Genomic DNA, 56,245 nt, shown 5'->3' with positions numbered 1-56,245 from the left:
TATTTTCGAGTTTCTATTTTGGTCATTTAACTTTATAAATTTTCAATTTAGATATTAGCGTTTGAATTCGTTCCTGTTTTGATCACTTGCCATTAAATTGATAACGAAAAGTCTTTTTTAACTGTTTTGATCACGTATGTTTTAAATGTGTTATTGTACCCATTAGAAAAAGGCTCTTTGTTATCAATTTAACAATGGGCGACCAAAATAGAAATGGATTCAAACGTTAATATCTAAATTAAAATTTTCTAAAATTGAGTGAGTAAAACTGGAACGCGAGCATAGTTAAGTGATCATTTGAATAGTTTATCCAAACATTAAAATATTTAATTTCAAAATTTAAGGATTCCTTTTAAATGTATGATATTTGAACTTTTTCAAATTTATTTATGAGTTAGTATTTGATATATTGGTAATGTGTTTTTTTTTTTAAATTTCACAAGTAGAGTTAAAAAATTATCATATATCCTATTTGTTTTATATATTTATCTTTTAATATTTTATTAAACCCTATAGAACATATCCCATCACCCTAACATTGTTCATACGGTTTAGAAACTACATTCATAATATACCAAAGATTTTCTAAGAAATTTTAGTTGTCATTTTTTTTTGGTAGATAAAAAAACTGGAACCAATTACAAAATTATTCTAGTGCCATCATGCATAAGTCGAACATCCAATCGTAATTGCCCTACGACTGCTGCCAGAGTCTCCTGGAACATTATTGGACCATAAGGGAAAGCTCTCATCATCCCAGCCAGTGTATGCGCAACTACATTGGTTTCTCTTGGAGTCTGTTGTATGACCATCCTCATTGTCTCCTACATAGCTCTTGGATTCTCAGGACCAGATCCCTGTTCAATTGCCCGCAAGACTTATCTAAAATGGCTTTCAAAACTTGATTGAAGTCTATTTTGACAATAATATTAGCCCAATTAACATTCCACGCTGGAAGGAACCCATCGTAAATCACCCAAAGCTCAGTCTACTCTACGTTACATCTGCCAATATTTCTCCCAACTCCCTCATGCCATGTACCAAAGTCATCTCTTGCCACAGTTGTCGCTGAAGCTAACCCCAAGTTAGGATCCATCACCCCATCCGTGTTCAACTTAATGAAACCCGAAGGTGGATGTTTCCACACTCGACATTGTCTCTTGCTCATAATGTTGCATGCAGAAATTTCAGGCCTATGTTTGATGAAACTTGCCCATCACCACGAGGATTGGAGAATGTGAGATATATTAAAAGCTCCCCCTTGAAACACCTACAAATTCTTTTGTTTCCACAAATTCCAACAAATAATATTGAATAAAGATTGCCAGTCAAGTTCCGTGAAAACTAAATCAAATGCATTCCTCAAATTCACTAAAACCAACTCCATCAACGGGGCGGGAAAAAAATTGTAGCAAAACCCTCGAAGGGATGACCTGCTTCCACACTTCACGTGCATTACCACAATCTTGAAGCACATGAATAATAGATTCTTCAACATTGCCACAAAGGGTACAAGAAAGGTCACCAAACAAACCTCTTCCGCATCGTTCGACATTGGTCGGCAAGCGTTCCTTAAGCACCAACCGAAGAAAATGTCTTACTCTTTGAGGGCCAGTAAAAATCCAAGCCAGCTTCCATTTGTTATCTTCTGAATTTAAAAAATTTTGCATAAGAAAGTTATAAGTAGATTTAACAGTGAACTTCCCATTAGCGGACCAATTAGAGATCAATTCATCTTGTCCAACTAAAGGACTTGGAGGTGGAATGCTTGCAATGTAAGAAAGAATGCTATTATCAACAAAACAACACAAGTAATTCCCATTCCAACTGCCAACGAAACCTCCCTTAAAATAGTAGGCACATAAATAAACTCAATGTTACAACAAAAACTGACTAAAGACTCAATCTCCGAAATTCAATTATCTGTCCAAACCTTAATAAGGTTGCCATCGTCAACTGACCAAGTAAGGCTTCGACATAAAAGTGGTCAAACCTTAGAAAGGGATCTCCAAAGAAAAGAACATTAACCCCTCGAAACATTTTGAGGACATACATCCATAACCTTGTATTCAACTCGGAGCATTTTCACCCACAACGTTTGCTTATTCGTGAGAAGATTGAACCAGCGAAAAAAAAAATCATTTTAAACAAAATGAACTCTCTTCCTCCCAAGTGGACCCCATTTACTATGCTGACCTGGTAACATCATACCCGCTTCATTTATCTACCATAGAGATCAAACTGCCCTACTCTCTTGAGCTCTCTCCAACACGTCCAAACGCGGATCTCAAGGCCGTTTTAACGGAATTTAACAGTCTTACTCTTCTCGCTCCCTATTCCCGCCCTATTATAAGATTCTCAGGTTCTTCGTTAATTCACACTCCCATTTCAAATCTCCTTCTCTGCTCTCTTGCACGCCAAAAAAAAAACGAACAGATATTCTCTACCGCAACGAAGATGATTGGTACTCTAAAGTAAGTTCAATTTCAGCATTTCTTTTTTCAAATTCGAGTTCTTCCATTTTCCTTTCTTTTAAATCGTATGTTGAAATTTGCACGTAAAGCAGAGCCGAAGAAGCGAGTCAATTACAGCTGGTGGAGCGAGAAGATATCGACGATGAAGAGGATTTGTTTGAAGCCATTGACAAATGTAAACTATTTTTGAATCTCCAGATTGTCTCTTTGTTTCTGTTTTAAGTTTGTGAATCCATGTTGATCTGCTATTGATATTTGAAATTAGCATTTAATTTGTTGTGAAAATTTTTGAATAATTTCTGCTGTTTATGCTTTCTCCATCTTCTCGTATCAGCTTGCACGCTTTCTTAAATCTTCATTATAGTCTTACGCTTGCGATTCGAACGACTACGTAGATCGCTAGTTGTTCTTTTTCGAGATTTTTGAGTTTTCAATGTCTAGATTTTTAGATTTTAAGTGAACTAGCTTGATCTAGTATGCTATTGTAGAAGTTTTATTTTCATTGTTTTGAGATTCAGATCTGCGATATTCTCTGTTTCAACTCGGTTGTAAATTGCAATATATAAGCATTTGTTCGTTGATATCATTTGCAAATTGTTCGCTGGAAATATATGAATAAGAACATTTCTCTTTGTTCTGTCATCAGATATTTCATTTTCTAACGGGGATAATAGTTTTTTAGTAATTATATAAGTATATTAGATTTGAATTGCAATAATTTTTTTTGGTGCAGTGATAACTGCAGGAATCAATGCCGGAGACGTGAAAAAGCTTCAAGATGCAGGGATATACACTTGTAACGGATTGATGATGCATACTAAGAAGGTAAATTCAAATTTAATTAACATATTTGGAGTTTTTAGTATTATGGCGGGAACTGTTTTTTTAATTGTTGTATTCATTTTTTTTACAGAACTTGACTGGAATCAAAGGTTTATCTGAAGCTAAGGTCGATAAGATCTGTGAAGCAGCAGAGAAGATAGTGGTTAGTTGAATTCATCTCATTGGTTTGGTCCTTTTTTCCTTTCGTCAAATTTCTGAGTTCTTTTTCTTTTTCTTGTTCATGTTTTATTTACTCAGAACTTTGGTTATATCACTGGAAGCGATGCTCTACTAAAAGTAAGTTCAAATTTCATGTTTTAATTTTATTTTCTCATTTCACATTTTTAGTTTATGTTTATGTTAAAACTGAACGCTTTTTGGGCATTCTTGTTTTTGGTTTTGTAGAGAAAATCTGTGATTCGCATCACAACTGGAAGCCAAGCCCTTGATGAACTGTTGGGTGGTAAGTGCTTTTATTTTTACGTGAGACAAGTTATATATTAATACATGTACATTTATTTTGATTAAAGTTCTCTGAAAATGATTTTAATAACTAACTTTTAAAGGAGGGATAGAAACTTCGGCTATTACAGAAGCTTTTGGAGAATTTAGGTAAGAACAATAGCATATAGTTTGTCATTTTCTTCTTATAGATATTAAATAATAATATCATATACCTGCTGGTTCATCCCTATCCTAAGCATGATTAACTTGTGTGCTAATCTACAATGTTGATTTAGGTCCGGCAAAACTCAGCTGGCACATACTCTATGCGTTTCCACACAGGTTTTTAATCTCACCTTTGTGATCCATGATTTAATGTGAGTCTTTATTAATTCTTAGAAACTGGGGATAAAAGAAAGAAAAAGATAATAGAGCTAACCTACTTTTAATATACTCGAAGCGTCTTTTATTAATGGGCTTGATTTGAAGGGGGTTTAATTTGTTCAAATTGGCTCTTGGAATATTATTGCCTTTATAGCTTCCTACAAACATGCGTGGAGGGAGTGGAAAAGTTGCTTACATTGATACTGAAGGAACTTTGTATCCTTTTTGTTCTTATTTAGGACAATGCTAAATGCGCATATATACAAATAATTGTTTTGTTCTGCGGCGACATTTTTGAAAATTCAAGGAATAAGATGATATTTTTTTTACATATATTTTTTCCCATTTTATTTTCTCTTCTTTAAGAAGTAGCTAAGAATAGGATATTATCAAAGTATTTCCAACTAGATTCACTTTAGATAAACTATACATATGGTCACTATAAAATAAGGTTTGTTCTATTTTGATCACTTCAAAATGTTTTTTTTCCAGTTTAGTCACTTTAAATAAAATACATGTGCGAATTAGTCACTTCTGTTAAAATTTCTGTTTTCTTTTAACAGATTACTGATGTGGCACATTAGTCCATTGAGTGATTAACATATGTCATTTTTTTTTGTTGATTTTTAACTAAAGTTTAGGACCTTTCTAAAAAGTTTAGGGGGAAAAAGCTTTGGATTAATTATAGGGAGCTCCCTAAACTTTAGTCAAAAGTCAACAAAAAATAGCACGTGTCAGTCATTCAATGTGCTAATGCGTCATATTAGCAATCCATTAAAAGAAAATAAAAATTTTAACATCAGTGACTAATTCGCACAATTATCTTATTTAGAATGATCAAATTAAAATATATATATATTGGAGTGACCAAAATAGGACAGATCCTATTTTAGAGTCACCATGGTGTAGTTTACTCTATTTTTTTTTTAGTATCCCACTAAATTCACTTTATTTGTTCTCTTTTAACTACGTACACTTGTAGCCGGCCGGATCGAGTTATACCAATAGCAGAAAGATTTGGGATGGATCCAGGAGCTGTTCTTGACAATGTAAGCTTCAATATCCATACATAATCAATTGAATTGTATAAATAGATTTTTAAGCATATTCCTTGTTTTCTATTTATGTCAAAGATCGTTTATGCTCGAGCCTACACGTATGAGCATCAGTACAATCTGCTTCTGGGTTTGGCAGCAAAAATGTCTGAAGAACCATTCAGACTTCTGGTGAGCTTTGTCGACATCATTCAATAATGCTTGATACCATGGACTCTGTTTAATGATGTTCTTATACGCTCGTATTTTCAGATTGTGGATTCTGTTATTGCTCTTTTTCGAGTAGATTTCACCGGGAGAGGAGAACTTGCCGAGCGCCAGGTATTATCTTGAAAAAACCTTATTACAACTTAAATATGTATGTTTGAGATTATACCCTCTTTAATCAAATGAACCTTTTTTCATTCGCAGCAAAAATTGGCTCAGATGCTTTCCCGATTGACAAAAATAGCTGAAGAATTCAATGTTGCGGTTTACATGACCAACCAAGGTACGTACTCGAATCAGTCTGGTTAACCTATTTACTTATATTTTCCATTGGCAGAATTACAACTGCAGAACAAGGGATCTTTAAGACAGCGAATTTGTTGCAGTTATTGCCGACCCTGGGGGTGGAGTGTTTATATCAGACCCAAAGAAACCAGCCGGGGGGCATGTGCTAGCACATGCAGCCACGATAAGGTTGATGTTCAGGAAAGGCAAAGGTGAACAGCGCGTGTGCAAGGTGTTTGATGCTCCAAATTTGCCAGAAGCTGAAGCAATATCCTTTCATTGTCACTATTTTTATTTTTATTTTTATTTTTATTTTTATTTTTATTTTAGAATTTTCTGATTGCCTCAAATCATTTAACCCCCGATCGTCAGATCATGATAGCAGGGATTTAAATAGTGGCAGCAGTTTGATGTTGCAGCCATTATTTTACAATTTGGGTTGTTTCAGTTGTCATATTAGCATTCGTCATGTCCTCCATTACAATAAAAAAAAATGCAATTAGGATCGCGATTTAAATCCTCGTGTCAGAGTACAACAGCTTTTGTTTCAGTTATCTCCTTGACAGAAGCACGTCTTTCAGATAACACCAGGGGGAATTGCAGATGCAAAGGACTAGTAGCTCAGGGGTGAGAGACCAAGATTGGCAGCTACACCAGACAGGTCAAAGTAGTATACCAACATTTTTTCCATAACTATGGAACAACATGCAGTCTTTTTTTTTAATTGATTGTTTATATTACTTCCCCCTAGAACTTAAGTTGCAGGAAAAGGATTTGCCTTCCCTTTGTATATTTTCTTACCTATAAGATAAGTTCTTTTATATGGGCAGACAAGATAGGTAATTAGCACTCAAAGACTAAGCAAGATTTATGACACCGGGAGTCATTAAACGAAAGGCATTATCTAATTAAGCTCAGTTGTTTGAGGACCGGTTTGCAGCATTTCCAACTTTTTTACATTCAATTGATTCAGATTGAAGAAAATATTAGATAATCGGCAATGAAGCTTACATAAGAGGATTTGAAAGAAATTTGCAATACAATGTCTATTGATGATGTAAACAGGTTTTAGAAACGAATCGAGTCGTCAACATGATATTTTCTTAACTATGCTCAGCTTGACTCAATCAGATACATTATTACTACTTTCATTATTATTGGGATTTAACCTGCACCCAATTCAAGGTATGAAGATATCTAATCAGTAATTGAAAAACGTACCTTTTGATGTCTTATCACAATGAAGGATGATACTGTGCCCAAGCGTTCACAAATAAAGGGAAATGATCTTGGTTGTCCTATATACAAATTAAATGGAAACGAATCCTGCAGCATCATCGGCATCAAGACGGTGTGGACCATGATGATAGTTTAAAATGAATAAATAAATAAAAAAGAGTTGGTGGAGGAATTTTTATAGTATTTATTTTTCCCTCAATAGCAGGAGACTGAACTTATACAATACCTCAAACATCTTTGTATAAATTGTGCCGATCCCCTTTGACTTGGCATGTGTGGTGATCTCCCATTAGCCCTAAACTGGCGCAATTTTCATTCGTTGAAAATAAATCCTTATAGGTGTTACTGTGAAATGTAGCGGTTGTATCAAGAATCTAACTCTCACCGGTACAAGAGTCAACTACTGTCAAAACGAACTCTACATCATTCGAACTTTTTGCATTAATCACATTTGCACGATCATTTTACTGTTCTTGCAGTTCTACTTTATCCTCCTCCTTTGGACAATCTTTCTTTTATGTGCCCAAACTTTTTACAGCAATAACACTGCATTCTTTTCATGGACTGCGATATAAGATGAGTTTTGCTTGAATGTCCTTTTCTTAACTTGGATCTCTCTTGAGCAACCAAGTCTTCACCTTGAGTGTTTTCACTTGCTTTACCAGTGAACTTTTTTCTCAACTCACTAGAGCCTAAGGCATTTTTTACTTCCTGTAGAGAAATATCATCATTCAAAAGATTGATTAAAATCAAAATTAACCATCTAAATTAACTAACGAATGCACCAAAGAATGAAACACAAAAAAACAATGAAGTATCAACCAAGTGACAAAACAATGTAAGAATCTACTTAGATTTCATCTATAATTCTCAACCTAATTTATACAACTTCTTTTATTAGCTCTTTGATTCGTAGAAATCCCTAATTTATGCTAATATCTCTTTCGAGTATAAGAGCAACTAACCTTAAGTTGATTAATTGAAATTTGTTTCTAATTAAAACTTCTATTATTACATTAATTCACTCTATGGACCCTCTATTAAATTTGACTCTATCCAATAGATTTATTTTGTCCTATTTCTAGAATTGCATGCAACTCCATTCAATTATGCAAGATCTAATCACAAGAAGGATCTATTCAACCTCAAACTTATGCACATTAAACATAGATCAATACTCTAGAATTATTAACGCAATAACAATTAAGCATTCATAATTGAAAACTAAGAAACTAAAGTTTTATTGCATAAAAGATAGAAATCAAACAATGGAATCTATCCTAGGGTTCATCTCCCTTAGGTATTAAGAGAATTAGTTCATACTCGCAAGAATAAACACCAAAAAATACAATATAACCACTAAAATAAAATAAATCCATGATACTCCCTTGGAAATCAACTTGAACTCTTGAATCTTGATGGAGAATTGTTTGTAAATTGGCTTCAATGGTGTTCTTTGAGTAATTTTCGTATTATCATATGACGGTCGGTATCCTCCTCTTTTATTTCCTTATTTATACCTTTTAAAGTGCAAAAAAAAAACTTAAAAATCGTAACTTTTAGTTGTCAACGCACACTGTTCTTGAATCCACATGCCCTGGACACACGCCCGTGTGGGTCACATGACCTTGTGGTCTGCCTGTGTGAAACTCTATAGCATGTGTTTAGCTTCCAGTGTAACACCCTTTAACCGTATCCAACACCGGAATAGGGTACGAGGCATTACCAAAACACATACACTTGTAAACGTATTTAACCGAGTTATAAAATTTCATCAAAATTAAAACTTTCAAAATAATTAACATGTTTCTATAACTTTTCACAATATATCCTCAAAATATTATAATCATAATAATTAGGGCCTGCGAGACCCGATACATACTCATGCAATTTAATGCTTCATTTCCATTTCATTCAATTCGCAATTTCTCATGCTCATAATTTAAATCATATCACTAGCAATTTCCATTTAATTCACGTACAATTCAATGACATCAAATTCAAAACTAATACGTATTTACAATTTAACTCAATGTTTATTGATTATACCATTCAATAACACATTTATGAAATTCTCAATTTAGCAATGAAAATATCACTTTAGTTTGAATAACAACATCGTCCGATATAAATACACTACCACTTATCCATTTACTTTAATTCTTTGGGCCCATTTGTCACTTACCATCCTTAATCAAATTAGGGAACGGTCACGGAAAATTGAGTACTTCACTTTCACTTTGCCATAGTATAACTATGGTCTTACGTATGATCACTTATCACTTGTCCCTGATCAGATAAGTGTAGCCACCTATCACTTTGTTTCTGATCAGATAAGTGTAGCCACTTATCACTTTGTTTCTTGATCAGATAAGTGTAGCCACTTATCACTTTGTTTCTTGATCAGATAAGTGTAGCCACTTATCACTTTGTCTCTTGATCAGATAAGTGTAGCTAAAGCTATTACTTATCACTTTGTCTCTTGATCAGATAAGTATAGCCGAAGCTATCACTTATCACTTTTCACTTGTCACTTGATCAGATAAGTGTAGCCGAAGCTATCACTTATCACTTTCCACTTTCCATTTGTCACTTGATCAGATAAGTGTAGCTGAAGCTATCACTTATCACTTTGTCACTTGATCAGATAAGTATAGCCAAGCTATCACTTATCACTTTGTCACTTGATCGATAAGTATAGCGAAGCTATTACTTATCACTTTCCACTTGTCACTTGATCGGATAAGTGTAGCTAAAGCTACCACTTATCACTTTTCACTTGATCGGTACTCAAATCCGGCGTTCCGCTCAATTTGATCATTTATTCATATATCGGCTTACCAACATGTGTTAATTCATAAACCATTCATGGTATTATTTCATGCCAAATCATATACTGAATATACCATACACACATACTATGAAACTTTATTTTCACACATGAGCTTAAACCATGACCAATAATGCACAAAATAAGCATCATTCATATTTCATCGTTTATGAGTTATAATCAAACATATGACCATTTATACACGAATCATTCATATATTTCCCAATTTTCCTCCTCCTCCTCTCCATTCCACATCCTTAATGTGTATAACACACTTAAAAACATTAACCATAATTTCAATATTCACTAACATGTATATTCAAAGCTGTTTATCCGAGTCAGAGTCACTAAATTATTTTTATCCGGAGCTACAGAGCTCCAAATTAAGATCCGTTAATTTTACCTGAAACTAGACTCACATATCTTCATACCATAAAATTTTCATAATTTTGGTTCAGCCAAATAGTACAGTTTATTCTTTAAAGTTTCCCTGTTTCGCTGTCTGACAGTTCCGACCACTCTTCACTAAAATTAATTATCTCATTGTACAGAATTCGGATGATGTTTTAGCTTGTTTCTTCTAAAATAGACTCATTAAGGATTCTAACCATATAAACTATAACTCATAATCATTTTTTACAATTTTAATGATTTTCCAAAGTCAGAACAGGGAACCTGAATTCATTCTGACCTTGTCTCACAAAATCTATTATATCTCATGATTTACAATTCCATTGCTTACATCATTTCTTTTATAAGAAACTAGACTCAATAAGCTTTAGTTTCATATTTTATTCATCCTCTAATTCAATCTATACAATTTTGGTGATTTTCAAAGTTACACTACTGCTACTGTCCAAAACTGCTTTAGTGCAAAATGTTGATTTCCATTTTGCCCCAAATTTCACAGTTTATACAATTCGGTCCTTTCTCAATTAACCCTCAATTAATCTAATTTTCTCAATTAGTACTTTACTAGACATTATAAGTTGTTACACAACTATTGAAATTCAGAATTTCCACATATAACTCTATCTTCAAACTCTTTTACTATTAGGTCCCAAACATTCACTTTCTATTCAATTCTTTCAATAAAATCAGCATATGAACAATTTAAAGCTCTAATTTCATGCTAAATCATCATATACTTCCAGCACATATTCATATCAACTTTCAACTTCTTTCATAAAATCAAAAACTAATGAATTTAACAAGTGGGCCTAGTTGTAAAAGTCATAAAAATACAAAAATTTCAAGAAATAGTCAAGAATTGAACTTACTTGTAATAAAATATGAAGAAACAGCTTGAAGAAGCCCTTCCATGGTGTTTTAGCTGATGAGAATTCAGAAAATGAAGAGAAATCTAGATAATTCCACTTGGGTCCTAACTTTATTAAGCAAATTTTGCAATTTTCCAATTTTGCCCTTAATTCTCCTTACTTTCTTGCTGATTTCATGCCTCTGTTGTCCAGCCCAAATAGACCTTGGGTCTATTTGTCTTTAAGCCCTCTTCCTTTTATCATTTAAGCTATTTAATCATTTCCCAAAATTTTGCATTTGTTACAATTTAGTCCTTTTGTTCAATTAATTATCGGAACTTTAAAATTTCTTAACGAAACTTTAATACTAACTTAACACTCCATAAATATTTATAAAATATTTATGGCTCAGTTTAAAATCCCGAGGTCTTGATTCCTCATTTCGATTCTAATTATTTTAATATTTATTTCTAGTGCACTATTCACTATTTCAAAAATTTTCCTAACTTCATATTTAACTTATACTTACTAAATTAATAATATTTTCTACCCATTTGTCGAATTTAGTGATCTCGAATCACCGTTCCGACACCTCTGAAAATTCAAGCCATTACATTTTTTTTTCGTCGGATTTGTGGTCCCGAAACCACTGTTCCGACTAAGCCTAAAATCGGGCTATTACATCCAGACTGCTCTAATGTTCTAATTTCCATCTATTTTTCACTCTTATTGCTCTAAAGTGTTCTATTAAGCATCAAAATATGAGTATAAATGATTAGTAGTATATAATTCACAAGTAACACCACATAACCACCTAAAAATGCATCAAGAATGAGACTAAAATATGTTACTTTTGACACTTATCAATCGTACGACATAGTGTCAATGAAGTTTTTGTACTAGCGAGAACACAAAACAATCAATGTTTGATCCTCATCATCGATTTTAATATCAATATTATTGAGATGTATAGTAACATAATTGAAAGTGTCAATAGGTGTACATTCCTCATCTTCAAGTTGTAAAGTTGATGCTTGAGGTAGAGCAAGTTCGTTAATGACTTTGTCATGTACTTGCTCTCTAACCAGAGCTACAAACCAGACATGATGGTCTTTTCGGCTAACTCTCATAATACTTCATCACCTAGACATAGTAGAATAGCATTGTATGCTCTGTCCAATATCTTGTCCTTTTGCTCTTCCGAAAGCATGTTCTGTAATTTGTCTCCGCTAGACAATGCCTTAAGCAATCCTTGTTGAACCAAACATAGCTCACATCTTGATGCACCATAGACTGAAACTATTTTTCTTGGTGAATTTCTCGACTTTGTATTTATTCAATGATACACTTGCAGCCATATCAATGTTTTACGTGACAACAGAAGCAATAAAAAAAAATCAAGAGCACAACCATTTTGCAAATACCGCAAAAGTAGTGGAAACAGAGCTTTGATGTCAATTTGTTGATGATGGATTGGACTAAATACATCAATATGACCACAAATAAATTTATTGAGAATAAATAGGACACACAACAAAAAAATAATGTGTGAAAAGGAATAAATAAAGAGATATAAAAATTTACGTGGTTCGGCTTTAAAGCCTCTTACTCGGGCAGAGACGACAAGAAATTTCACTATAACAAAAAAAAAACTCAAATTAACTACTCACACCTGAAAAACTTACAACTCACACAGAAAAACATCCAAAAACTTTCATACAATTGCTCTCAAATTAGCTACTCACTAACTAATTCACTCTCAAAATTGGTGTGTCCTATGATTTAGAACTAAAGCCTATTTATACTAGTTTGCATGTCATTTAAGCCAATAACCACATTTAATATGGCTTGACAATTAGAAGAGCAAATTTTCCATGTAGCTTTTAGTGCCCATCATTGCCAACAAAACTTGACATGATGATTCTATTGGCTTTTAAATTCAAGCCGTCTGACAAACTTTGAAATTTGGTTTTTATGGCTTGAATACAAGCCACGCATGACAAAGTGTAGTAAGCATTCAAGCCGTCTGACTAATTTTGGTGTTGTAAAATCGGAATAGGAGGGACGCAGTTGGTATGATGTCAAGGGTGCCGCAGAGCACGTTTGAGCTTGCTGCAAAGCAAATCTCGAGAGGCTTGGTGTGGACTACATTGATCTGTACTTTCAACATCGTGTTGATACATTAGTGCCAATAGAAGAGACAGTAAGCATCAATAGATCGTTTCATTTAATTTCTTTTTCAGTTAGCTTAACTGCAACGAAACATATGGCTCTGGTGATTGCTTTGCTTTGCTTCTTGCAAAGATGGGAGAGCTGAAGAAGCTGGTGGAAGAAGGGAAGATGAAATACATTGGGTTATCAGAAGCTAGTGTTGATACATAAAGAGAGCACATAAAGTTCATCCCATTACTGCCTAACAAATGGAGACTGGCGAAATCGAAGACGAAACCATTCCGCTTTACGTACCGGTATGCTTTACGACACAAGTTTATTAGATATCTCTATTGCTTTAAATCATTTATTGCGTGAATTCCTACAGAGAACTTGACATTGGGATAGTGGCTTATAGTCCTCTTGGTAAGGGCTATAAGCCAATTGGTAATGGGACAAACAACAAATTCTCAGTCCTTTTTGCGGTGAATATGTATGTAGAATGTTAGATTACAAAAATGGGTTATGTCCTGGAACAGGCATACCAACCAAGGTTCATAGGGGAGAATCTTGAGAAGAACAAAGTTCTATATAACCCAGTTTCAAACCTATAAAGCATGGTTGCACGGTTCCTCAACTTGCTTTGGCATGGGTTCTACATCAAGGAGACGATATTTTCCCAATCCCTGGTATGTTTGAATGAAATTCCTTGAGTGAGGCTGTGTCGTTAGATAAAGTGAGTGGCGAAACAGATTTGGGTACCTTCTCTAAATACGCCTGGAAGTTTGCTAATACTCCATTAAAGTGAAAAAAACAAGTTATAGAAAGAGAAAACAAAAGCAAATCAGGGTAGAAGGATCTCCGATCCATCAAAGTGAAGAAAATTGTCTTTTTCCCCTCTTTTTTAACATTTTTATTAATTGAGTTGTAATTAGTTGTTGTATTGTTGACTTATTAGTGTATTCAATCTCTAGGTAAAATCCTGCAAATGTAGGTGTGTTCATCAAACTTCATATAAGAATCCTTGGTGTATTTATGCATCTGGTTTTTTAACTGTTGTTCCTCGATGTTACACAAATTGTTCTAACAGTCACGAAAGCAATTAGTGTAATAACACGCATACCCAAACATTCTCAGTGTAAGAAACCATCATCAAATGTAATCGGTGTAATCTTGTGTTTGATTGAGTACACATGATATCTTTAAAAGAAGGCAGTTTAGTCTTAATACTCTCTTTGTTGGATGGACATATTAAAAAATAGACATGTTCATGAGTTGGACTATTTGTATCAATACGTTCTAAGAAGAAATATTTGAATATCAATTTCATCGATATCATCGATCTCATAAGTATCATACCAAATCCCATCAATCGAATCATTTTTTCGAGAAATACGAGACATCTAAGTTATACAAATAAAGAGATCTATTCATTGATAAGAAAAAGAAAAAACGTGAGCGGTGATTAGATTGATGAGAAAATAGAATTCTGGGTCGCGAACAGTGATTCGATTGATGATAAAGAAAGAAAATTCTTGGTTTAGTTCTCCACCTTAACAACAGAAAAAAAGATTGATCAAATTCTATTGAGTTTGACTCATAGTGATTATTTATCAAAGAATAACCCTGGTTATCAAATGATTGAACAACCAGGACCAATTTACTTACGATACTTAGTTGACATTCATAAAAAGTATCTAATGAATTATGAGTTCAATATATCCTTTTTAGCAGAAAGGCGGATATTCCTTACTCATTATCAGACAATCACTTCAAAAGCCTGTTTGAAATTTAAGAGGGTTTAAACAAAAATATTAGACCCGAAAAATGGGTTCAGGCAAAAAAATTAGACCCATTTAAAATATGAATTGGGCTTGGGCTTGAATATTTAAGGCCAGATCCAACTTGGTTCAGCCCATTTTAAGTTTATAATACATTATATTATATTCTTTTTATATATTATGTAATTTAGAACATATTAAAAAAATAAACATATACTAAATATATAATACTACTCTAATATAAATATTAAAATAATGTTAAGATGACTATATAAAAATTTCAATAAATAAAAAATATATAAAATTATTAAATATTAAAATAATATAATATAAATATTTTTAAAAAAATTTAAAAAATAATATAGGCAGGCCTAAAATAGATTTTGGTTAATCTTTTACATATATAAGCAGTTTGGATAAAATTTTAGGCCCATATTTCAAGCTGAGTCGTGCTTAGACAAGTATAAAGAATGTTAATATCATGCTTAGATCCAGCTCGACCCAACTCATGAGTATCTCTATTAAAAAGCCAACAACAGTTGGATTAAAAAAAGAATGAGTATGTTTTTATAATTAATTGGAAAATGGATATAATTTTATAAACAATTAACTTTTTATAATATATAGAAAACAGCTTATTTGGATAAATAAAATAAGTTATCCAAAAAAAAAAATGATTGTGCATGGTGATGTTTGCATGGGGTCCATGGCAACGTCTGCAATTGAAAATAGTTTAATCCCTTGTATGGTATCTTGCACCTTTCTTCATAATATATATATATATATATATATATATATATATATATATATATATATTATTTACCAAGAAATAAAAATTAATACAAATTGTTAGGCTCAGCTGATTAGTTTAAAATGAAAAACAAAAATAGGTTGGTGTGAGGAATCTTTTTAGTATTTGAAATAGGAAGTAGCTAAGCTTATTAAGACTTCAATCAAGTCTTCTCCTTTTCTCAGTAGCAAGTGATTTCAATCGAGTTGTAATTTCCTTCAAAAATGGAGCAAAATCCCCAAATTCAACCTTCAAGAGTGAAATTAGGCAGCCAAGGATTGGAGGTAAAGACTTAATTTATTCTTTTCGAGTTTAGAAGTAGTTCTTCGGAATCAAGTGTGAGTGTCAGATACAAGTGTGTTGATATATTTGGAAGACACTTTAATGAAAATGAAGAATTGGGAGTAACATGATCTCGTAATATTCTTGTGCATCTGCAGGTTTCGAGATTAGGATTCGGGTGTGTGGGACTTTCAGGGGTATACAATGCTCCTTTATCCCATGAAGAAGGATGTTCAGTCATAAAAGAAGCGTATAATAGAGGTATAACCTTCTTTGATACAGCTGATGCTTATGGGGATAAACATGATAATGAGATCATGCTTGGCAAGGTAAGATTTATCATGTTCAGATTAACCCTTTTTATACACTTTTTAATTATGTACATATATATGTATATATGATCTTAAAACATTCATTTTGTTTGTACTGTTAGGCACTAAAACATCTTCCTAGAGAAAAAATTCAAGTATCAACTAAGTTCGGTGTTGTCAAATGGGAATCCGAGGGACATCGTTTGTATGCTGTCAAGGGTACTGCAGAGCACGTTCGAGCTTGCTGCGAAGCGAGTCTTAAGAGACTTGATGTGGACTACATCGATTTGTACTTTCAACATCGTGTTGATACATCAGTGCCAATAGAAGAGACGGTAAGTATAAACTTTTTGGATTCGCTTAACTACAGCACTAACACATGGATTTGATGCTCACTTTGCTTTGATTGTTGGAAAGATGGGAGAGCTGAAGAAACTTGTGGAAGAAGGAAAGATAAAATACATTGGATTATCAGAAGCTAATGTTGATACAATAAAGAGAGCACATAAAGTTCATCCTATTACTGCCTTACAAATGGAGTATTCACTATGGACTCGTGAAATCGAAGACGAATTCATTCCGCTTTGTCGGTATGTTTTACGGACACAAGTCTACATGATATCTCCATTGCTTTAAGACATTTATTACATCAGTTTTCATACAGAGAGCTTGGGATTGGGATAGTGGCATATAGTCCTCTTGGTAGGGGCTTTTTTGGAGGAAAGGTTGTTGATGAAGCTATGCCAAATGGCAGCCTTTTGGTAATGGGACAGACAGCAAATTCTCAGTCTTTTTTGCAGTAAAAATATGTATTAGATTACATAGCTATTCATTTCATGGAACAGGCAAACTATCCAAGGTTCAATGGAGAGAATCTAGAGAAGAACAAACTGTTGTATACTCGAGTTTCGAACTTGGCTGTAAAACATGGTTGCACAGTTCCTCAACTTGCATTGGCATGGCTTCTACATCAAGGAGATGATATTGTCCCTATCCCTGGTATGCTTTGCTTGACAGTGATACTGTAATTAAATTTTGCTGTGTGTTTATTTGTTTTTGCTTTGAATTAATGAAGGGACAACTAAGGTTAAGAACATGGTCAACAATGCTGGATGCTTGGGATTGAAGCTTAGTGAAGATGATTTGAAAGAAATTGGTGATGCTGTGCCGGTTGATGAAGTGGTTGGTGAAAGAGAATTAGGTGTATTCTCTAAATATGATTGGAAGTTTGCTAATACTCCATTGAAGTGAAAAAAATGCACCATTGTTGAGAATTATTGTCACTTTGCTGATGTGAATTTCACCCACTTTGTGCTCCCTTTGTAGTGCCAAATAAAATGCATGACTGAACTGGTGATTTGTCAAATCTCATGGGCTTTGAAAGAAAATGTGAATTTTTTGAAGTATCGCGTTTGATATTCGTATGGGGCACATATATAACATATGGAAGTTAAAATCAAGATGTTTTACAAAGTTTTTATAAATTTTGTAAATACTCAAATCATATGCAAACTTACAAATATTTGTTATTAATTTTATACAATATTAATATTCAACATTTATTTGCTCCTACAAACTCACATGTTTATAAAAATTGCTTTTTCATTTTACAAACTCTAGAGAAGCCTTTAAACCTAAATATGATTATATATATTAATATAAATATAATAAACTCTAATTTTTCGCCACTTGAAAATGAAACCCCAGCTTACACGGCCTCAATCTGTTACACGGCTGTATGATCTATTACACACGGTATCGTCCTGTCACACATCCCGACCACATGGTCATGTGATCCCTATTTTGTCTTTTTACCTTCCTTTTTTTTTTGTAAAAGTTTCAAATTAATCCTGATTTTATTTTTGAGTTGGTTCAAGAGCTTCATAGGCTTGATTTTGGTTGTAATTCATATTATACTTGAATTATGAAATGTTTTGTTGATTTATTGAATATTAAAGTCAGAAATATATGTGAATTGTTCTGTTAACTGTTGTAACATCCAGTAACTCGAGTTCAACGATCGGACTGGGTAAGAGGTGTTTACTTTGAATTAGATTTATCCAAAAGTTGGGTTGAGTTCAATATTTTTAATAATTTTTATGTTTGTCGAAGTTCGAACGTTTAAAAAGTAGAATATTTTTCTATTTAAATTTATTTTTTAAGTCTAATATTCATATTTAAGTTCTTTTGAATATCGAACAAACTTTTAAGTTTGGACATGTAATCCAACCCTTAACAAGTATATTCTGAATTCATGAGATCATTCAACCCTTTTACTAACCATCAATAGTATCACACATTACTAAGGGCTTGTTCTTCATTGCTTAAAAAAAGCACTTCTGACTCCAAAAGCACTTTTGAAAGAAAAGCTGTGAAGAACAAGTTGCTTTTGGCTGAAATTTTTAGCTTTTCAGGAGTGTTTTTGAAAATCACTTCTGAGAAGAGCTGAAAAGGAGAAGCTAAAAATTTTAGCATTTCCTCTCCCAAAAGCATTTTTGGTGCTTAATTACTTTTTCACCCCTCCAATAACATAGCATTTTTCTTTTTTTTTCTTGGTGTTTAATTACAATTGTGTTAAAATCACTAATTAAAAGTAAAAAAAAAATTAAAATACTAATTACAATATTTAAATATTTAAAATATAGTTTATATATTCTAATTAAATTTTATAAATAATTAATATTTATTGGTTAAAAATATTTACAATTTATATTTTATATATTAAAATATTAACAACAAGTTATAATAATTTTTATATTATTACTAAAATATAATGATATTAACTAATTTAAATATTAGTTAAATATATATTTGTTACTTGATAATAACATGTCTAAAATTGACATTTTATTTCTCAAAAGCACTTTTTGACAGCAATGCTAAACACTCAAATTTTAAACTGAACTTTTCAATAGCATTTTTCCACAGCACTTTTCAAAAGCAAAGAAGAACTGGCCCTAAATCATGAACGCCATTCATACAATTCACATCAAACATTAATAGATTATGTCTTCCTAAGCTCATGACAGCGAGAGAATGGACAACTCTATTTCCCATAAACCTACAGAGGAATGATACAGACTCGAAACAAAGCAGTAATGCCGTTATGACTTAAAACAAAAGTCTCCGGTGTCTGGTGATAATTCCGGCGGGATCACTGTCAACATGTTGCTATTATCACGATCAAGGATTATAAATAAATGTAGGGAAATGCCCTTTGTTGTCCTATTATACGAATTGAATGGAAACAAGAAGCTGGCGTTTCATACAAGAAACCTTTGTTGTATTTAGAAGAGATCAAATCACCCTACATATTATATGTTGTCCAACAACAGCCACTACCCATCATCACCTTCAAGCTCTAGTTCCCTTCAAATGGACAAGGAACCCCAAATTCAACATTCAAGGGTGAAATTAGGCAGTCAAGGATTGGAGGTAACATCTACCCTTTTCTTAGGTTAAATTTTGCTATTAGTCCTAGTTACTGCACTTTAATTTGAACAATTTTAGTCCCTATACTTTTCGAGCTGGTCAATTTTAGTCCATGTACTTTTTGAATTTTGAAATCTTAGTCTTGACGCAAATGAATTTTCAGTGAATAATATGTGGAAATAACAAGCTGGCATGGTATTACACATATGATAATATGTTTGGCGTATTTGATTTCGGAAATAACAAAATTAACTTAATGAATTTAACAGTTATCATTTGGTGAGGGCTGAAATTTTAAAATTTGAAAAGTACAAGGACTAAAATTGATCAAATTAAAGTATAGGGGCTAAATCCACAACTTTCCCAAAGTACAAACACTAATAACATAATTTATCCTTTTTTTAATGCTCATCTTTATCAACATTAAGATTATCCCGATTTTTCGATTCGATACAATTCGACCTACAGGTTTCAAGATTAGGATTTGGGTGCGTGGGACTTTCAGGAGTATACAATGCTCCTTTATCCCATGAAGAAGGATGTTCAATCATAAAAGAAGCTTTCAGTAGGGGAATTACATTCTTTGATACTGCTGACATTTATGGGGAAAAACATGATAATGAGATCATGCTTGGCAAGGTAATATTATAGCACAAAGCAAACATTTTTTAATTAGATTGTGGGTTTCATCGACAAATTTCATTTTCTTTGGGTTGTTAGGCATTGAAGCAGCTTCCTCGAGAAAAAATTCAAGTAGCTACCAAATTTGGATTTGTGAAACTGGAATCAAAGGGGCGTCCTTTGATTGAGGTGAAGGGTAGCCCTCAACATGTTCGAGCTTGCTGTGAAGCTAGTCTTGAGAGGCTTGATGTGGACTACATTGATCTTTACTTTCAACATCGCGTGGATACTTCAGTGCCAATTGAAGATACTGTATGTATCAAATACATCATTTCTTTCTTTTTGGGTTATAGTTTAAATATGTATATTGAATCTACAGCTCGAATGAGACCCACCAAAGATTGTTTAAATGAATCGATGTTATGGTTCATCGACCGGCAAGGTACTACCACTTGTTTAAGATAAATATCGATACTGTTTACTTTGAACTGACCACTTAAGGTTTTGTTATCTTAAAGTATGCCCCATGTTCAAGTTGAGAGCTCTCCCTATTAAAGCTCTTCTTGCAACTCTGATACCATTTGATCTAGCTGCAGTGTACCTTAAGGTGACAAAGCCTTGAAGGGTCAATGGAAAACCGAAATGGACAATACCCAATTTTCTTTGAAGTTATAACTTAAACAATATATATACGATTTATGGCTCCAATTAAATCTGTCAATTTTGATTTGGAATAAAAAAAACATACATCATTGTTCGTCGATCAACAAGATGTTACTTCCTTGAGTTAGATCATGCTAGCCTAGTGAGCAAAATGTTGATATTTTCCTCTTTGGGATGACCTCACAAGATTTTGTCATCCTACAGTGTGCCTCCCATGTTCAAGCTCAAAGCTTCCCCTATAGTTCTTCTTGCAACTCTAGTACAATTTTATTTAGCTACAACATATTTTAGGGTGACAAAATCTTGAAATTTAGTGAATGCCCAAAAATGACAATGCCGATTTTAAACTCATGATGCAACCCCAAAAAGTGGTAGCACCTTGCCCATTGACGAGTCATGACAAAAATGTACACCTTAATTCATTTAAATTTGAGCCCGAACAGTTTGATTTGACCATAAAAAAGTTAATAACTCGAATCCAAAACAACCCGAATATGTAGTAATTTGAACATCTGAATTTGTAACGGTCAATTTGAAAAACTCAAACCTAAAATGAGTAGAAGTCAAAATTAACCCTAAACACTAAACTATCCAAATCTACCCAAATCAAAACCAACCCAATAGATAAGAGTAGCTCCAATGAGTGTTTTACTTGTTTGCTTCTTGTAAAGATGGGAGAGCTGAAGAAGCTGGTGGAAGAAGGAAAGATTAAATACATTGGACTATCAGAACCAAGCATTGATACAATAAAGAGAGCACATAAAGTCCATCCCATCACTGCCTTACAGATGGAATATTCACTCTGGACTCGTGAAATCGAAGATGAAATAATTCCACTTTGCCGGTAAGTTCATGGAACCTGATTACTAGATACCCATATATATACTTTAAATAATTTATTGCATGAACTCGCACAGAGAGCTTGGAATTGGGATAGTGGCATATAGTCCCCTTGGTAGGGGCTTTTTTGGAGGAAGGGGGGTTGAGGAAACTATGCCTCATGGGAGCCAATTGGTAATGGGACAAACAACAACAAATTCTCAATCATTTTTTTTGCAGATAATATATACGTAGAAAAGTTGGATAATAAAAAATGGGTTATTTCATGGGACAGGCAAACTATCCAAGGTTCAATGGAGAGAATCTAGAGAAGAACAAACTATTATATACTCGAGTTTCCAACTTGGCTATAAAGCATGGTAGCACAGTTCCTCAACTTGCTTTGGCATGGCTTCTACATCAAGGACACGATATTGTCCCTATCCCTGGTATGCTTTGCTTGATACTGATAGTGTTAGCTAAATTTTGGCCTGTATTTATTTGTTTTTGTTTTGAATCATTGAAGGGACAACTAAAGTAAAGAACATGATCAATAATGTTGGATCCTTGGGATTGAAGCTAAGTGAAGAGGATGTGAAGGAAATTTGTGATGCTGTGCCTGTTGATGAAGTGAGTGGCAGAAGAGAAATGAGGCTATTATCTGAATATACCTGGAAGTTGGCTAATACCCCATTAAAGTAAAAATTTTTAAAAAAATTTGCAGAAAATAAAAAATAAAAATAAGGGGGCTGAGTTAAAGCTTGCTGCCTTCTCTTTTTTTTCTTACAATTAGACAGAAGAAATACACAAGAAAATGAGAGGTCATATGTATAATAGCATATAAAACTAAATATTATATACAAGTGGAATAGAATTGAAATAATTCATTTTGCACCATTTTAACCCCATTCCCATTTATTCACCAAAACAATTCAATTTGCACCCTTTTGACAGACATTACCCATGACCCCTTGAACCCTTAAATCAGAAGAGCATTCAAACCTAAATTTTCCTGATTATTACAACAGTAAGGATACTAACTACACCAGCTAAAATGAAAAATCATTGTTAATTTTCTAAAACTTCGTTGTAAAAATCGAAACAATATGCAATCAAGAAATGATTGATTTAACCGAAAATTTGATGTATTGGTATGAACCAGTCCATCTATTTATCTCCCATTCTATTTTATATATATTCCTGCTGGTTCAATCAGGAATCGAAAGATTAACCAGTAACCGGTCTAATGTCCGGTTCAGTTTTTTTGCAACAAGAGAAGTAAACAAAGAATGAACATTTCGAAGCAATAGCAGAAACCAAAGATAGAAATGTATATGATGTAAACTTTGATTATTAAGACCCTATCCAGTAGTAAGCACATAACATGTAGAAAAAAATAGCAAGTTCGTGAATTTTCGATATGGAATAGGCAATATATAGCAAGCAACAACCATAACGATCCATATCCACACATCGCAAGCAGACAAGCCTAGACTTATTTATTACCGCAAATCCGGGGTTTCATATTTTATAAGACACGATACCAGAGATGAATGCTGATTTTATGCGGCAGCATCAACGGCTTGGCCACCACCTTCCTCCTGCAAAAAGTTCTCGATATACTCCTTCCTGCAACACAAAATAAAATGTTTGTCATCAAGCAGATCTCAAATGCTCTTTTACTAAAGATGTGAAGAGAAAGAAGAGATTTTCACCACATTCAAAGGAAGAAACATACCTTGCAGGAAGATGATCGTGCGGACGATTGTACGGAGTCCAAATTGGATCACCAACAAAGAGCCGCATTGCCTACATTGATAAATTTTCGAGGAAATGTCAAGGCCCAGAGAGAGATAGAAATGCATATATTTAAAATTTTCTTAATATCACAAGCACTACTATTGATTTCAAACATTATCAACCTTTCATGCTCATTTATTAAATGAATGAGGGGAACCTCCTACAAAAAAGCATCCGAAATAAGTGCGCTTTTTGAAAGAATAAGACGAGGTAGGTGGGTTGCTTAGTACCTTAATATAGTTGTCTGTATCCAGAGTAAAGCGATGATAAATTCCAGCAGGTAAAACTATCATGCCTCCTTTCTTCACCCACACGCGAATCCATTTATCATTGTGATCCCGTACATCAAAATAACCTTCACAAAGAAATAAACAATAAGACAGCTTAGAAAGAAAAATTGTCTATCATTTAACAAAAAAGGTCATCAAGGGATCTTACCACTTCCTGCCACACAGTAACGGATCTCCTCATCAGTATGAAGATGTTCTTCAAAGAAATTTTTTATCTTCTCCTCATAATTTGGAAGCTTCTCAGGGCAAACCTCACAGAAGTCCTGAAGAAATAGAGTATCTTGTCAATAAAAGGGTGCAGTACAATCTGATTATAGGCTATTAAGCAAGAACAACTTAAATAACATACAGTACGACATACAAGAAAACTAAATAGAGTTCTGTTTTAATACACTACTATCAAAATACTGAATGATCAACAGGTATTGAGGCGAACAAACAAGTGAAGAAAAAACATTCTTTGATGGTTAGTAAACCCTACTCGTAAGCACTTGTTTGCATCACAATCAAATGTGAAAATTCTTTTTGAGAGAAAAAAAAAGGTACACACCATGTAGGAGTAACCTCGTTCTTCACGAATTTTCTTCAACTCTTCATCATTTTCATAGTTATCAGCATCCAATCGCCAGCTGAGTACTCCAAGCTCTGCAAGGTAAACACGAGTACAATGTCAAAAATCTTTGAATAACCTAATAACAATAGCTTCTTATCTAAGATGCTTACCAGAAAGTTTATCCAAGGATACATATTCCTTAGGTTCACGGTGATGGGGAAGCCTCTGATCTTCATCACTATCATCCATGTACCATGCTTGAATCACTTCCTCCCTCTACAAAACTCAAAAAGTTAGTGACACAACAAAAAATCTCATTTCCTTTTCCAATCATTCATCAAACATATATAAAATATTGAACAAAGAGAACTGAATAGTCGCCAATAACTATCTTATGAACCAACTTGCTCCCCATAATGCCACATCATAAGCAAGGATTGAAATAGAGAAGAATAAATTGAATCAGAGGAATTTAGCTGGTTAATATTACATTTATTCTTACAACAATGCATTGCAAGTAACCATTAAGAGTACTTAAAACACAAGAGCACAAGTCTATCAATCAAATCCTCAATATGACGAGCCAATTCTTTAAAAATGACCACAAAAAAAAAATTTGGAATTTTGACTTACAATCTTTGAAATATAAGATACAAGCAATATATCAACTAAAATTTAAGAACAAAATATATTTAACCCCCAAATCTGAATTGAACCCACCAACCAAAAAGAACTAAAATCGCCATAGAGAAACCCAATAAAGCTTCAGTCTACCAAGTTATGCGAATAGCTGAAATTTTCAATTCCATGGCTGTGATTTTAAATTAAAAAAAAAACTCTTTCAAATCACTAGCTTTAAAATAAATAATCTCAAATTCAGCAGCTTCTGAATAAGGAAAAACTAAAATAAAAAATTGCAAACAATTAACACGACACTACATCTCCAAAGGAGGGAAAAAAAACTGCTCATAGAAAAATTTTCTCGGGAAAATTAATGCTGTAAACAAATTTTCCAATGAAACAAACAGATTTACCTTGTCTGCAGCACCCATGGTCATAGTTTGTTTGTTTTTTTTCCCCGTCAAATTAAAAAAAAAATCTACTTTATTCTACAAAGAAAAAAAAAACGCTTCCAGGCAACGCTAATAAGCGGAGAAATTGGGGACGAGTTTTAAGAATTCGCTGGAATGTGAAAGTGAAAATACAGATAAACCCTTCCCATTTATTTGGGCCCAAAAAAAATCGATTTCTTTTAGAAACGTGAGGGAGTGTGGAGAGGGCTTTATGGTCATTTAACATGAGAAGGAGGTGACCGGCCGGTCCGCGTTCTTTTTTTTGGGGGGGTGGGGGGGTCTAAATCAAAGCCTTTGCTTACGTAAGCTCTCGTCTCATCATCCGCATATAGAAGCCAAACATTGCGTGAATTCAGAATGTTCAATTTTCGATTTTGAGTAAAAAACAAAGGTTTGAATTTGGATTTATAAATATAAAAAGATTAGCGGATTGAGTTTTAGTTCAATTGGTATGAATATTATTGTTAATGTAGGAGAATATGAGTTCACGTACGCTAAAACGTATTATTTTCTATTTATGGATTGAGATGCGTTATGGGTAAAGTTGGTACTATTTTGTCCCCGCCTTCTTTTAAGTACTGATTTTGTATGGATTATATAATTGACAATAACTTATTGAATCTATCGTTTGGAATCGTAATAAATTAAAAATTGTTCCTGCTACTCAACCTAGAGCCTTGAGTATTATACAAGGACATGTTGTAGGGACAATTCACTACCTTTCAAGTGGAATTGCCACAACATTGACATTCTTCTTAGCAAGAACTTTTGCAATAGAAAAATGACTAAGAGGATTTGAAGGGCATTATGGCATTCAAATTTTCAATGTTTAACCAAAGATTAGCTCAAGACCTTACTACTCGTATTTGAATATTTACAATAATATCTTTTAATATATAAATATATATATTCACTTAACTCTCTTTTTTCTCATAATTTCTCTCACTACCTTAGTTTACAATGCCACCAGACCTATTAAGGACCGTTCTCAAAAGACTTTATCATGATAGATCATAGCGCTGGTGATAGATTCGAAATGAGGAGGAGAATAAGTCATCTAAGACTCAATCTTTTGTTCATCATTGGTACAATGAGTCTCTTGTGGCTTTTGACATTTTTTTTCTTGATTAGTCAGTATTCATTGTCAAGTTGATTTGATGATGGCGAGGTTAAGATGCAAAATTCAATGATTTGATCAAATTGATACATCAATTTGTTCTTCTCTTTTCTTTTCTTTTCTTTTTTTGAGATTATTATGTAGACATTTATGCATTAGTTTGTAGTGATTTATTTATCACTTATACTATATACCATGTCTTTATATTTTTATTGTTCATGGTTCCTGTTGTTATTAGCCCAGACTTATGATAGTCTTATAATCATTTCCCAGTTCTTGTATCAACAATACAGGTACCAGACTGGCTAAATGTCCATTCCAATTTGAAGCAAATCATGAGGAAAGTGTTGAGCCAGAAATCCATCGAATTTGGGCTTCCGAAGGAGCTGCAGTTGTAGAATAAGAAAAAAAAATGCAGCAGTGGGTGTCGGCTGTTAAAACAGACCTTTAGATGAAACTTATGTGTCGTACAAAAATTATTGTGAAAGTTATAGCTAAAGGGCATGATATAGCAAAATAGAGTTTCAACTTTACATATCATCTGCATCAAGAAAAAAAGAACTGGATAATTCCACTGGTTATAGAGGTTCCTAATGCATGAACTTCAGTTCATAAAATATATGCAAAACCAGGAGCACCATTGTCATGGTAATTATCAGGCATGGGCATTAACTAACCACAATTTGTTCACCATCTTCATTTGGCTCTGTTTGATCCTTGTCGATCTGTTCAACTGTTACAGTTTCCGTTTTATCCTCATCCATGTTTTTTCCATCCATGGTGTCTTCTTTAACCTCATTGCTTTCTGGTTCGGGAAGTTTTCGTGTAGGAGGCTCTGGCAACACCTCTACCACCAAATTAACAAGCTCTTCTAGTTGTTCTCCGAATCGTTTCTCAGATTCCTCTATTATCTGGAGAGAGAAAAGGCCAAATTAAGTAAAGCAATTGCCAATTACCAAAGACGGCAAAGAAGGGGTTGCAGATGTTGGAATTCGAACTCTTAACCCATGACTGCATGAACCAACCAGACTAAGTTTTGGGTTCAAAAAGATGGTTCTTTGACAAATCAAATATAGCTATGTAATAAACTCATTCCCCTTCTGCAAATCAATTATATTATGCTCCAATGTTTGACATACTATTTGGCATGAAGAAATGACTTGAATTCGTACCACGAGATGTCATACTGTTGGCATAAGAGTTGACAAAAAAAATCATACATCCTAGTAAATGCAGCCAAGCTATAAAAACCTTATTCAACCATGGATGACATGAATAAGATACCAGTGCTCGAGCAATATATCACAGGAATAGGAACATGTAAAAGATAAGCTTTACTGGATTGATTTCAACTAATGCAGCTTAGCTTTAAAAATACTATCCTACCATGGATGATATGAATAATTGAATGGTGCTCAGGCAATATATCACTAGAAACATGTAAAAAAGAAAAGTTTTTCTGGGTCAATTTCAAACAATGCAGCTTAGCTATATAAAAAACATGATTTGACCATAAATGATACGAATAAGATAATGTGGTCAAGCAATATATCACTAGAATAGAAACATGTAAAAGAAAAGTTTTTCTGGGTCAATTTCAACTGATGCAGCTTAGCTATAGAAAAACATGATTCAATTATGGATGATACGAATAAAGAAAATGGTGTTCAAGCTGTTCAAGCAATATATCACTAGAATAGAATCATGTAAAAGAAAAGTTTTTTCGGGTTGATTGCAATTAATGCAGCTTAGCTTTAAAAACATGACTCAACCATGGATGATACGAATAAGATAATGGTTCTCAAGCAATATATCACTAGAATACAAACATGAAAAAGAAAAGTTTTTCCAGGTAGATTTCAACTAACGCAGCTTAGCTATAAAAAAACATGATTTGATCATGGATGACACGAATAAGATAATGGTGGTCAAGCAATATATCACTAGAATAGAAACATGTAAAAGAAAAGTTTTTTCAGGTTGAAAAATAAGACTCAACCATGGATGATATGAATAAGATAATGGTGCTCAAGCAATATACACTAGAATAGAAACATGTAAAATTATAGTTTTTCCGGGTTGATTTCAACTAATGCAGCTTAGCGTTAAAAACAAGATTCAACCATGGATGATACAAATAAGAAAATGGTGCTCAAGCAATATATCACTAGAATAGAAACATGTAAAAGAAAAGTTCTTCAGGGTTGATTTCAACTAATGCAGCTTAGTGTTAAAAACATGATTCGACCATGGATGATACGAATAAGTGAATGGTTCTCAAGCAATATATCACTAAAGAAAAGTTTTTCCGGGTTGACTTCAACTAATGCAGCTTAGCTTTAAAAACATGATTGAACCATGGATGATACCTTGAGCAATATATCACAAGAATAGAAACATGTAAAAGAAAAGCTTTACCGGGTCAATTTCAACTAATGCAGATGGTCTGAGATTGATGATGTTGAGCACCTCAGCTTTTGCAAGTTTATAACTTTTACACCTTTCCAAGAACTCCTTGACATGTTCTTTCGTTTGATTGCAAGCGGCACTCTCTACCAAATAATCATAAACCTAGAACATAATAAGAAAAACTCAGTAAGAGATGCCGCTTTCACTCTTCTAATAAGTATAAATAGGAAAGAAAATTTGCTACAAAAATTTAACCTTGAACTCAGATGGTGCTATTGGAACAATAACTCTTGTCGGATCCTTCGATGCCCCTCGAGATCGTAGAAAATCGAGTACTTCGAAATTGGTAAGTGCGCCGGCATTAGCTTCTTTTCTGCAACAAAATGACTGAAAAACGCTAAGAAACAAACTTAAAGCGACAAATTAAAGAGAAAAAAGGGACCGAACATACATCTTCATCCTCAAGGGGTAGAGGAGATGATAAATTGCAAGGGCAAAACACAAGCGCAAGGAGTGTCAGCTACAAGGCTATATTCTACAAATGTGATAGCAAAGAATTAAATGTATAGATATTATTTATATCTATAACAATATAAATAATGCATAGGGAAATAAATCGATAAATGAATAAATCACAAAACAGAAAATGCTCGGACTAGCCTGAACGGCGGCCACACCCGTGGATATGCGTCTAATCCTCCCGACACTGCTATTGGCTTTTGAAGAAGAAGTCGTGGTGGCCGATAAAGAGAAAACCACCGGAAAAAATGGAAAAAAAAAATAAAGAAAGAGAAGAAGGAACCAGCGGCGCCGGCGGGAAAGAAAAGAAGGCACAATTGTATGGGCTGAGGGTTTATGGGCTGTAGTCTGGGCTTTTTAACCTAAAATATGTTTAATAAAATGTTAAAATATGCTATCAGTCCCCGTACTTTTATAGAATTTGATATTTAGTCTCTATACTTTAAAAGTTAAGAATTTAATTCTCTTATTTATCCAATTTGAAAATCCTAGTGCAACTATTATTGTTTTTGGTGGTTTCTATTAGAATTTGTCAACTTAATATATTTATTTATTGTCAATCATATATAACACTATAAGATAAAAGGACAACTTAATTAATAAGCCAAATTGAATTTTTTGACAAAAATATTAACAACACTAAAATTATGAATATATTTTAATTTGAATTAGTATTACAAATTATATAAAAAATTGTCATGAATTAAGACACGAAGCGAGTACAACACGAAAACATAACCCTTTTTTAAAATAGAATAATTATACTAAACTATATAAAAAAATGTGATAAACTAATACATAATGAAAGACTGAAAATACCAAGAGGGGTGATTTGGGATTTTGAAAATTTGTTAAAAACTGTTTTAGAATAAAAGAACAAGAGAGAACAACTTGGACACTTCAATTTATGGTGGTTCGACCCCAAATGCCTACCTCCACTAACATGGTATACCTTAACCAAGAATTTTCATATTACGATCCGACCATGTAATGCCTCTTAGTATTAGTGAAATGTTAGATAATCAATGAATCAATATTTATTTCTATTTTGTTTAGCGTACAAAAACCATTAAGGACAATAAACAAAGAATATTAAGGTAAACAATGGATATTTTGCTAAACCAAATTATTTGAAAAATACAAGTATACAAAACGAATATACTATACCTAGGACACTAGATTCAACAAAAAATGCGTAAAGGATATTCATGGGCGTGAAGGACATGCATTGTGGAACCCATTTTGTTATGAATTTAATCAGTACGAGGTTATTACACCTAAATGGCCCCTTAATGTATTAAAAGTACGTTCACATTTGAGGTGGGTCAACACCTAAAAGCGAGTGCCTTAGAAGCAAACGATTATCTCATTATCAATGAGTGGAAGGACTCGCTAGGAGTGTTTGCTAGCAGATGGTCCTGGTAAAGGAAGGATGTCATTCCTCTAGTCTAGTTGGGTGGTCAACTAGGACACCACGTTAAGTGGAGTCAAAAGGAAAGTCAACACATTCTGTCTTACTGACACGTGTCTAAGTAGCGAAGGGATATTACAATTATACTTGAATTGTTACCTTTCAATGAAAATATATAACATTTACAATCTCTATTTTTTCACAAGGCTAAGATAGAACATTTCTCCTAGTTTTAATGGCTTAACTAAAATCCTTCTTAATTTTTATGGCTCAACTAAAATCTTTTTTAATCCTTTTAAGGCTTTGTATTTCAAAAACCTTAAGTATACTCTTTACAGCCAAGAGAAAGGATGTAAGCAATGAGGACCTCTCAAAAGTGTGTGTTTACAAGTGTTGGCTCTCTCAAAGAATGGAAATGAGAATGATAAAAGACCTAACAATAAGTTCCTAGAGATACGTACAAGAGAAAATGAAAAAAATAAAGGATTTGAGGTTTTTCTCTTGAATCCTGAAGACTATTTATACCAAGGAACAAGTTTGTAGACATTTATGACCATTGGGGATGAAATCAAACCGTTGCAAGTATTAAATTTGAGCTTAAAAATTGTCCCTGCAATGTATGTCTCGAGATTTTCCAAAATGTCTCGAGACTTGTTATATAGCTATTGGGAGGTTATGTCTTGAGACATGCAATAAATCACATGTGATTTACTGTTTTGAATTTCCTGACCGCGCCTCGGCATGGCATGCACCGAGGCTATGGAATCAACACAAATACAATAAGAACTATAGCGGCTATTTGCAAGTGTGATAAGTCAATTGTAGTATTTTTTTTTTGTTACAATAGAACAGAACACAGAGTATTCCGAAGATTGAACCCAAAAGAGTTCGAGTGATAAGGTGATCAACAATGAAAATGCATGCAAACAAGAAGTCTAGCTAGCTACTCACTAAGTATTATATTACAACAAATCATTGTCAAGGGTAATTACACTATCTACTACCTAAAAAGACTAAATTGCAAAGTAATCCAAAGTGTGCAAAAATTAATTCAAAGAGTTAAAGTGGTTGGTTGACTTCCATGTTGCTCATTAATTCTTGGATTAGAGATACAAATGGTTTGAACTCCTAATTGGTTCAATTTTACCTCACGCTCACCATTTTACTAAATTAGATGATTTAGTCTAGTTTGTCTATTAACCTCACCAAGCTAAATCGGGACAATCAAATTGGTTCTCAATAGGCTCTCCTCTCGGTCTCACATATCTAAATGTTCACATAAAGACATCAATTCTAGGTTTTGAAGTTTATTTGATTTAATCCAGTTTTTACAATTTAGTCCCTAACCCAAAAACTAAATATGCAACATTTCCATCAACCAAGCACCATAAAGTTTAGTTACTAGCCATCATCAACACAACAATATTAGCCAAATACATGCTCAGATGATTCATTGAAAAAAAAACATAAAAGCAAGGTTAGAGAAATCTTTGGGGCTTTTGATGGGTTCTTTGGAGAAGATTATAGCAACAACAATAGAGAATAAAACACAACTAAAGTTAGGAGTTTTACACTTTTAAAGTTCAAAAAAGCTTAAATATATTAAAGGACTTGAAGAGAAATCAAAAAACAAAGGAAAGCTTGAGTATCTAATTGTAAAAAGAAGAAAAGCTACAGTAAAAAAATTGATAAAACTACCACTAAAACAACTAAGCTCGAAAAAGTAAAGAACTAAAACCTAAAAATGGAGAAGAAGCTAACAACTAAGTTAAAAAGATAATAGAAAATGCGACTCCTTTAAGTTAACAGCCAAAACATCTTTAATACAAATAAAATTTCAACCCTAACATTGACAAAATTTCCTTGAGGCACTAGTAGAAGTGTTGTGCGTAGAGATCAAGAAGCTCAAACAAAATATAGATTTAAAATTATAAATAATATGAAAAATAACAAAAAAACGATAAGAATATATAATTAGTTAGACCTCTTTAAATAATGTGAGTCAATCTCATTAAATAAATAATTTAAATAATATAGATCAATCTAGGAGTGATTGTCTACAATAACTAAGCCCTTGAGGCACTAGTAGAAGTGTTGTGTGTAGAGATCAAGAAGCTCAAGAGTGAAATCTCGATTTATAAGGAAACCATGGGTGGTGGTATACCGAGATGGTCGAGAGACATAAAAGAGATAAACAACTTCTTATGGGCATAAAGTAATACTTTCAAGCTGTGGGTCAAAAAGGGGTACTTCCAAGCTGTGGGTATCTATTAGAAAAATGCTTATAGTAAAGAAATAAAATAAACTCTGAGGCGGGAGACACTTTTTTTTAAGCTTTACTATGCCTCCAAGATACAACAAAATCTTAAAACATCCAAAGTAGAGTAGTAAAAAAGGCTAACCATAAATTTATTTATATAAAAAAATGTAAAACTACTTCTAATACGCATTTAATTATTATCACAACTTGTGTTCTTGCACAACATAATTTTTCGTTAAATGTTAGCTTTGCATAAACATTATTGGCATAAATAGTATTCTTACACATAACCGTAAAGTACATTTGTTAATAGATGGTTCAAATCGAGAGATACCATCTTATAGGCATAATTTCATTTGTGTGAAAGGCAAATCAATTACTAACATTCCAAACTAGTGAGAGATTGTTAATAGTTTGCAGTGTTAGTAATTCCATATTGATAAATTCTTATGACTTGTGTAAAGTCTTTCGACACTCGGGCTTGAGTTTGGTTGTGCAATAATGTTTTGTAATTATTATTTTATTTTTCATAACTCTGCTTTTGTTGTTTAACGACTTGTTGTATCCTAAAAGCAAAATAAAACTTCAAAAAAAAAGTCTCATTTTTTATTTCACCTAATTTTGTTTCTTGCATTACAAGTTCTTGTAAGAAGCCCAGAAGAAGACCTTTTGTGTGGATCAAGTAAGACAAAAATCTAGGGTTTTTTTTGGGGGAGTTTACATTTGGACAACATCAACCTTTTTCATTTCAATAGCATGAGCTTATCACCCCAAACATAAACAATCTGTCATAAACAAAGCAAACCCATTACACAATTTCAATTAAAATATTGCATGATAGCATGGATCCATCTCAGTGTTGATCCAAGTCTGAAAAAGGCATTATTTGGAACAGTGTCTTAGGGATTGTTATAAATTTCAAACATTCACAACTAGAATCTATGTCCTTGTCTACTCCATTATCCTACATAAAATAATATCATAATCCAAAAACATTCTAACTAATAAAAGGTAAAATATTCTTATCAAAGTCCTTGATTCACCAAGTCCAAGCCATTACAATCATAGTCCCACCATACACAACACCACCTAAATCCTAGAGCCGAAGGGGTAATTTAAAAAAAACAAATGAAAAAGAAAAAAACTTTAGTTCACATGAAAATATATATAATAAAGAACATATATATATATTCCTTCATCAAGATGGGATCCCTTTCTTCTCCTTTTTGACCATCCCCCTAGTCCAAGATACCCCAAATTTTGTGTTTCCTCAATAGTGAAAGAACAAAGCAACTTGGATCACATGCATTTGGGTACTTTCATTCAAAACAGCTTTACCCTTTTTTTTTAAGTTCAAAAAAAAAAAAAAAAAAGCCCACAAATCCATTAGGATAAACTTTTTTTTCCTCTTTAATTTCCAACTTTATACAAGATTAAACAACCCCAAATATCAAATATGTTCCAAGAAAGCATTTGAGATCCTAAATGGCTACAATTTCCGCAAATATGTATACCCTTTCTGTCAAATTTCACTCCCTGAATGTGAACCCAAAGCTTCAAATCCTATTTCTATTGTTCTTCTCAGCAGCAATGGATAGCAGCCTTGATACACCTTGAGTCCAAATATCATACTCTCTTTGGCTCTTGCACTCGAACTCTACGACCCCGCGCATAACCGTCTTTAACCCGAAGTATCTCCGGTTTTCCCCGCCTTCGAGCAAGTGGCGGCCAGGCCATGCTGGCATATCTTTAATCACCTCCAAGACAACATCTGCAAAAAAAAATTGAAGAATGTTAAAGACAATCCCTTTTGATTTTTCTTTTTTACTTTTAGCTTTCTCAAATCCCCAAATGGAACAAAGAAAGCACCACATCCATTTCTGAATTTATTTTATTTTTCACATTATTAGAGAAAGACAAAGCTAATAATCACTTACTCTTTTTCTTTTTTGTGATGGTCCCAGCAACATGTCTACTCTTCATCTTTAACATAACCTTGTAACAAAAAGAAGTTTCAAAAGAATGTTAAACAAAAGAAGCAAATAAGACTGATTCCCCAATAATTGAACATAATCGAACTGAAGACTCGAACACAATCGTTTCCCGCCCGACAATAATTGAGCAATTTGGTATGGGTACCTGGTTCATTCTGTTGATATAAACAGAGACAACTTTCCAGTGAAGATCACCTGCAATATTCACAACAATGGTAAACATCATGTCAAAATGCGTTGTTCGATGATGCCCGGACTCGGGCGAGTGTTGTGCTTACCTTTTCTCGTGCGCTTGAGAAGCTCACAGCCTCTGGCAAGCAATTCTCTGCTGCAGATCCCCAAGAAATTCTCTTCAGGGAGAAGCTCACCACTAAAGCTGCCATTGGAGCTACCATTGCTACCATTGCCACCATTTTTATTATTTTCAACAGGGATTACAGCTGCTATGTTCCATACCTCTTTCAATGCCCTTGCCTTCAATGTGGCTGCCCCTCTTAATGCTGCCATTGATAACAATTTCCCACCATTAATTCAACCATTTCAATTTCAAATTATATGTATGTATGTATATGTATACCTGTTGCTGCACCAGCAGTTAAGGTCATGATATCTCCAGCAGACCGGACATTGACGGCGGAGCTGATGACGGAGGTCAAATGATCACGCTCGGCTCCCATGGCTTCAGCTGTCTCCACGCATTGTGCAGCAACAAGAGTGGCAGCCGATGCCACAGCCATGTCCGTCTTTGCCCTCTGCTCATCTTTCCCAGCGCTCGAGGAAGCAGCAGTGGCTGCCGCGTAAGCTGCCACGGCTGCTGCTACCCCGGCAACAGAAATGGCTGCATGTAGCTGAGCGTTCTGAGCCCGCGTTTCTTCCTTCTTCTTCTCTCTTCTATCCTTCAACCATCGGCCCACAGTCTTCCCACCACCCGTCACGGCAGTTGTTGCAGGAGTAGCCGCCCCTATCCCCGTGTTTGTACGGTACTGCATGTTGAGGGAATTACTAGCGCGGCAAAATTGCTGCAAAATTGAAATCATCCACCGCCATTCAAAATTTTTTAAAAAAAACAGAAAAGAAATTTGATATCATAACAAACAACCACCGCCATTAAAGAAAGCTTCCAATTTTATGAAAGGTAAAACAAATCGTTATAGGGACCAACGCGCCCCGCGTACTGACTCATACCAAAAGAACGTAACAAAATTTTCACACAGAAACTAAAAAACAGACAAGGGCAACATTGGTAATAAAAAAAAAACACAGTACTAAGCTGTAAGTGTAACCTCCATTGAAATAATGAAAGGAAACAGCTTTTTTCTTTTTGTTGTTTAAAATGACCATCATTTATCTTTTTAAAAAAAAATTATTTACATTGAATAAAGTGAAGCAAAAACACAGGAACCCATTCTCACTTTCTTCTCCATCTGTCTCTGAGAAAGCCTGATATTTATGTTACTGAGTCAGTGACTCAGAAAATGCCTAAAACTGTGGTAAAAAAAAACAAACACTTATCCACAAAATTTCGATTCCTTTAAAGATAAAAACCAAATAATTTTCACAATTTTTTCCCCTTTTTTTTTTTGGTTTTTTATACTTCGTATTTACCAAATTATTGTTGAATGTGTCCATTTTTGAAAAAACAAAGAGCTCGTTGCTGTTTCGAATTCGAATATTATGATAAAAAAAACAGCAAAATATAGACATGGGTTCAAACATAAAAACAAACCTTAACATCATCAATCTCAGAAGGTGAAACAGGGGGGCTATCTGTTAATGGCCCGCTGCTATGAGATAACCTGCCGGATGTTCTTGGAGATACTTCTTGCTGTTAAAAGACAAAAGAGAAAACCTTTGAAACAATAGAATTTTTGTTTTACAAGGGAAACAATAAAACCAAAAAAATAAAAAGATGTTCCTTTTGTCTTGACATAGGTTGTTGTTTTTTTTTTTTTTGCTAAACTTACCGATTGTGACATGATTCTTTCAAGGACCATCTGGGAAGTTTCAGATGAAGCGAAAGAGAAAGGGTTGCCTGAAACTATCCCGTTTTCTTCAAGTTCACCGGCTATGTCTTCTAGTATAACGACATTACCACTTGAAGAAGAACCTTTCAAGCACATTTGATGGGACGATGAGGAAGGATGAGGCTGAGAAGGAGCTAAAGCCCTTGAAACTTCCAAAGCTGAAACACTCCATGAACGTGACAAGAACTCCATTGGTTCCAACGGCGTCTCCGGTGGCCTAAACGGTGCCGGCACCGGCACCGGAATCAGCTCCGGTCTCCATGGTTGCACAACGGGTTTCTCCATTTTTTTTTTCTTTTGGGGAAGGAAAGGTTTTTCTTTTTTTTGTGAGAGAAGGAAATGTGACGAGTTTTATAGAGCGTGACAGTGTTTACAGGGAATGAAATGATCAGTACTCTTTTTCTTTTTAATCGAGGGATGATAAAGTTGTAATTTCGAGACAGTGGACGAGGATAAAATTGGAAATATGGCTTTTATTTTTTGGTGTCACCGTCACGCGCTTGATGATCAGGTAAAGTGTGGTAATTAAATCAGACGGCAGGGATTAATCATTGAAGTAAGAATCAGTATATCTCGGGTTATGTTTGCTACTTTTAGTATTCTCAAAGTCAGAAATATTGCTTAATGAATTAAGTGGAAACAAATACTATCTATTTTTTTTAAATAATGTTTCACAATTTTAGACAAATATTCCTTTTCCATCTCTATTCAATAAAATATATTACCGTAAAAAATTTATATTAATGTTGATGTCGATCGAGTTAAAACTCAATCGGTCAAGTTTAATTCTTGAATAATCCATGTTATCATCTTCTAAATATATATATATATATATTTATTTTTTTGAGTTTATCAAGTACCCTTATTAGCTAACAATTTCTTGGTTCAAGTGGCAAGCGTAAAGCTATAAATTTTTTAAGGGTAGAAATTAAATTATAATTTTTACGATAGTAAAATATAATTTCACCATTTTAATAACTTATATCTTTATAATTTTTAAAGGATTAAATCAATTTTTATCATTTTAAGGGCCAAAGTGTAATTTTATCTTTACTAATTTAAAATTTTAAAATTTCAAAGAATCTAAATGAAAATTTTTCTATTTTAGGGGAACTAGGGCCTGCTGACCTAATTTTGAAATTTGGAGATAATGTTGTTGGCAAGAATAATTATAAATATTAAAATAATTATTATTTTTACTTTAAAATAAACAAGAAAAGTAAATTAGTTCCAAATATATATATTGAAATGTTCAATGCTTGAAGAGATACCAAATTCTTATTATATCAAGCATTATTTTCATTTGTAAAACCTTTTTATATATGCATAAATCATTTGGAAAGTTTTGGGCAATCTATGTTATATTTGCTATTTTGCTAGAAGTTTTTTTTAACAATCATATATGCTCTTTCTGACATAATGTCTAAAACTATTCATAATGATCCCTTTTCAACTTATAAATAGGAGAATAATACGCTTCAGTGCACTCGAACCCACATCCTCCTGCATGGCAACAATACCTATGTTAATCAAGCTAAGATTCAGTCAACTATTTTGCTAGAAGTTTTGAACTCATTGAACTCCAATAACAAACTCTATTTTTCCTTTGACAGAAATGAGCAAGTCATCTACAAAGCACATGAGTTAACTCAATCTTTTGAGCTTTAAGAGAATACTGAAAAATGTTGCTAGCTCCAGCCACATTAAGCATACAAGATAGAATATTCATAACAATGACAAAGATGTATAGGGACAAGAGATCCCTCTCTTCAGAAATATCCTTTCAAGCTTTCATTTTCAGATATTGAGAATCTTGGACTAGTTATGCATCCTATAATCCAAGTAATAAAGGAAGGAGGAAACTCCTTTACTTTGAGAACTACCTCCAAAAAACACTCTCCACTCATTGAATCAATGGCTTTTTGAAGGTAAAACTTCAATGCACATAATGGGGATGAGGATGATATACCATAACCTCTAACAAGCTCCTTATCTAGTCAAATATTCTTCGAAATGCTTATCCCTTGAATGAATGGCACATGGTTAAGAGAAATGCATTGAAGCAATAAATTTTTTTAGTAGAAAAAACAGCAGTAAACGAGTACATCAAAATCAATCAAATCGGTGTAAAGGCATCACTATTAGAATCCTCATTATGTATTTGTAGAATCCTTCGACAACATGCATCAAACATACTAGTTTCATCTTGTTAATCAATGATTTCTCGATTAACAAGGCAGTGATGCTAAGCCCATATTCTAACATTTTTACCTATACTATTAAAAATATTAATAATTTCTATGGTAAAGATAACTTAGCAAAATTTACTTTTAAGTAATTTCAGAATTTGTCAATCAAACAACAAAATTTTACATTCCAACTAAATGAACTAAATAAGAATCCAACATAGTCAGTAACATATTAAGTAATCTTACATTTCGTGAACTAAATGCCCTTTTAGCACATTACCATATTAGTTAGATTATTATGTCATTTGGTCCATTTGGCTAGAATGTAAAATTTTGTTGTTTGTTGATTTATACATAAAACTTAAAAGTACATTTTATTAAAATTTCCTAATTATAAAAAAATTATTAAATTATACCAAGAATAAAATTTAACTATGAAAAAAAGGATAATAACATGCAAAATTGTTAAATTTTCTAAAGTAATAGAAATTAATATAAAAAGAATTAATAATGAAAACACACACTTATGATAACAATTAATTAAAATTAATGTAATTTAATTAATAATAATAAAGGTTACCGTTATCATATGAGGTTAAGTTGTAAAGAAAACGAGTTTATTATATTACAACTTAACCTCATATTGGTGAAGAAATATCGAAATCAAAACTAAAATTGCATTTCATGAGTAAAGTAAAATATTTAAAAATTTGCATATAACATGCAATCACAAGATGCAAAATAATTATATTATTGTTTCGTTTGATTATCGGTGTATTAATACAAGAAATAACTTAATTATTACATAAGTATTAAAATAGTTTGTTATGACACGAAAATGATTAGTACAAATTTAAACATAAAATTAGAAATACGAGTAAAAGTATAAGAGTTAAAAATAAGTATGAAAAAATTTCTTCCATTTATTAAAAATAAGTCACAAAGTGGTTAAAATTATCATGTGAAGTTAGTTGACACTTTATGCTAACTAATGTACCTAAGATGTGTTGAAAAATACTACTCCTTCCAAACATACCATATGCATATATTAATTAAGGAGCAAAACCTATGGCTTAAAGGTGAATGATAAAAATTGAAGGTTAAAATTAGTATAAAAGTAACATTTCCCAAAAAATATTACATTAGTTAAAGAAAATGTGGTCATGAGATTAACCCATATATTCCAGAATATTTATACTTGTAGGGATGTAAGCTTACTTATTCAAATAAATTTTTGAAATCTTAAAGGGAGTGGGGAATTAGGCCTCTCTAGGGGCCGAGTAGCCCACCCGGTCTGATAAGCTAGGCCTAATTTGGGCCAAGTTTGGACAAGGATTTTTGTACTTCAGGCCAACTTAACCCGACCCGAATTTAATTTAAATAAAAAAGTATTTTTAAACTAAAATTTAAATATAAAAACGTTTAAAATTGTTGGATATAGTGCTCTAAGTGTAGTATGTTCATCTATATATACTTGTATCTTTCGAACAAATTGGTTTAATAAAACATACATTAATTACATTAACATCATTTTTATATTGTCCTCGATGTATTTGCAAACAAAGCAAAAATGGAAGCAAATATTAGCTCACTGTTATCTAATGTTTAACTAATAGTAAATGGTATTACGTGGTCGGATCATAATACAGAAATACAACTTGTATTAGTAGATGAACCTAAACATGTCCTTAGCCTAATTCAAAATGAGCAAATTGATTGAAAGACTAATATGTAATCTATCAAGTCCAACTGGGAGATGCTTTGTCTTGAGTACCGGAGCTGATGACTCTCAGAAGATAAAGACATATATGTAACTGACTGGACTGTTAGTACATCAGACATGAACTGAAAGCTAGCGGCGCTCATAGTGTGGCATACATTAATCCTGAGTGGATGATGGACTATGTATACGTGACTCATATACTTTGATGTAAGCAAAAACCTGAGTTCAAATAGATAAATAGCCGAAAGCTAGTTCATTGGGTATACAACTTTTGCAATATGTAGCATCATTCACAATAGTAGAATTCATAGTCACGGATCGTTTGTCTTTGTGATAAATGACTTGATTATTGTTTGATAGTAATTGACTTTTCACGAAGGAAGATGTAATGGTTACTATGAGATAAAATATGATCATATTGAGAGAACAAATTTATCCCAAGATTAAGGATAATCTATGAGGGAAATTTATCCCAAAGAGATTAAGAATATCCTATAAGGGTAACACACTTATAACAAAGTTATTGGACGAGTATTGATTAAGTGGCTTTCGTAATGAATTGCATGTAGAAACAAATGAACGAAAATTAATAGAAATGATGAAGTTAGAGAAATGGGTCGCATTCACAAATGAATGCGTTTTCTCACTATGTATAAAAATGGCTTAAGAATTAATTTAAGGTTTTTGAATCATTGTTTAATTAATTATAATTGAAGTTTGAAAATAGAATTAAATTAATTATTCATTATGAATCCATTGAATATTAAATTATAATTGTTTTTGAATCATTATTCATTATGAAATTATAATTGAAGTTTGAAAATAGAATTTAATTAATCATTCATTATTTTCCTATCGAAAGTAATAAATCGTTTTTTGTTGTGTCTGATTCTTGTTGTTCAAGCCCACACTCGACGCAATTTGGGTACGAGGATAGCAAAGAAGGTTGTTCGGTTGAAAGCCAGGAACATTTTGGATCTGTCTCACAAAACACAGGTACTTTTCGGGAAAAGGTTTATAGCTATAAATATCACAAACCGACTTGATTTTCAAAATTTTTAAACTTCCGCTGTAACTGAAAGTCGTTTTATGAACCGAAATTTTCTAACAAAAACAACTAGAAATATATAATTTTAATATTTTATTAATTTTAAATAATAAAACGGGTTTTTTATGGCTCGACTCGGCCTTAAAACGAGCGTAAGCTTAAAAATTATTTTGAAACTTAATCTCGGCCTGACCTGACCCGTGGGCACTTCTAACAGAAATATCATTTTAAAATATTAGATTACCTCGAAAGCGTGAGATCCTTGAACCAAATGTTCCCATGAAAAAAACGAGTAAAATGACCATTTTATCAGAATGGGGAAATGTTATTTTTATGAAGTAAATTTAATTAAATGATGCAACATTAATATAAAATATAAAATCAGCTTGTTTTATAGTAACAAAAATCAGAACAAATTGCAGTACACTGCTGGACCTGTATAGTAATTTTACCATCTAATTCCTTAAAATTTTCAATCAAACTGAGACCTTACTCAAGGCCCCACTTTAAGTTACAGTGGGTCCAACTTCCGTTAACCAATAGATAACTGCCACGTAATAAAAACAAAGGAAGACATGGAGCAGGTGAATCAGCTGATCATGTCCCTTTTCTTTCCACATGACAGACAACAAGTACATATACAGGGAGAGAGAAATCTCTGACAGAATCAACAAAGCCGCTCCCTTTTAGTTAATTTTAGCAGTAAAAACTTCAGAATCAAAAGAATTTTGTTTAATTCCTTTCATTTATATTCAACCCTCCAATTTTTTTTTTAAATAATAGGTAAAAATATCATAAAGACCCTTATATTAAGAGTCGGATTATATTTTGTCACATCCACTCAAAAAACGGATAAATTAATCTCTATACGATAAAGACAATTTAGTCTCTGGTTTATCTGTTGTAGGTAGTGTGATTCGGGATGAAATGGGGAAATGGATATTAGGCTATAATCGGTTTCTGGGAAAGTCTTCAGTTTTTATTGCCCAATTATGGGGAATCTTGGATGGTCTGCTTCTGCTTCAAGAGCAATGGCATGATAGAGTACTTATCCTGTCTGACAATCTAGAGGTAGTCAAAGTTATTTATGATCGTAATTCAGCTAGATCAAGTATTTTTCTCGTTAAGAGAATTCAACATAATTTATCTCAAGAAAAAAGGTGGTTCGTACGGCATATTCCTAGAGAGAATAATCAAGCAACGAATATTTTAACTAAAATGGCCTTTGCAAACAAGGTAGAGTTATACTTACTTGACACATCACCTCTGGAGATTCAATAAATTTTAGAAGAGGACGTTGCAAGGGGTGCTTTGTCCCCCGGTTCTACTTTGTAAACTTTTGATATATTTTTAGACTGCTTTTACACACACAAAAAAAAAAAGAGCAAACTGGTTCTTCTGTTAAAAATTTAATCTAATTTTACTGTAAAAAACTGATCATTATACGTTACCATGAAGTTCATATCACATATCATATGTAATTATCTAATTATTCTATCGATCACACAATTCTCAATAGAAGAAATGGGTAAAAAAACAGAGAGAGAATTGAATCATTATAAAATGTAATCAATATCTTGCAACAACCAAATCAATGTGGATAAGACAATTCTTGCCCATTTCACATTATTGTTATCTTTAACTTCAACCACCTTTTAAACTATTTTTACCTTGTTTTTTTAACTTCCCTTTTGACATTATGTGATTTTGATGGAACAATATACATCCAACCCTTTTGGACTTTTATTTTTACTGTGTTTTTACTCACTTTAATAGGTAATTTTGGGAAGTTTATTTATATGCTTACATTCCCTATTTAGTGCACTTGAAAATTGCCAGTTCAAAAAAAAAAAAAAAATGGCCACATTTAAAAATTTTATTACATAACTTTTTTCATGTAACTTACAACTATCAGAATTAATTATTACAATCACTAAATTATACAACTAATTTTTTAAACTAACAAGCGAGACTTAAATAAGAAGACTCAAAATCCTCGGAACTGAAAGCTATGACCATACCATTTAACCAATATTTCGTTAACTTATTACGGGTTCAAATTTTACAAAATGAAAACAAAAGTAATGATTTTATACAAATTACTTGTATAAAATTATTTAAAATATGGGTTAATTGTTCCAATTAAGTCCTAATTCGGTTGGCATTGACATTGTTGCTAATACAGGAGGATGTGAGTTCAAACTCATATTTGCCCAATGGATTCAATCTGCTTATGGTAAAACTTCATAAGGGTTCGATGTGCATTTATCTTCAACGAATGGCCCAGCATTCAATGTGGGTCGAAGCATATGGTTGCATTACCTTTGACTTAAATGTCAATTTAAACCTAACACATATCAAGTAGTAAATATAAAAATAGTCCTTCTAGTTTTTATTAACACACAATAGCTTGATATTTAATGTTTAAATTGACTATCAACCTAGCAGAAACACGTGACTGGATATACTGATAATTTGATAACTCGATTAAAATATTTTATAGTTTAACAATTTTTTTTATAAAACTAACCCTAAAAGTATAGTTGTAAGAATAATGCCACTATCTCAAACATTTATGTCAAAAAGAAAATTTGATTGTTGAACATTGTCAAAAACAACATTTCCAATATCCCATTGTTGAGGCAATCTATCTTTCCATTGTTCAAACTATTCAGAATATTTTATATTTATGTTTTTTCACTATTATTTATCTTTATTAGTGTTACAAGTTGATACTTGGTGGATTCAAGCATACAAAGGAACAACTTTTTTATTTAAAAAAAGACTCAAATATTTTCAGCCTACAAAGATCTTCACACTATGAATTTAATTGTAAAAATTATTAATTTAATGTGAAAGATATGAGAGAAAGTGTTTCCCTATGGTCAAATAAGTGGGCAAAAGTGGGATTACTTGAAGAAAAAAAATGAAGAATCTTTGTACTTCTTTAATGAGAGTGATGAAAAACATTCCATTTTCCAATAAATACTCTCAAGCCTATGACCAAAGAAAAAATGAAGTGTAATCTCAATACAAGTTTATTGAGGATTGTGTCAACTAAGACAATGTGGGAGGAAAGTTTTATAATTAAGTACTGAAGACAAGTTTTCAAGTAGATGTAATTATGCCTCAAGTTGGGTTGAGTTTATAATTTTTTATTTTTAAAAAATGGTTAAATTCAATCTATTATTAGATAGCTTTTAAAATAGTAAAATTGTATTTTGATCCGAATATTTATAATTATTTATGGTGTTTGGTTGATAATTATTTTGGGAATCATATGTATATATTAGCCACGGTGGCTACGTGAGTGTGGAATAGTAAATAAGATTGATATTGGAATGATAGGACTATAATCTACACCTGATTATGGATCAGGCCGGGATCTGTTTGAAAAGTGAGAGGGTTTAGGTAAAAATATGACTCAAAAAATGGGTTTGAAAAAAAAAAGGCTTGTTTTCTAAACGGGCCAAGCCTTGGGTAAGCTTTTTTTTGCCTAGGCTCGACCCAGCCCAAATTTGCAAAAAAAAAACTGTTGTTTTCACCTTTTTTTATTTTATTTTGTCACTGTTTTAGTGTTGTTTCGCTATTATATTACTACTATTTTGTTGTTATTGTTTGAATATTGTATAACTATTGTTTTATTGTTAATTTTACTGCTATTTTAGAGGTATTTGCTTGCTAAGTTGCACATATCTTAGTGTTATTTAAGTATAAATAATTTTTAATTTTATTTTCAATTTGTCGGAAAATATTTATTTTAATATTTTTAGTGTATTTGATGTATTATATTTTTAAAAAAAATTGTTTTTATATAAAAAATTAATACAAACGGGCCCGGTCGGGCCGGGCTCGAGTTTTGGCGTTTTAATCTGGGTCGATCTTGGACAAAATTTTAGGTCTAAAATTCTATTGAGGCTTGGCCCAGCCCATGATCACCTCTACTATAACCCCATTTAATCATTTTTAATACTATTAATACTTGGTAGATTTATAATTTATATTTTTATAAACATTGGTATTTAACAATGAATTTTATATTAATTAACTTAAAACTTTACCAATTTTATCATTGAATTAATGACGTAATCGGCATATAATGAATATATATCTTTTATTAAAATTTGATTCGATCCGACTCATAAAAAATTATCCGAATTGATTTTCAATTGAAAAAAAAAAAGGGCATTGAGATTTCAAGAAAACCGATTATTTAATGGTGATGTTGATTCATTATAAATGAGGTGCTTCTCCTTTGATACCAAAACTAATTTTGTAAAATAATTTACAAAAAGAAAAAAGAGGGACACATTTATTTCATTCAAGTCCTTTAGTGACTTCTCATGAAAAGGAGTCAAGTCATGCAAAATTGATAGCTATGCACCATCTACCCCTAAAACAACAGTCTTTTAACTTATTGACATTAATTCCATTGTTTCTCCAGTTTTCCTATGCCTAAGGTGGATGTTTCTTAACTTGTAATGTTAATAAAAAATTTGGGTTTTAAAAAAATTAACTCGATATTGATTTAGGGTCCTTTTAGATGGGCGGTACGTTTACTTGCGGTTAGCGTAAAACCAGTGGTGACAGTAAGATTAGATATTGTAACGTGAGGGAAAAAAAAGCTAAACGCATCGTACTGGAAGTAAACATCAATCCAAAAGGGCCCTTAATCGTTACTAGTCATATCAAACCTTAAACTTTAAAATCAAAGGTGTAGGTTGAGGAGATAAGTAGGGACTTGACCCTCTTGATTAAATAGAATAATAATAATAATTTTATTCTTTCATAATTACACTTTTAAATTTTTATTTCGACACCTTAGTACGTCTCTTTCGAGTCCAACTTTTGCTATGGCTGATATAAATTCAATATTTGTATGTATTGTCCACATCTGAATTAAAGTTACGTGGTTTTCATTTGGATAGATGATGAGATTAATTTCGTGTGATTGAAAATAATGGTAATGGTGAGATATATGTGTTTGGATGCAAATGTAGAAGTGGTGATGAGGTGAATTGCGGTGAGAATACAAAAAGACCATTATGAACATTAGATTTAATTTTTTATATGATTAAACTTATAACTTATTTAAAAAATTATTACATAATTAAAAATTATAAAAATATTCACACAATATGTAATATATTTATTTAAACATTTTAAATAATAATATAATAATATAAATATATTATTATAGTAATTAATAAAAATTTAAACACCATTTAATTAATATAAAAGATCCACCAATGGGGTTTGAAAGTTTTGATCTGGGCATAAAACTGCGGAAAAAAAATGTTCTAGTGCGGTGAAAATAGGGCAAATTACACATAAAATTCCTATTTTTTTAAAATTTCTTGAAATGGGCCCAGTATTTTATTATTTACCGGAATGGGCCATTTTTCCCGAAATCGCCTCCACATCAGCGCGATATCAGGGGATGTGTCAGCAAATCGCGTCCACGTCAGAGCGATTACTTACGTGGCAACAAATCGCATCCACGTAAGCGTGATTTGCTGACGTGGAAGCAATAATTCATGAACAGTTTATGTTTTTTAGCTTGGAAAACTTTGAAAGGCCATAACTTTTGGCTCGGTTGTCCGATTGAGACGATTTTTTTTTGATTTCGAATAACTTTTCGAGATCTACGCGCTGACAAATAGCTGAAGGCGGTTTGCCGCAGTTTTCATCGAAAAAGATCCTTTCTTGCCTCTAAATTTTGATTTTTTTGATTTAAAATTGAATTTTGAAACATTCAAATCATTATTTTCCCTATTTATTTGAAGTAAACACCGGATTTTTTTACAGAATTATTGTATTATTTTTTCTGATTTGACACGTGTATGGAATAGGTCCGATAAATCGTTAGAACGTAAGTAATATAATTAAGATAATAACAGTATTTTTATAATGTGTCAGTTAATTAGTTTAGCTTAGTTGGTTAAGATGCTTGCTTTTTCCCCTTAGTACATTGGTTCAAATCTTGTTGGTAATAATTTTGAATCTTTTTTGTACTTGTTGCATTTATTTTTTTAATCAATTAACTCTTCAATATTACATTAATATATATTATTAGTACAATAGTATAGACGAATCGACAATTTGAGGTACAATATTATGAATATTAACTACAATACATAATTTGAGCTACATATTACAGTAATACATTAATATGTATTATTAGGGGCAAAATACCAAAAAAAAGGGGCAAATTACACATAAAAGCCCTATTTTTTAAAATTTACCGAAATGGGCCCGGTATTTTATTATTTACCGGAATGGGCCATTTTCCCCAAAATTGCGTCCACATCAGCGCGATGTCAGGGTACGTGCTGACGTGTCAGAAAATCACGTCCTCGTAGGCGCGATTTGTGTCCACGTAAGCAAAGCGCGCTGACGTGGACGCGATTTGCTGACACGTCCCCTGACATCGCGCTGGCGTGGACGCGATTTTTGGGAAAAATGACCCATTCCTGTAAATAATAAAATATCATGCCCATTTCAGTAAATTTTAAAAAAATAGGGCTTTTTTTGTATTTTGCCCGTGAAAATAGTTTTAAAACAATTTAATTGATGATTTGACTCTTGAAAGTAAATTTGTTTTTTCCTTTTGATACTTAAATTTTTTGTCTCAATTTGATACTTAAAATATACTCAAGTTCCCAATTTAGTGCCTAAAGTATGCTTCATTATTTTTTCAATCTAATCACAAAGCGCCACGTGGAGTCTTTATGTTAAAAACAAATATTTTCAGAATATAAAAATAGAAATAAATATACAAAAATTTCAGAATATATATAATCTAGAAAAAAACATATAGATTATAAAAAATTACAAAAATACAATAATTGATAGGAAATTAGTTGAAATTAATAATATTAAACAAAAATGTAAAAATTATTAAAACTTGTAATTTTTTTAAAAATGGTTTAAAATATTTTTTATAAAATTCTAAAATTCTAAAAAGTATTTAAATTTCAAGTTTTCGTTCTGCAATTACTTGAATTAATTTTTTTTAAATTTTATATATTATTTTGAATTTTAAAGTTCATAATTATATATTTTAGAATTTTATAAAAAATATTTTAAAACCAATTTTATATATTATATATGATTTTTACAGTTTTAATCAATATAATATATAATACTAAAATTAAAAAAAGACACATGGCATGTTCTAATAGCACAATGATGTTTGTCTATATTCGTAAAAGTCAAAAGTATTTTTAAGATTTAAATATTATAATTTTCTATTTTTGATTTTGATTTAAAATTAATATTTTTATTTTAAATAAACCTAATTGGCACATGACATTTTTTTATTGGCTAAAACATGCCACGTGGTAATTTTTCATTGATTAAAGTTGCCTAATAGCTTTTTTTGCAATGTCAAATGGACTAAAAACAGAGGAAAATGATTCTTTAAATACCAAATTAAGACTAAATCTTGAATTAAGCCTTTTAAAACATTGGAGGATGTAATCCAAATAACTTGTTGGGACTCGTTTAGCCAATAAAATGCCTCGATTACGCTATAACATTTGCCATAGTTATTATAATAACTTCGGTTAAATTCTACTATAAGTCCCCATATTTCATCGAATTTAGATTCTGTACTTTTTGAATTGGTCATTTTTAGTTTTTATATTTTTTAAAATTCGAAATTTTAGTTCTAGCTCAAACAATAACAATTAAATAAGTTTGGTTAAATTCAATCATTAGTCTTGTACTATGCATGCAGTTGTATATTTTGTCTATTTTCTCTGATTGGATCAATTTAAGTCCCTATACTTTTTGAATTCTGAAATTTCAATCTTGGCATAAATGACAGTTGTTAATTAATTAACTAGATTTCTAGTGAGTAATATGTGCAAATAACAATTTGACATTACATTACTCATATGATAATATGCTCGTTGCATCAGTTTGGAAATAGCAAAACTTAATAAATTTAACAGTTATCATTTGTTGATGACCGAAATTTTAAAATTTAAAAAATATAGAGACTAAAAATGACCAAATTAAAGTACAAGGACTAAATCCACAACTTTCATTAAGTACACGAACTAATTGCATAATTTAACCTAATAATTTCGATATCATCCCTATTCAAATTAAGATTTCGTATTAAAAAAAAGAAGAAGGATATATATACAATGGCAAAGCTGGGGTTCGCAGGCCCCGATCCCCCTAAAATGGAAAATTTTTCATTTAGGCCATTTATAATTTATAAAATTTTAAATTAATAATGGTAAAATTACACTCTGACCTCCCAAAAATGATAAAGATTTGATTTAATCCTTTAAAAATTATAAAGATATAGACTATTAAAATAGTGAAATTATATTTTTACTGTCGTAAAAATATACAATTTAATTCCGACCCTCTTGATTTTTTTTCTTCTTTTACTCCACCACTATATATATATATATACTGAGCCAAAGCCTACTTTACTAGTTTCTTCATCATTCATCATAGCACCCAACCCCAAAAAGGGGGGAAGAAAGGGGGGGAAAATGGCACCAAGGTTCAAGAAAATGATTGCATTTGCTTGTTCTATTTATCTTTTATCTTTTCATAAGGGCTTCATTAAACATATATCATCACTTTTATGATTGCAGCCGTGTGTTAGATTATATATATATATATATATATTATCAAAGAAACTTAAAAGATACTTGAAATGTATAGGAAAATACATGAAAGCTATTTTATAATCGAACTGGGTATTAAATATCAAAGAGATTGGGATTGATAAAGAGTGACAAAAAACCAGATGAAAGTGGAAGAATGAGTGAATGAATGAACGAGTGGGTAGGGCAGAGGGATCTCATTTTCATCATTTAAGACTCCATTGCTACTTCTACGTGTTCTTTTATAGGCCTTGATTATTAAGATATTATTAATCGACTCGCGCTTATATTGATAGTCACCGATTCATATAAACGCGGGTTTGAGTGAAATTATATGTCTAATAACTTTTCGAATGAATATAACCAATCAAAAATCTGGGAGTTAAGTAAGGGCTTCTGATCCTCAGGGTAAATGGGATAATTTCAGTTTTAAGCTCTTTGAAATTATAATTTTATCTCGACTTTGTAGAAAAATGTATAACAAAAGTTCATAACCTTAAAAATGACGCATTATTAAGACGGCATTATTAGGAGTTGCAGACACGAACCCTGAATATGAATTATAAAATAGGCATGAAGAATACTGAGAAAAAATTTACGAATGAATGAAATATTTTTATCTTTTTTTCTCAACCAAATTTATTTGGTAAATATCAAACCTATGATGATGATTATGATTATGGAATCATACTAAAAGATCACAATATTCATAATTGTAATTTAGAAAGTTCTTACATTTGCTATGAGTAGACAATAAGTGAAAATGACTTGGTTAAGTGATATTCAACCCCTTTTTTTTTGTATTTTTAATTTTTTAATAATTTCATTATAAATTTTAATGAAATCTACTCTTTTTGACACAATGTTTAGAATTACCCATAGTCCTTCCCCAACCTATAAATAGGAGTATAATGCGTTTCAGCACACTCAAACTCACTTCCTCCTATATTGACAATAATGTTGAAGAGTTTGTTTTTATATTATAATAATCAAGATTTTTCCTTACATTTACAAGCAATTTTATTTTACTTTTTTACTCATCCAAAAAAATTATTTTACTTTCATAACTAATTTTTAAATAATAATCTGGTTTGAACTTGTAACGGTGTCCGATAAAAACTTTAACCACCACTTCATACAAATTAAAATTTCACAAAGTGAAATTAAATTCGATTTAACGTTTAATTATTATCCTGAAACTTTCAACCTATAAACGAAACAATTTATGAAAAATATAGTAAATGAGTAAAAAAAAAGTATAAAAGTAACCTAGTATAATTATATACTAATGATATGGATCATCTTCATTATATTTTAAAAATTACTACTTTTTTTCTTTTTTGCATAGGTTTAGGGGAAATGGAAATGATGAGATGGGGACAATGGCATAAGCAAATGAATAGAAGTAGGAATTAAATGGAGATTAAAACCCACCACCAACTTTCAAGCTCAAGGAAGTCCATTGAAATTGCTTCACAAAATTTCATTATTTTTGTACCAATTTTTATTTTTATTTTAAAAAAAAACCCCTTTTGTTTGTGGATGACAATGGTGACCCTACAATTTTTTTTTTTTGGATATATGAAATTAAAAACAAATACAATTGCTCTCTCTCTCTCTTTTACTAAGCTCCCACGTCCCCCAAATACCAAATACCAAATACCAAATACCAAATACTACCTTCCCTCTCCTTAATTTCCATTTCAATATCAATGGAATCTTTGATTAAGGGCACCATTTGATCTTTCTCTCTTCTTGGTCACCAACTATTCTAAATTTGCATTATTGAAAGGTTTTAATGAATGGGGAATGGACATGCACTTCTGAAAGATTTTGGTTAAGTAGTGTTAATATATGCATTAGTATTATAGTACTTTTCAGGTCGGTTTTATGGTCCATAAAAATTAATTATTCTGGGTTTGTGGCGGTCCCTTCCATAATGTCATCTTCCGTGTTTGAACTTGAGTTCTCTCTTTAAAACGCAATGTGTCTTATCACCGCTCAATACTTGTTGGTATGCACTCTTTAGAAATTTAGTTCTCTACTTGTTGGATTTGAAAACTAAATTTAAAATTCGAATGCCTAAAGAGCAATACATCACAATAAAAGAATGAAAAAATATTTACTAAATCTCGTACTAATCAACTAAAAATCCGCACAAATTTATCGCTAAACCTGTAATGTCAATTATTTAGAGCCAACAAAGGTTGGTCCAATTCATAATTAAGGCCCAAAACAAGATCAAGGGAGATCAGATGTGAATGCTGGTGAGTGGACAACAAACATCACATTCTCACATTATCTTATCTCATAATTTGATTTTTTTCTTTTTCTTTTATGAAACTCCATCTTCTTCACAAAAGGAGTATTAATTTCATGTATATCTATTACATGCACATTTAAAATGGGTCAACACATTCATTTTCAATCAATGTCTTCCCATTAATTCCCTGCTACACCATATAATTCAAATTTAAACTTTAATATTTCAATTTCTCGAACTCGAAGTTTAATTCAAATAGATTTTGATAATATCTGTCTTTTTTTTAACACAATACTTATAATTATATATAGCCCTTCTTCAGCCCATAAATAGGAGGATAATAAGCTTCAGTGTACTCAAACCCACATCCTCCTCCATTGACAATAATATGTATGCCAATCGAACTAATACTCAATAAAATTTGAGAAACCCCTTTTTTTTTTATTCCCCAATTCATCATTGTTTTAGGGTTATATTGCATTTTTAATTAGCAGCACATAAAATAGCAACAAATGAGAAAATAAATGCCTAATTGAAGTTGATGGGGCCAAAATGGGGTTTAGAACTTGGCTGTAGATAAAGAAATAAACCATTAGCAGTGGTATTATCCAATTTTAGACGATTCCTTAACCTAGTGGATGCTAGCTAAGATAGGCCATCCCATTCCCCACCATTCAATGTTTATACCCTAAAAAATATATATATATATAATTCCCTTTTTTTCATTAAAATATAATTTTTTTAAATATATAATAATACTGTAATATAATCAATAAAATATATGTTAAGTTGTTTATATTTAAAAAAATTAAATATTAAAGAAAATAACTTTTCTTGTAAAAAGAAACTTAAAATAATACGTGCGAATATAAAACGAGCTTAAATTAGCTATTTATTAATATTGATAGATTTGAAAAAATTTAAGATCCACGGGTCAAACTAAATTCGAGCTAATACTATACATAAATAAATATTTTAAAGCAAAAATACAACATTAAAAAATGATAAAGTATAAGGACCATTTACGCAATTAACCGTAGATATTGCACGACATAATTTGGTATTTTTGCACTAATCTTAAAACCATTGTCCCATTCCGAGAAAGGTCTAATTCTTTTCATGGTAACATACATGATTGTTAAAAAGTGGAAATAAGTTATACTATACTATTTTTGAAAAAAATATAGTTTTCTTTTATTATTTTTTTAATAATTTCGTTATAGTTTTCGATTATATCTGTTATTTTTGAGACAATACTTAGAATTATCTATAGCCCCTCTCCAACCCATAAATAAGAGGATAATACACTTTAACGCACTCGAACCCATATCCTCCTGCATTAACAACAATATCCAAGCAAATCGAATTAAGACTCATGGTGGGTTTGGATGGGCGATTGGGTGTGGTGCGGTGCGTTTAGCTTACTTTTTGTCTCACGCTACAGTTTCGCTACAGTATCTAATCTCACCGCCACCGCTGTTTTTACACTAATCGCAGGTAAACGCACCGCCCATCCAAAATCACCATCAATTGACTAAAAAAATTATGGTATAGTATTTTATTATTAAAAAAATCAATAGAACAAAACCCAAGAAATCCCTTTTTAAAAATAATTATTCTATATATTGAAATTTACAACCTATTAGATCTACATTGCTGCGAATAATTGGTACGTCGTAGAAGACAATTCTATAAAGCCCACTAGGTCCAATTACCCAATTGTTTCGGCCTAATACTTTCTTTTTGTTCTTCTTAAAATTGGGCTAAATTGAACAACTTAGTACAATTTTGGGTCTAGAATACATTGGGTTCAGTTTGTAATTTTTTGGGCAAATTCTACCTAATGTCATTAAATTGTTAGTAAGTTTACACTTTGATCACTTAACTTTAAAATGTTATAAAATAGTTACCGAGCTATTTGAAAGTTAAGAATCCGTGAATTAAAATCCAAACAACTTTCGTCTCCGTTGTTTGACATTGATTGTCAAATCAATTTGGATCTAAAATATGTTCTTTTACTTGTCAATAGGTACTAATTTACCATATCAATCATTGAACAGTCATTTGGAATTTACTAGTTGGACTTCATAAAAAAAACTTAACAGTCCAGTGACTTAAATGAAAACTTTCAAATAGTTTAATCACCATTTTGTAACTTTTTAAAGTTGAGTGATCAGAATATAAAGCTACTAATAGTTTAGTGACCTTAAGTATAGTTCTCTTTTTCTTTTTTTAGATGGGTGGATTGAGATGTTTGGCAACATCAAAGACATCATTTCGGGATCAGAACTGAGTGTTAGAATTTATTATAAAGTTCAGGAAGATGTAATTATAAAAGTAAAGCTCAAGTCGAGATAAGGCGAGCAAACACACTTGTCTGGCTCTATTGTCATCCCTAGTCCGGATAATGAACTAGAAAAAATGAGCCATAATCTCATAAATACTTATTGATATGAAATGAACATTTTTACATTGAAACATAATATCTAACTCTACCATCCCATAAGCCAATTGAAATATCAACTCCAATGTACGCATTCTAAGAGGTTGCAGATTCGAGGGAGCTTAGAGGTTACAGATTTGAGGGGGCTTAAAAGCTTAATGTCCTCTTCGAATTCGAGAGGGCAAAGTAGTGCATGAGTTAAAAATCTATACAAATCAAGCAACCATAGCCAACAACAATACCAATACTATGACCCAATGCCAAGTTCCTAACAGCTTCAAGCAAGCTGAAAGGGAAAAAAAATAGAAATCGGTTATTTTTGTTTATTCATGCAAGCATTGTATGCATCATCAAGAGTTTAAGATCATAACAAGCCCGGTTTTACCTTGGTTAACGTCGTTTTGAGATGTTGATGGTGTTGGTGTTACGGGAGTAGACTTATTCGTCAACGAGATCCCGAGGTTAGCACAGTCCAATCCAATTGCACCTGGAAAAACCACAAAGTTCGAACTCAATCAGCAATCTTCCGGAATACCGGTTTGAAAACCAGAAATCCTGAGTTACACAGCATCCTATATAGATTTCTGCTAGCTATAAATAAAAGTATGTTCTTACATTCTTTGTAACATGGGAAGGCAGAGACATTA

The 56,245-nt window shown here is 32.2% G+C and overlaps 7 protein-coding genes and 1 pseudogene across 8 annotated transcripts in view; 4 read left to right on the top strand and 4 right to left on the bottom strand.

The window, feature by feature from the left end:
* The first annotated feature begins 2,457 nt into the window (after positions 1 to 2,457).
* Positions 2,458 to 6,288, top strand: LOC105796077 (meiotic recombination protein DMC1 homolog). The gene is made up of 15 exons (XM_012625712.2): positions 2,458 to 2,474; positions 2,567 to 2,649; positions 3,208 to 3,299; positions 3,388 to 3,459; positions 3,555 to 3,593; positions 3,702 to 3,759; positions 3,863 to 3,908; positions 4,037 to 4,082; positions 4,279 to 4,340; positions 5,107 to 5,173; positions 5,258 to 5,350; positions 5,432 to 5,500; positions 5,591 to 5,669; positions 5,773 to 5,939; positions 6,244 to 6,288. Exons 1-15 carry the CDS (start codon positions 2,458 to 2,460, stop codon positions 6,286 to 6,288), a joined length of 1,035 nt encoding a protein of 344 aa, XP_012481166.1.
* Positions 6,289 to 6,911: 623 nt separating this feature from the next.
* On the top strand, positions 6,912 to 13,958 carry LOC128039850 (perakine reductase-like; annotated as a pseudogene).
* A 1,861-nt stretch (positions 13,959 to 15,819) lies between these two features.
* On the top strand, positions 15,820 to 17,717 carry LOC105796683 (perakine reductase). Its single transcript, XM_012626459.2, has 7 exons — positions 15,820 to 16,005; positions 16,162 to 16,332; positions 16,437 to 16,649; positions 16,732 to 16,904; positions 16,979 to 17,075; positions 17,160 to 17,313; positions 17,390 to 17,717. Exons 1-7 carry the CDS (start codon positions 15,946 to 15,948, stop codon positions 17,563 to 17,565), a joined length of 1,044 nt encoding a protein of 347 aa, XP_012481913.1. The 5' UTR covers positions 15,820 to 15,945; the 3' UTR covers positions 17,566 to 17,717.
* A 1,969-nt stretch (positions 17,718 to 19,686) lies between these two features.
* On the top strand, positions 19,687 to 22,551 carry LOC105796681 (perakine reductase-like). Its single transcript, XM_012626457.2, has 7 exons — positions 19,687 to 19,749; positions 20,215 to 20,385; positions 20,467 to 20,679; positions 21,702 to 21,874; positions 21,948 to 22,044; positions 22,145 to 22,298; positions 22,376 to 22,551. The coding sequence occupies exons 1-7, from the start codon at positions 19,690 to 19,692 to the stop codon at positions 22,549 to 22,551; spliced, it is 1,044 nt and encodes a 347-aa protein (XP_012481911.2). The 5' UTR covers positions 19,687 to 19,689.
* A 621-nt stretch (positions 22,552 to 23,172) lies between these two features.
* Positions 23,173 to 25,693, bottom strand: LOC105796682 (acireductone dioxygenase 2). The gene is made up of 7 exons (XM_012626458.2): positions 25,527 to 25,693; positions 24,663 to 24,768; positions 24,490 to 24,584; positions 24,088 to 24,202; positions 23,880 to 24,004; positions 23,588 to 23,658; positions 23,173 to 23,478 (listed from the first exon to the last, which is right to left on the bottom strand). The coding sequence occupies exons 1-7, from the start codon at positions 25,548 to 25,550 to the stop codon at positions 23,412 to 23,414; spliced, it is 603 nt and encodes a 200-aa protein (XP_012481912.1). The 5' UTR covers positions 25,551 to 25,693; the 3' UTR covers positions 23,173 to 23,411.
* A 1,416-nt stretch (positions 25,694 to 27,109) lies between these two features.
* Positions 27,110 to 29,940, bottom strand: LOC105796680 (uncharacterized). Of its 2 annotated transcripts, none has more exons than XM_012626455.2 (5): positions 29,752 to 29,940; positions 29,543 to 29,626; positions 29,347 to 29,464; positions 29,101 to 29,253; positions 27,110 to 27,593 (listed from the first exon to the last, which is right to left on the bottom strand). In XM_012626455.2, exons 2-5 carry the CDS (start codon positions 29,548 to 29,550, stop codon positions 27,351 to 27,353), a joined length of 522 nt encoding a protein of 173 aa, XP_012481909.1. In that variant the 5' UTR covers positions 29,551 to 29,626; positions 29,752 to 29,940; the 3' UTR covers positions 27,110 to 27,350. The 2 variants fall into 2 exon arrangements, with proteins under 2 accessions (XP_012481909.1, XP_012481910.1); XM_012626456.2 differs by having other exon boundaries at positions 29,769 to 29,940.
* A 4,343-nt stretch (positions 29,941 to 34,283) lies between these two features.
* On the bottom strand, positions 34,284 to 37,675 carry LOC105796679 (VAN3-binding protein). Its single transcript, XM_012626453.2, has 7 exons — positions 37,240 to 37,675; positions 37,002 to 37,100; positions 35,853 to 36,294; positions 35,554 to 35,775; positions 35,421 to 35,470; positions 35,219 to 35,276; positions 34,284 to 35,052 (listed from the first exon to the last, which is right to left on the bottom strand). Exons 1-7 carry the CDS (start codon positions 37,582 to 37,584, stop codon positions 34,838 to 34,840), a joined length of 1,431 nt encoding a protein of 476 aa, XP_012481907.1. The 5' UTR covers positions 37,585 to 37,675; the 3' UTR covers positions 34,284 to 34,837.
* A 17,835-nt stretch (positions 37,676 to 55,510) lies between these two features.
* LOC105796678 (uncharacterized) overlaps positions 55,511 to 56,245 on the bottom strand; it is a 1,998-nt gene continuing 1,263 nt past the window's right edge. The window contains exons 4-6 of the mRNA XM_012626452.2: positions 56,214 to 56,245; positions 55,984 to 56,085; positions 55,511 to 55,884 (exon numbers count right to left, since the gene is read on the bottom strand). The exon at positions 56,214 to 56,245 is cut by the window's right edge and continues 94 nt beyond it. Coding sequence (XP_012481906.1) covers positions 55,814 to 55,884; positions 55,984 to 56,085; positions 56,214 to 56,245 — 205 coding nt within the window. The 3' untranslated portion in view covers positions 55,511 to 55,813. The remainder of the gene's footprint in view (positions 55,885 to 55,983; positions 56,086 to 56,213) is intronic.

Source organism: Gossypium raimondii, chromosome 3 (genome assembly GCF_025698545.1).
Source record: "Gossypium raimondii isolate GPD5lz chromosome 3, ASM2569854v1, whole genome shotgun sequence".
NCBI classification, from domain to species: domain Eukaryota; kingdom Viridiplantae; phylum Streptophyta; class Magnoliopsida; order Malvales; family Malvaceae; genus Gossypium; species Gossypium raimondii.
This window is presented reverse-complemented; position numbering and strand designations above follow the sequence as displayed.

Excerpts from the sequence above, each read along its gene's own strand:
- LOC105796077 (XM_012625712.2), top strand. Across the intron at positions 3,594-3,701 it reads GAAGCGATGCTCTACTAAAA|AGAAAATCTGTGATTCGCAT; the intron begins GTAAGTTCAAAT and ends TTGGTTTTGTAG. Across the intron at positions 5,940-6,243 it reads ATTTGCCAGAAGCTGAAGCA|GTCTTTCAGATAACACCAGG; the intron begins ATATCCTTTCAT and ends TGACAGAAGCAC.
- LOC105796683 (XM_012626459.2), top strand. The coding sequence starts at position 15,946 with ATGGAGCAAAATCCCCAAATTCAACCTTCAAGAGTGAAATTAGGCAGC. Across the intron at positions 16,333-16,436 it reads ATGAGATCATGCTTGGCAAG|GCACTAAAACATCTTCCTAG; the intron begins GTAAGATTTATC and ends TTGTACTGTTAG. Across the intron at positions 17,076-17,159 it reads TGCCAAATGGCAGCCTTTTG|GCAAACTATCCAAGGTTCAA; the intron begins GTAATGGGACAG and ends TTCATGGAACAG.
- LOC105796681 (XM_012626457.2), top strand. The coding sequence starts at position 19,690 with ATGGACAAGGAACCCCAAATTCAACATTCAAGGGTGAAATTAGGCAGT. Across the intron at positions 19,750-20,214 it reads TAGGCAGTCAAGGATTGGAG|GTTTCAAGATTAGGATTTGG; the intron begins GTAACATCTACC and ends TTCGACCTACAG. Across the intron at positions 22,045-22,144 it reads TGCCTCATGGGAGCCAATTG|GCAAACTATCCAAGGTTCAA; the intron begins GTAATGGGACAA and ends TTCATGGGACAG.
- LOC105796682 (XM_012626458.2), bottom strand. The coding sequence starts at position 25,550 with ATGACCATGGGTGCTGCAGACAAG. Across the intron at positions 24,769-25,526 it reads CCATGGGTGCTGCAGACAAG|AGGGAGGAAGTGATTCAAGC; the intron begins GTAAATCTGTTT and ends TGAGTTTTGTAG. Across the intron at positions 24,203-24,489 it reads AACGAGGTTACTCCTACATG|GACTTCTGTGAGGTTTGCCC; the intron begins GTGTGTACCTTT and ends CTATTTCTTCAG.
- LOC105796680 (XM_012626455.2), bottom strand. Across the intron at positions 29,254-29,346 it reads TAGCACCATCTGAGTTCAAG|GTTTATGATTATTTGGTAGA; the intron begins GTTAAATTTTTG and ends ATTATGTTCTAG. Across the intron at positions 27,594-29,100 it reads CATTAGTTGAAATTGACCCG|ATAATAGAGGAATCTGAGAA; the intron begins GTAAAGCTTTTC and ends TTCTCTCTCCAG.
- LOC105796679 (XM_012626453.2), bottom strand. The coding sequence starts at position 37,584 with ATGGAGAAACCCGTTGTGCAACCATGGAGACCGGAGCTGATTCCGGTG. Across the intron at positions 37,101-37,239 it reads AAAGAATCATGTCACAATCG|CAAGAAGTATCTCCAAGAAC; the intron begins GTAAGTTTAGCA and ends GTCTTTTAACAG. Across the intron at positions 35,776-35,852 it reads AACTGCTGGTGCAGCAACAG|CATTAAGAGGGGCAGCCACA; the intron begins GTATACATATAC and ends TATCAATGGCAG.